General features: G+C 35.7%; 8 protein-coding genes across 21 annotated transcripts; 4 read left to right on the top strand and 4 right to left on the bottom strand.

The window, feature by feature from the left end:
- The first annotated feature begins 6,276 nt into the window (after positions 1 to 6,276).
- Positions 6,277 to 14,635, top strand: LOC112783279 (fatty acid amide hydrolase). The gene is made up of 20 exons (XM_025826159.3): positions 6,277 to 6,744; positions 6,850 to 6,959; positions 7,259 to 7,319; positions 7,656 to 7,843; positions 7,940 to 8,069; positions 8,192 to 8,269; positions 8,338 to 8,485; positions 8,946 to 9,058; positions 9,150 to 9,225; positions 9,546 to 9,617; positions 9,759 to 9,810; positions 10,301 to 10,378; positions 10,577 to 10,660; positions 10,779 to 10,882; positions 11,076 to 11,168; positions 11,457 to 11,525; positions 11,908 to 11,972; positions 12,159 to 12,220; positions 12,332 to 12,427; positions 14,223 to 14,635. The coding sequence occupies exons 1-20, from the start codon at positions 6,666 to 6,668 to the stop codon at positions 14,283 to 14,285; spliced, it is 1,821 nt and encodes a 606-aa protein (XP_025681944.1). The 5' UTR covers positions 6,277 to 6,665; the 3' UTR covers positions 14,286 to 14,635.
- Positions 14,636 to 16,714: 2,079 nt separating this feature from the next.
- On the bottom strand, positions 16,715 to 20,377 carry LOC112784646 (phosphoglycerate mutase-like protein 1). Of its 8 annotated transcripts, none has more exons than XR_011878303.1 (10): positions 20,012 to 20,377; positions 19,394 to 19,467; positions 19,131 to 19,238; positions 18,906 to 18,985; positions 18,348 to 18,510; positions 17,914 to 18,120; positions 17,729 to 17,813; positions 17,175 to 17,294; positions 17,050 to 17,091; positions 16,715 to 16,962 (listed from the first exon to the last, which is right to left on the bottom strand). XR_011878303.1 is itself a non-coding variant. In XM_072229503.1 (10 exons), the coding sequence occupies exons 1-10, from the start codon at positions 20,184 to 20,186 to the stop codon at positions 16,941 to 16,943; spliced, it is 948 nt and encodes a 315-aa protein (XP_072085604.1). In that variant the 5' UTR covers positions 20,187 to 20,377; the 3' UTR covers positions 16,715 to 16,940. The 8 variants fall into 8 exon arrangements, 4 of the variants coding, with proteins under 4 accessions (XP_072085604.1, XP_025683719.1, XP_072085605.1 ...); XR_003193999.3 differs by having other exon boundaries at positions 17,729 to 17,817; positions 17,918 to 18,120; XM_072229503.1 differs by having other exon boundaries at positions 17,914 to 17,992.
- A 1,732-nt stretch (positions 20,378 to 22,109) lies between these two features.
- On the bottom strand, positions 22,110 to 25,414 carry LOC112784645 (protein RMD5 homolog). 2 transcript variants are annotated; one of them, XM_072229502.1, is made up of 3 exons: positions 25,207 to 25,325; positions 24,178 to 24,487; positions 22,110 to 23,449 (listed from the first exon to the last, which is right to left on the bottom strand). In XM_072229502.1, exon 3 carries the CDS (start codon positions 23,424 to 23,426, stop codon positions 22,269 to 22,271), a length of 1,158 nt encoding a protein of 385 aa, XP_072085603.1. In that variant the 5' UTR covers positions 23,427 to 23,449; positions 24,178 to 24,487; positions 25,207 to 25,325; the 3' UTR covers positions 22,110 to 22,268. The 2 variants fall into 2 exon arrangements, with proteins under 2 accessions (XP_072085603.1, XP_025683716.1); XM_025827931.3 differs by lacking the exon at positions 24,178 to 24,487 and having other exon boundaries at positions 25,207 to 25,414.
- Positions 25,415 to 36,192: 10,778 nt separating this feature from the next.
- Positions 36,193 to 38,081, top strand: LOC112782327 (peptide methionine sulfoxide reductase B5). 2 transcript variants are annotated; one of them, XM_025824679.3, is made up of 3 exons: positions 36,193 to 36,572; positions 37,132 to 37,288; positions 37,818 to 38,081. In XM_025824679.3, the coding sequence occupies exons 1-3, from the start codon at positions 36,241 to 36,243 to the stop codon at positions 37,971 to 37,973; spliced, it is 645 nt and encodes a 214-aa protein (XP_025680464.1). In that variant the 5' UTR covers positions 36,193 to 36,240; the 3' UTR covers positions 37,974 to 38,081. The 2 variants fall into 2 exon arrangements, with proteins under 2 accessions (XP_025680464.1, XP_072085602.1); XM_072229501.1 differs by having other exon boundaries at positions 36,208 to 36,557.
- A 2,149-nt stretch (positions 38,082 to 40,230) lies between these two features.
- Positions 40,231 to 47,219, top strand: LOC112782323 (K(+) efflux antiporter 3, chloroplastic). Of its 5 annotated transcripts, none has more exons than XM_025824673.3 (19): positions 40,231 to 40,590; positions 40,804 to 41,175; positions 41,653 to 41,754; positions 41,849 to 41,929; positions 42,006 to 42,107; positions 42,264 to 42,341; positions 42,878 to 42,946; positions 43,156 to 43,206; positions 43,516 to 43,629; positions 43,731 to 43,832; positions 43,933 to 44,067; positions 44,273 to 44,454; positions 44,548 to 44,683; positions 44,895 to 44,966; positions 45,048 to 45,149; positions 45,396 to 45,557; positions 45,828 to 45,917; positions 46,049 to 46,210; positions 46,720 to 47,219. In XM_025824673.3, exons 1-19 carry the CDS (start codon positions 40,552 to 40,554, stop codon positions 46,882 to 46,884), a joined length of 2,316 nt encoding a protein of 771 aa, XP_025680458.1. In that variant the 5' UTR covers positions 40,231 to 40,551; the 3' UTR covers positions 46,885 to 47,219. The 5 variants fall into 5 exon arrangements, with proteins under 5 accessions (XP_025680458.1, XP_025680457.1, XP_072085601.1 ...); XM_025824672.3 differs by having other exon boundaries at positions 40,258 to 40,590; positions 46,049 to 46,216; XM_072229500.1 differs by lacking the exon at positions 42,006 to 42,107 and having other exon boundaries at positions 40,258 to 40,590.
- An 812-nt stretch (positions 47,220 to 48,031) lies between these two features.
- Positions 48,032 to 52,531, top strand: LOC112782324 (probable sphingolipid transporter spinster homolog 2). Its single transcript, XM_025824676.3, has 16 exons — positions 48,032 to 48,496; positions 48,702 to 48,833; positions 49,025 to 49,126; positions 49,302 to 49,406; positions 49,521 to 49,596; positions 49,692 to 49,766; positions 49,864 to 49,966; positions 50,048 to 50,110; positions 50,250 to 50,331; positions 50,456 to 50,553; positions 50,717 to 50,793; positions 50,939 to 51,052; positions 51,177 to 51,296; positions 51,394 to 51,522; positions 51,762 to 51,840; positions 52,235 to 52,531. The coding sequence occupies exons 1-16, from the start codon at positions 48,339 to 48,341 to the stop codon at positions 52,372 to 52,374; spliced, it is 1,653 nt and encodes a 550-aa protein (XP_025680461.1). The 5' UTR covers positions 48,032 to 48,338; the 3' UTR covers positions 52,375 to 52,531.
- A 201-nt stretch (positions 52,532 to 52,732) lies between these two features.
- LOC112782326 (protein DMP9-like) lies at positions 52,733 to 53,657 on the bottom strand. Its single transcript, XM_025824678.3, has one exon. The coding sequence runs from the start codon at positions 53,545 to 53,547 to the stop codon at positions 52,885 to 52,887; it is 663 nt and encodes a 220-aa protein (XP_025680463.1). The 5' UTR covers positions 53,548 to 53,657; the 3' UTR covers positions 52,733 to 52,884.
- A 367-nt stretch (positions 53,658 to 54,024) lies between these two features.
- LOC112782325 (soluble inorganic pyrophosphatase 6, chloroplastic) lies at positions 54,025 to 56,993 on the bottom strand. The gene is made up of 6 exons (XM_025824677.3): positions 56,422 to 56,993; positions 55,754 to 55,914; positions 55,537 to 55,637; positions 55,270 to 55,451; positions 55,014 to 55,112; positions 54,025 to 54,342 (listed from the first exon to the last, which is right to left on the bottom strand). Exons 1-6 carry the CDS (start codon positions 56,686 to 56,688, stop codon positions 54,250 to 54,252), a joined length of 903 nt encoding a protein of 300 aa, XP_025680462.1. The 5' UTR covers positions 56,689 to 56,993; the 3' UTR covers positions 54,025 to 54,249.
- Between the last annotated feature and the right edge of the window lie 7,736 nt (positions 56,994 to 64,729).

The following is a 64,729-nucleotide window of genomic DNA, read 5'->3' as shown; positions in this document are numbered from 1 at the left end:
AGTAGTGAGGAAGTTGGATGAATGATGTTGGAGACGAAGATGGAGATTGGTGGTGGTGGTGGTGGTTGGTAATGGCGCCGGCGGTTGCAACGAGAGAGATGAAGAGAGGATGGGTGATGGTTGGGAAGAAAGGTGGAGGCGTTGAAATGGGTTAGGGAGTGGGCCAAACACGGTTAGAATTTGGGGGTAAAATTGGAAATAAAAGATTGACTATTGGTTGACTATCAAAAAATTAACAAAAAGGATATAATTGAAGCATATTCAAAACATCAAAGATAAAATTGAAATAAATTAAAACTTAAGGATATTTTTGAAATTTTTCGAAAACTTCAGGGACAAAAAATATACTTTACCCTAAAAAAAATTAGTCACAAAACTCAATCCTAATACTTTCAGCTCAACAAAAAATATTTAATAACAAAAATAATAATTAAAAACTCAAAATTTATCTTATTTAATATTTATTAATTATTATAATAATTAATAAATATTAAATAAAATAAATTCTAATTTCTTTTTTTGGTTTCTCTCTACCATTACTGTCAACAAAAAGGGTGAATCATGAATCATGAGTCATGACATTATTATAAATTTGGTAGTTTAGGTATTAATTAAAAGCATGTTGATCGAAACTAGTGAATTGAAAATCTACACAAGGTGAATATCGCATCGTTCTTATAATAATTAGTCATAGTTCTTATCTCTATTTTATTGCCTTCGAGTCTAATAGAGAAACAACTTTATAGCCTTTTAATAATTTTTGAGAATATTACTAAGATTTAGTTTGATATCCTACCTAGTAAGGTGCGGTTATTTTTAGACATATAATATCTAATATTCTTACTTTTCTATAGCAATAGTGCAAGTGAATACTACTATTTTTTTTAACAAAGGAGCTCAACATAAATAGTAAAGTGAAAAAGAAGCTAACAAATAAAGAATCTGTAAAGATAAAGAACATAAAATTATTTTTAGTGTTATCTCTGATATTATTATCAACAACAAAAAGAATCCAAACTATACCATTATCTATAATAGATTACAAATTTATGAAACATCTCTTCTGCACCTCCTTCCGTGTTATTGAAAATTCGCCGGTTTCTTTTTAGCCAAATGTTTCAAATAACAAAAAAAAAAAACATATGAACCACTTGTTGCGGTCTCTTTTTCTGCTAGCAACACATGTCCAGCTCTCAAAGTGTTCCTTTAGTGAGCTCGGAATAAACCACAATCTCCCAAAGTCAAATAGCCATCGACACCACACCTGCCAAGTAAAACCCAAAAATAAATGATGTATATATTCAACGTATTTTTTACACAGAACGCATATGTTATCACCATGTCCAATAATTCCTAATCTATGCAATCTTTCTTTGGTATTCACTCTCCCTATCAAAGTAAACCAAATAAATAACTCCACTTGTGGTGGTACCAAACCTTTCCAAATAGTTCTGGTGAAACTGTAGCTGGTGACTTCCTCTGGGAGGGACTCTGACTGCATTACCTGCACAAAAGAGTTAGTTAAAAAAATACCTTTCTTGTCAAACTTTCAAACAACTCTGTCTTGCTTATCATGAGCCAGCTTAATAGGCCTTAAAGTTTCATGTAATTGATCCACTAATTCCAACTTCCATTGTAATAACTCTCGCCTCCACTAAAAAATTTAGATTCACTTTAATCCATCCCAAAACCCACAATCCCATATAACAGATCTTTTTTTGTTAGAAATAGAGAAAAGTCTCGGAAAACTCATTTTTAACGAACCACTTTGTAGCCAGACATCCTCCTAGAATCGAGTCCTCCTTCCGTCACCCACCTCCATAGATAACTCCACAATCATCTTATCTTTCACATCACTATCACTGACCTGCAACTGACAGATATCCTTCCATAAACCCCCTCTAGTAGATAATGTCTGAGCCGATAACATCACATTATGATTCAGGTCATAACAAGAACACACGACCTTCTTTCACAATGAACACTCATCTTTTGAAAACTGCCACCACCACTTGAATACTACTATTCTAAGAAGTTATATAACCTTAAAATCACTGGTCTCATCGAACTGTTGGTAAGACATACGATAATGTATGTATGTGTAACAGTGAGATTTGAGGATGGATTAATGTTTTGCTAACCTCATATATTTAATTAATTTTATTTTATTTTTCCCAATTTTTCTTGTCTTTGTCAAATCCTTATTTTCGTTCTCTTCAAACGATTAATGCTCTACGATGATCACGAGTTATGTTTATTTTATAATTGTTAGTCTTTTTTTTTTTTTTTTTTTGTAGATATAGGTTCTCTCTTTTACAGTTCCATATTTCTTGTGTTTTCATAAAGCAGGTGGACTAATGAATATAAAAATACGGAGAATATATTTGTGATTTGGAAGGTAAGAGGAGGGGTCCCATACGTTATTGATTGAAAGAGTAGGAAGGGATAAGACAGTGATGTGTTAATTTGACTATAATTCGATTCTCAAGTTATATGGAATGGAACCCTCTCTATAACGAGTGTAGCCTATAGCTTCTGAAATTTGAAGGCCACATAGAGGTAAAAGATGCCTCATATTCTTACAAAAAATATATGAGAAATCCTATTTTTATTGTTTAAAGTTGTCCAACCATTTTGGAATATAGTAATTAAGATATAAGACTGACATTGATATATTGTTATTATATTATTTGATAAACAAATAGGTACATAGGAGTGAAAAAAAAATGGCATTGGAACCAATATCATAAGGTAAATTTAGGCCGCTTTAACTGATTTTTTTTTATCGTCTTCCTAATATTACTGTAATTATATGGTTACTTAGAATTTAAAAAGTATGGTATAGATAATACAATGCATCAAAGAGTAAAAATTAAAGCAAGAAAAAATCATGCCCCAATAATTCCTCCCCAGCTAGAAGTCAATATAAGATCAGAATTCCTCAGTCCTCACTGGTCTCTAGTTCATGATTTCACTCATGTTCCACATAACGATGATATTAATATAATACAACCCCTACAAACATTATAGATAAATAAAAAGGAATAAGTAATAATAATTCTAAATTTTGTGTTTTTCCTGAATTTGTTTTGTCTTTTTTATTATTTTGTACTTTTTGAAAAGCAAAATTGATAAATTGGTGATGCTATATTATTTGTGCATAATTGCATATATTGTTTTTATAGATTAATTACTAATTTGGTATCCAAAAAATTTAACCGCCAATAAAAAACTCTTGAAAAAAGTTAATAACAAAATAATTATTGAATGATTTAAAAATACACTAAAAATAATTAATAAATATTATATTTTTGTAAAAAACAAAAAAGTTTTTGTATTTTATAAATGACTTATTTATCTTATTCGAATTTTTGTGACAATATTTGAATAAATATTTATAAGGTGTACAAAATAATTTAGAGTAAAATTTATTCTCTAATTTTTTTATTTTTCAGAAAAAAAAGAATAGTCATTCACAATAATTTTAAAAAAAATTACTTCACATAAAATGATTGAATTTTAAGAATGAAATTTTTTTACTTTTTTTAATAATAAATACAAAAATTTGTATTAGAATTTAATTTAATCTCTAAAATCTTTTTAAAATGTATACTTAATATTTATTTTTTTTATCATATTTTTAAATTTTGTAATGACTTATTTATAGTTAACATTTTTTAGAAATTTTTGTATCAGCAATATAAATTTTCGAATACTACCTTAGTAAAGTATTCTTTTATATATCTATGTATGCATTATTGCATTGTCCTTTAATTTGTATTTCTATTTAAAAATTAATATTTACAGACAGTAGTACCATGGCATCCTATTTCATTTTTAACTTTTTTTAGAGTTTTGGGCACTACTCTTTCATTATATATATAGGTGGGGCACAACAACAAAATGTCTTCGCCAACTACCTTGAATTCTTCATCCACAAATAGGTTCAAAGTCAAATTATGCATTGTTGCGCATGTGAATACAACTGTTTAGAGCCTTATTTGTCAAGGTGTGTATATAACAAATTTAAGTTGAGGAGAGAAACACATCAACTACATTTTGGAGGAAAATTGAAATATTTCACTATTCTATGACAAATTATATTGTTATAAAATTAAACTATTATGTAGATCGATAGATTTTTAAATAAGATTATTTCTTTTCTATTTTTTATGCTATATAATTTAGCTCTTGAGTTAATTGTAATGAAAATTTGCAAATCGAGCAACTGGATTAAAACATTGGTTTGTAATTAAGAGACCACAGTTAAATGAATGATTAATAATTATGTTTTTGTAATAAGATATTAATTTGGAAAAGTATATGGAACCAAAATGTGACCAGCCAAAAAGTAAACAAAACTGTTTAATTAAAATCACTTTTTGAATAATATGTTTGAAAACCGCTCCTGAGATCACGGAGCACAAATCAAAACCCGATTTTTCATGGAACCCAAACACATTTTGGTTGATTTTTGACTGATATGCTTTTGGTTCCCTAGTTGTTCTCTATTAATTTAGATTTATAAATAATATTATTATCTCTTTAGGAAGATGGACAAAATCTAATAACCTTAATATCAAGAAAATCAATATATGGTTTTATAAATAAAAGATGGTTTAATTAACAAGACACTTGTTAAGATATCAAATGTAGAATGATTCTGTTCAAAGAAATTGTAAATTTTTAAAATATTTACAGCATAAAAAATTAATAAAAATTTTAGGGTTTAGGGTTTAGAGTTTATTAAAATTAGTTACATGTTGGACAAAATATTTCTAACTCCCTTTGCCTAAATAAACAAGATTTTTAATATAAAAATAAACATTTTAGTTAGCAAGATTCTTTAGAAAAAAAAGGCTAAGAATACATCTTAAAGTTATAAAATAAAAAATTATAAAAAATAACAAAATTATGTTTCTAATATATTGTTATGTATTTATCAAAGTGAAAAGTTTAAGAACTTTTCTATAAATAATAATAATAATAATAATAATAATAATAATAATCTTAATATGTATATTTTTAGGACAAATGTTAGTTAAACAAAAAAATACATAATCTCTTTTGAAAAAAATATATTATAAAATGATAAAAATTATAAAATGATAAAATAAAAATTAATAAAGAGTTTTATTCCACCTTTAGGTTTCGTTTGTTTATATGCATGGAACACTGAAATAAGAATACAGACACAAAATTATGTTTGATAAATGAAACAAGAATAGAGATATTATATTCAAAGATACTAAAATTAGTATATTTTACATAAAGAATATAACAATACTAACAAAAGATATAATTTATTTTTTATTATTTTTATTAATTTTTTATAATTATACTTTTTTCTAATTTTTTTTGTATAAAAAAATAAAATAAACTAAACTTTTACAATTGTTATAAATTATAACCAAATAAAATATAAAAATATTAATTTTTATATTTTTATTATTTATATTTTATTTTTAATATCTTATGTTATCTTTTTTCTAAAAATCAAACACAACCTTAGTTACTAGAAAGGCAGGTGGGTTTGTATAATGAACTCCTTTAAATTTCCAACACTCAATAACTAACTACTAGCTAACTTATCATTAATTAGTAATCCAAATTTTTTTAATTGTTATTAATTAGTAATAATTTAAATTTTATTTTTTTAATAAATATAAAATTAATTATTATTAATTACAATTATTTAAAATTGACTGGTTAAAAGTTGTCATTTTTTTTGTGTAATTTGTAGTTTTTTTTTTTTAACCAAAGATAAGAAATTCGAATTCGCAACCTCTTAATTAAATATTGAGAGATTATGTCATTTGAGTTATAAGTCATTGACTTATGTAATTTGCAGTTGCAGGAAAATGAGGAAGATAATTGAGAAGATACTATTAAAGGATGCAGCTGACAGAGACGAAGAGAAAGAGGTTATAATGATTGGAGGTTGGAGACACTGAGTTAGTTGAGAACTTCCACCAGCTCGAAGCAGCTTTCAAAATGTACAAATCAAATTAATGCTTCCCGATGTGTGCATTTATTACCATAGTGTCCTTATGACACTTGGCAAGGAGATATTTTGAAACAATTTTTTTTTTCTAAAGCAAAACTCTAAAATAATACTACTATTATCTCTAAAAGAAGAGCTAGCAAGTAGCAAGTTTTATATTTTGTAATTATTAATTGGTTATTAATAATATTTTTAATGATGTAAAATTATATTTAATAATAAAAAAATTACTTTTTTTTTTTAGTTAAATGCTAATCAAATTATTAAAAAAGTGCTGGCCTAAACTTTTTTTTATCTCTAATTCATCTATCTTATCTCCAAATCCGAAGGGAGGAGACATAGACGGAGTCAAGAGAGTAGCGCAACGAAGCAACTGAATGAGAAGAAGTGGTTTGTGGACGAAAATGTCAAAGCCAAAACGCACCGTATCCCATCGCAGCACTACTTGTTGAGTCTTAAATGATTCCGTTATTATTTACTCTCACTTGTCAGTTGTCACCTAATGCTTCTCGCCGTTTACCTCCAAACGCTACTACCAAATTCTCTCTCCTTCGTAATTTCTCTTTCGAACCTCGTTTAGTTTCCGCTTTTGCTTCTCCTCGAGTTCGAGCATTTTCACCGCTCGTCAATTCTTTCGCGTTTTGATTTTGCGCTTGTGGAGATGGTGAAGAAGCTTGAAATGTTGCCGGCGAAGGACGTGGATTTGTCCTCCGTCAAATATGAACATGAAGTTGTCAAAGGTCTCCACTACTCTTTGGTTCATTTAAATCCTTCTTAATTGCGTTTGATTCTCGAGTTTCTAGTGTGATTTACTATTTGATTCTGTTTCGATTTTGTGTTTGCAGCTCCGCATTTGACTGGATTCGTGTTTCGATTCTTTGTGAGGATACTTGAACTTCCACTGATAGGTCCTGCTATCATGACTCATTTGAAGAAGGACAACAAAATTGATCAGGTCTCTGTGTGCGTGTGTTTTCTGCTTCAGTTTTCATTTTTTTTGGTTGCTGAAATCGTTGCTTAGCGTTTCTTCATTTTGTAACTTGTCACGATGACTCTGGATTTAAACTGTGGTTGCGGTTGCATTGCAAGAAAAAAAAAAACGACCGCAATTGTGTGGATGCAGTGGTTGCTGATTGCAATTTAGAACCTCCGTAGTTTTATGAAATTATGAACAATACTTGAGTCGAGTGTGCATGACTGTGGCAAGTGGAACTGATTAAATGTTACGTCAATTGTTTGATTGTTATTTAACAGTTACTGCGGCATACTGTGATACCAGAAGGACCGATGTTTAAACCTGAATATCCACCTCGAGGTCATTTCATCTCCATGTTTTCAATTACTTCATGTCAATAATATATGCACTAATTTTGCCGATTGAAGAGGCGCACTGGCTTTTTCTGTTGTCTTTATAGCATTATACAGTACTCAAATATTTGTATGTTTGCATTTGAGGTGTTCTTATTAGTTGGATTTACCTAAATCTGAAGTCTGATTGCTTGTGATTCTTTTACATAATTACAATAGGGTTGAAAACATAAAATTATTTTGGAGAGTGATAATAGGAACTAGTAACTGTAACACAATCAATTGTGTTAGTTACATTGAATTTGAAGATGTATGTTCTGTTGTTCTGTTATAACACACGCAGAAACGGAACCTGGTGTTGTAGTCCTTGATGAAGATGGGAGCCCTGCAAGCCGAGTTGAGTCTGCCTTGAAGTGTCTGCCACAGTATGATCCTTCTAAATCCTGGGAAGATTCATCCTTACCCTTTCGGTACTGGAAGATACGAGACTATGCTCATGCCTATCGATCTGGAAAAGTAACCCCGTCTATGGTAAGTAGAGCATTCAGTTGATTGGAACCCATGAGTATGAAATTGCCTCTATTGTAAAATATATTTAAGGGAGACGGTTTAACTTTGAATAAATAGGTTGCTGAGCGCATCATCTCAGTTATAGAGGAGAATTGCAGAATTAAGCCACCAGCGCCACTTTTGATATCGTTTGCTGCTGCAGAAGTCCGGAAGCAGGCAGCAGCATCTACTCAGAGGTTCGAAGCAGGTAACCTGTATGTTTCAAATGCTTATATAGATCTTATACTGCAAATATCTCATACATGACTATGTTGAGATGTGGTGGGAAGTGATATAGACAATAACACCTTAGACCTTTTGATTGTATAGGAAATCCGTTATCAATATTAGATGGAATTTTCATCGCGATCAAAGATGATATAGACTTGTATCCCCATCCATCTAAGGGTAAGTATTATTGACTCTTTGTATGAGTAATTGAATAAAGTTCTGAAATATAGTTTGGCGATAAAAAGGTGCAAGTACGTGGATGCATGAGGTACGTACTGTAAAGGAGGATGCAATCTGTGTTTCAAGGCTGCGTAGCTGTGGTGTCATTTTTGTTGGGAAGGCAAATATGCATGAGTTTGGAATGGGTACAACTGGAAATAATCCTAACTACGGGTAATCCCTTTTTTATTTTTTAAAACTCTTTTTTTCGTTGATTTTAAAGTTGATGTCACCATCAACATAAAGATTGAGCTTGGAATGACCAGAGAAGAAAAGCAATATATGCTTGCCTTACTTGATACACATTCAGCATTTACACATTGCATACCTTCTTTCAAATTAGGAGATAAAGTAATCAAGTAAAGTTATTAGCAATTGTGATTGTATTGTTGTTTCCAATGTGTTAGTTCACCCTGTTTTACGTTCAGTTGCAAGTTTATAAACGATTTGAAAGGTGGAATAGACTTAGGGCCAGAGACCTTCAGGAAATTTACAGGAGAATTGCTGGCACTGTTAACTGCTGAGTTTTATATAATATACGCGTAACAATGATTTGGTTTGCTTTAAAATTTCTTATATTTTTATTGCAATGTACCCATCATTGATAACTCAATCCACTATTCTTGAGTTGCAGAACTACAAGAAATCCTCATGCACCTGATAGGTATACTGGTGGATCTTCTTCTGGTCCAGCTGCAATTGTGGCGTCTGGAATATGTTCTGCTGCACTGGGAACTGATGGTGGAGGTTGTGCAAAAATATTGTCATACTAACTGTTTTTGCCTCAACTTTTCTATGTACTGGTTCTTAACTTTTTGCATATTCTGGAGAAAGGCAGGTTCTGTTCGTATTCCTTCTTCCCTTTGTGGTGTGGTGGGACTGAAATCAAATTATGGGCGAACAAGCATGCAGGGGTAATTTCTTCTTGTAATTTTTACCATGTTATGACCTCCCCAAAAAAAAAAACGTGGAATGCATTTTCTTGTTGCACTGACAGCATCATTTTATCTTAACTTAGCAAATTCCAAGGGGCAACATCTGAATATTTTGGAGTCTACTAGGTCTCTGATAATATTATTTGTTAGGCACCAGCATTTGTGATATTCAATTGATTAAAATTTGAAGTTATATATTAATAGTATATTTAGTTGCATTAGAACAAAAACTAATGACAGTCCCTGACTAGTTAAATTTTGGACCACCTCATCATGCCTACATTTTTTTTTATCTGCAGGTCATTATGTGATAGTGGAACGGTAGAAATTATTGGACCGATTGCTTCATCAGTAGAGGATATCATGCTAGTGTATACAATCCATATTTTAGAATGTCTTTGGTTTCCATTTTTACTATAGCTTTCATTAGTGCTCTCTAGTGCTTACTTTGGGTTGCTCGTAGATTGCTTCATGAGTACATATAACGGGTCTTTCTTTTTCTAATAACTCAGGTATGCGGCAATATTGGGTGCATCACCAGAAAATAGAATCAGCTTGAGGCCGGTAATCTTTAATCTTTTGATTGATATTCTTCGAAATTAATACTGAGAGAGTTTAACTGCTAATTGCTCATATTTTTTGAACAGTTTTATCCTTCTCTTTCCACTTATAACTTGTCACTTGAAAAGTAGTTTTCTTTCTATAATTTACAGAACTATATAACAAAAACTTAATCTACCTAGCAAACGATTTTTTAAAAACTAAAATAAATTAAGGATCAATTTGTCATTTTTGAAATAGTAGGGATTAATTTATCGTCTTCTTTTAAAAACTAATTTGTTCAATGCAAAGTTCTTAGGACCGTTTGACGAGTTTACTTACAATATAAAATTGGGATATAGGAAGAAAACACGGGTATAATAATAACTCATATACAAGTATGTAAAAAAGTTAGACCACTGACCAAATCTTCTTCATTCTACATTATCTATAAGAAATCTTAATATTTTTCTTTTAGTCAGTTATGATGTATATATTCCTCTGTTTCATGTAGTCACCACCTTGCTTGCCAGCTTTGTCATTAGATGATTCAGATATTTTGGGATCATTAAGAATAGGGAAGTATACAGCGGTAATCACTCTATCCCTTTCGCAGATTTTATGTGCAGTCTAATATGATATTGCTTTTTCTAAATATTATTATATTTATTTATTCTTGTGAAGTGGTTTAATGATGTTCATTCACTCTATCCCTTTCACAGATTTTATGTGCAGTCTAATATGATAGTGCTTTTTCTAACTATTATTATATTTATTTATTCTTGTGAAGTGGTTTAATGATGTTCATTCGACTGAAGTCTCCGACAAATGTGAGGATGCTCTGAATCTGTTGACAAAGGCGCATGGTTGTGAAGTAAGTTCATGATATTTCCGTGTACTTCAGGATTTGTTTTGCAACGACTTTTTATGAAGACGACTTCATGACCAGTGCAAGCAATTCTATGAAGTATGCAATTCTTTTATATTTGCAGATAATAGAGATTGTTATACCAGAGCTTCATGAGATGCGAACTGCCCATGTTGTTTCCATTGGCTCGGAATGCTTATCTTCATTGAATGCTGATTGTGAAGACGGGTACGTTTGGACACTTAACGCAGGTAGTTTCATTTGTATTCTAACTGACACAAGGTGTCAAGGTGATATTTGCAGAACTAAGAAAGTTATTCTTCTTATCCGAACTTGAAAGTATATTTTACCATTAGTGGCTATCATTGTCTAGTAAATTGTAAGAGAACTTCACGATGATTTTCTATCATTTTTTTAACAGGAAAGGGGTAAAATCAACATATGATACACGGACTAGTATGGTACTTTTTCGGTCGTTTACAGCAGCAGATTATATTGCAGCCCAACGTATTAGGTGAGATGAAGTAGTTTATAACATTTCTCGACTTTTGTCTAGTCCCTTTTAACGACCAAAAAAAAAGGCGTTTAATGTCGTTCATTTTAATTTTTTAACATCTTACAGATCAGACCCCTTTGGATATCAAATGGTTACAACAATTAGAAATAATTACTCCTATACTCTTAAACAGCCAAAAAAAAAAAAAAAAAAAAAGAAAAGGAAAAAGAAAAAGAAAAAAGAAGACAGAGGCTCATTACAGTTTATTCTAATTTTATCTTACATATCTCAATTCTCAATTCTCAGACGAAGGATTATGCATTATCACATGGAAATTTTCAAGAAGGTGGATATCATAGTGACACCAACAACTGGGTATGTAATAAACACCTATGTTAACAGCAGTTAAATTTATTATATTTGAATTGACTATATATAAAATCGATTGGAAAAGTTTTGGTGCATTTGTCTTTTCCACTCCAAAAAGAAAAAAAAAACTAATTATGTAGTTTTGTTTTCAAGGAAAAAGAAAAGATAGTTTCTATTGGTATTCTCGTGTAAATCCTATATAAATAAAAAAACTAAAAGTATTTGTTAAAATTAATATTTATTATTCTATATATAAATTAAAAAAAATAAAAATGGCTTAACAAGCCAAACGTGCGTATTAAGCTGCTAGTTCATCTAAAGCGCATATGCTTTCTTTTGGAATAATTTGATATGAATAGAATTATTTCTCACACTCTGGATAACACAGCATGACAGCACCCAAGATCCCTCCTAGTGCTCTGCAAAGTGGTGAGACAGATATGCAGACAACAGGTGATTGACTTGCTCTTTAAGTTGCAACTTCAAAGACTATATACAAATTGCTTTAATATTGCTTCATTATACTGTAATGTTTGTCATCATGAGAATCTTAAATAAAGTGGCATGATCACCACAACGCAACGCATATTTAATATCTTTCCTGTTGCCATATATGTTAACTTGAAATTTGTTTCTCAGCTTACCTTATGCGATTCATTATAGCGGGGAATCTTCTGGGACTCCCTGCTATTAGTGTCCCGGTGAGTAAAATGAACAGTACATTGAGTGTTTTTTAGAGTTAACCATTGCTAAGAGACTAATATACTCTCTATTACCGTTGATTCCTTTAACCAACAATGTTCCATGTACAGGTTGGTTACGATAAATCAGGACTTCCAATAGGTTTGCAGGTGATAGGCCGACCGTGGGCGGAAGCTACAATTCTGCGTATAGCATCTGCAGTGGAGGTACATATATTTTCATAATCGAAATAAAATAAATATGCACATAGATTAATAATCGAAATGGTCGATAAAAGCTGAGACATGCGTCAAATGATCCTAAAAAAATCCTTCTTCGAAAACAGATTGGTCTTTTAGTTAGTTAGATACTAACATATAAGTATATAACACAGATAATTTTTTTTTAGTATGTCATCATCTAATTGAATGAAGAATTGATTTCAGACATCTGATTTTTTTTAGGACTAAATTAATGTATACGTGATTTTTTAGAAACAATTTTGAAAAAAAAAAAAGATAATCAATGCATTTTCTTTATTTTTGTCTTATAATTAAAAATATGGGTCAGATGTGCTAGTTTGCACCTTTTTTGCAGACTAGCGGGCCAAAAAATTAATATCATTATTATCATTTAAAAGCAATTTTCAAAAGATTAAAGTGGTAAAGCCACTATTTTTTAAAAAAATTGACAAAATATTTTGAAAAATATTTCACTATATTGGCAATATACCAAAAAACTATTTCACTAAATTCTTGTTTTACTTTTTTTTTTTCCCCAATAAAAAACCAAAAACAAGTGTCAATAGAAAAAAGGTGTGTCGTCTTCCTGTCAAATCCCGTGGATTAAACGGCCCTTTTAGCTGGTTCTAACTTCGAATTTCCATACCCAACCCGCCAGTTTTATAAGTTATGCGAGCCAGTCCACCTACAATGCGTTGTTCTGAATATCTTACATATTTGTCCTTTTTCTTAATATTGTGTAGGGTAAACTATCAAAATTACCTCTAATTTTTTAAAATTCTGGCAAAAAATATCTCTCAATTTTATTAATGATAAAGATGTTCTCAAAATATCTTAAAATGCGACAAAAATACTCAATATTAAATATATATTCTCAAAAAATTTTTTAGAAATTGGATATTCATATGGTTTCTTACAAGTATGATTATAAAAGTAAGACATTTTTATCCCTAAAATTTGGTCATTTTATATTAAGTGATTTTTTTTGGTCAATGACTAAGAATACTTTTAAAAAATGAAAAAATACAGAGACCAAATTTTTATCCGATTTTTCATATGTAATTTCTAAATAATTATCTAAATATTTCTACAAAATTTTAGATCAAATACAAAAGTTATTTGCCACTCATAAAAAAATAATACTCTTTTTAGTTCGTTTTTGTCACATTTATAATATTTTTGTTGTTATCAAAAGTGGAGGACATATTTGTCGGCGTATTCAAAACTCGGAGGTGGTTTTCATAGTTTACGCTATAATGTAAATCGTTAGTGTTTTGGTTTTACAATTTGTATATAAAACCACATATCTGCAACAATTCATAAACGAATTAGAAAGGTCACACAAATCATTGCAGAGTTTCATGGATTGTTCATAAACTCAATAGCCTGCAACGATTCTTGAAGAAATCATAAACATATTAGATTTGTATAAAAATCTCTATACAGTGGATTTTATGAACAAACTATGAAACCCAATATCATGCAATGATCTGTGTTAAATGAGCATTTTAATTCATTCATGATTCATAAATCGTTACATGTATACGTTTTACATACAAACTATAAAACCCAAAGACCTGTAACAATTTACATAAAATTAAAAGAAGTCAAATATATAAGCAAAACTTTTTCAAGACAATCTAGTATGCATATTTATTTTACGTTATTTTATTTTTTGGGTAAAAAACCCTAAACCAAGGTTTTTTTTTGTCACATGAATTGTTTATCCGTGTATAATGTTTTCGGTAAACGTTCTATATTTTGTTTATACTTTATACAGAGACTCTGCGGTGAGTCAAAGAAAAGGCCACTGCAATATCATGACGTTCTGAGGTCAAACTGAAGCAACAATATTTGTGCTGAAGCGTTCCCCCGTGTATTTGATCCTTGGGGGCAATGGCCATCTGATTTTCTCAAGGATGTGTATTTCAGTATTTGTTTCAAGTTTCAACTGTTTGTAGGAAATAACTGCTGGAAGCAAAAATTATAATAATTTAAAGGCGGCAAAACATAGTTTCGGAAATAAAGAATATCATGGATGCCGGCATATTGTGCACCTCATCAAGATGCATAACAGCACAAGGGAGCTTCTTTAGCGTCTAAAATAATATTGTAAGTTTGTAACAATGTACAAAATTCATTTTAGGGAGTGAAAATTTGTGCTATCTGTTGAGAAGATATCTTACGTGATAATCGAAACTGTCCAAGCTACCACTGTATGGCAAAGTAATGTAAAACAGCACTATATATAACTTCAAATAATCACGAACCAGGATTAGACCCGTCCAGGAATAGGATGGATATATATATTTCATAAAATATATAAATTAATTTTAATAATTATAAAATAAAAAATTTATTAAATAAAATTTATTTATTTGACTTTATATAATCACTTTTATTTTTATTTTCTTTAAGTAGTCACCTTTAAGTTATACTTATATCTAAATAATATAGTGCAAAGATGAAATTATTAAATAAAATACAAATATAAATATTATGTTTCAATAGCTGAAAATTAAATAGCATTCAATTTTTTAATTTTATTTTTCATAAATCATGACATCATATTTTAAATAATATTATTACACTTAATATTTTAAAAAATTAAATTGTTAAAAGGGAAAAACTCAAAAAAGTGATATATAAGTGTAACTAATAAATACAACTAGGTCAAAGATAGAAAAATTAAAAAATTGTAAGAATATTATACAAGGTTTTAAGGAGTTCATCACCAAATATATGCTTAGCAAACATAAAAAAAGAACTATGATCATCAATTAGATTCTTCAAATACTTGTCTAGAAGTAATAATAGAGGAGAAAGAGCATTAGGCATGAAATTTTTTAAGAGAAATAAAAAAAAAATATAAAGTAAATGTTGATTTATATAAAAAATATAAAAGTGAGTATAAAAGAGAGGATGAATTATATTTTATTACTGAATTTATACCTATTAAAAAAATTTAACATTAAAAGCATAGAGTAACTTATATAAAAATAGGAGTAAAAATATAAAAAAATAAAGTTAAACACCGATTTCTTAAATAAAAATGAGAAATGATACAAGAGAATGAACTAAATTTTATAACTCAAGTTTACCTGTTAAAGAGAAATAATATTAAGATTGAATAGCTAGAATAATTTAAAAAGAAATAAATGTTTAGAGAATATGAAAATGTAACAAGAATATAATATAAAGATGGTAGATGGAAGATTATGAGAAAATAAAAATACCAAGAATTTTATAACATAATACAAAGATTTACATGGTAAAATAGAAAAATGTCGAACGTCCAAAGATGATTTTAGAATTATCTTGATTCCTCTTTTAATATATTATATAAATTGATAGATAGATAAATAGATAAAAAATAAATAGTAAAAGTGAGTAAAATGTGATCATAAAATAACTTTTATAGCTCAATTTACACTACTAAATATAATAATATTAATATTAAAAACATATAATAAGCTAAAGAAAAATAAAAATCACGAGACTAAGAAAGAACAAGGAAGAAAAATCTTAAGTTATAATACAAAGAATAAAGTTAAGCTATATCATCTTAGGAAAAAATGTATGACAAAATAGAAGAAAAATTTAAGTATTTAAAAAGAATAAAATCTCATCTCAATCCCTAATAATTTTTATAAGTGACCGCATCCTAATAAAATTAAAATACTATCTCAACCCTCATCTATTCATTCCGTTAGATATTCTAGTCTCACGGTTAAACTTTTCGTTAAATAATAACAGTAGGATCCTAACTGTACTGTTATTTGTATACGTGTCATTGCACAATTTGGTTAGGACACATAGCTTGAGTCATCAAAACGACTATATGTCCTAATCAAATTATACAGTAAAACGTATACAGCTAACGATACAGTTTTGATTTTACCGTTATCATTTGATGAAGAGTCTAACGAGGGATTAGAATGTTTAACAGAACGAATGGATGAAGTCGAATGGCATTTTAATTTTGTTAGAGTGCGGATCATCACTTATGAAAATTGTTAAGTACTGGAGTAAGATTTCACTCATTTAAAAATTTTCAAACTACCTTTTGATTCTCTTCTAATAAAATTATAAATAGATGTGTCACTATCGATTGTAAGAAAGGTCCAATAATGTTACCGGCTTACCGCACTCCGAATATCTGATTTGCCACACCTTTGCTTGACAGGTATTCTAGTTACACAATATTTCTTCGGACAATCCAGTAATTGTAGAAGCTTCAAATCAAACACTCAAACAGCATACAATGTGAAATTTGTAAAAAGATATATTTTAATCAGTACTGGAAAGTTTCTAAAGGAGAAGTTATATATATAGTATTAAATATATTGAAAACTTTACAAATTTTCCCTTCAAAAATCTTTAACCAGTGTTTTTGTGAAACCCTTGAACAAAGCACATTGGATTTCTCAAGAGTCACCGTTCTCATCCACAAAAATCACTAAGTAGGTCCATCCCAGAAGGTATGTTTCCTGGACAATTAACGGTTGATGCATCCGTTCCTGTTAGAGCAGAGGATAAAGATAAAAAATCATGGTCTGAGATGAAGGGGGCCCCCTCAAGTCGTTTAAGTTGTATACATGATTTACCTATCAAAAATGACCATGGAGCGAAATTCGCAGTTAGCAAAGCTGCAAGGAAACGTGAAATCAGTCAATCAGCTGGAATAAAAACTGCTGAGTCAATCAGTCAATTAGCAGTTATCTGATCTTACGGCTTGGATATTTCTATCTTAACCGAGGGATGGCAATCATTTCCAAATGCATTTAGAGTATGAAACAAAAATGCTCTATGCGTCACGATTGCTATCTCTTTTTCTTTTCGTGTCCACAACCTGTGATGGAGTGAAGAATAATAAACATAAATAATTAAAAAAAAAAAGAGAAATCAATCTTTTCACGTTTGATGTTATCCGGTAACCTGCAAGGTTACATGAAAGTAATGGGAAATTACAACAAAACAACGATTATTTTGTTCTTTACAAAGAATTACATAGATCTTGAACTACCGATCATCACTAGATATCTATCTAGAATAACCAACATATGGGTGCCAATAATCACAAAAGCATTCGGCAAGCAGTTATCTATTTATTCTAAAGAAGATAAATTCTACTATGTATGGCCTTTTGTAATAAAGAAGATAAGTAAAATTAAATTAGCTTTTACAAAATGAATGGAGTGTTACTCCTCAGCATATCTACAATGCACTACTCTTTATATAATTGTAAACAATTAGCAACAAAGGTTTTCGTGAACAGAAATATACCAGTCCAGGAACTTAAGCCCTCTATCAGTTAGTTCTTCCTTTGTCTCTCTAGCATTAGCCTTCCACCAAATATCCTCATTGCTATCTATCTGAAAACAAAATAAAAGGACACTTAGCATAAGTAGGTGTGCCATTTTGTATGAAACGACAAGGGTTCTTAAATCAAAGTCATGAATTCTAGGTACTTGCCAGTGAAAAATCAATTGCAGGAAACAGATGTTGATACTCACTAATGCTTCTTCTTTTGTCACAGGGATGAACTCCCTGCATAAGAAAACACATTGAGACAAACGTCTGTAGGAATGAAGGATGAAAGACGAAAAGGGTTTACAGCTTTTGAAATAGAGGCTTCTTTGGCTGTATGACTTATGCTTGTTCCCTCCTTGTTTATTCTTTATATGAAATCACAAAGTAAATTTAGTTTGGGATGCATACATATCATTAATAGCTTGGAAAGGACAGTTTTACTATACGAGCTTCATTGATTTTCAATTTGTAGTGGCAATATATATATATATATATATAGAGAGAGAGAGAGAGAAAGAGAGAGAGAGAGAGAGAGAGAGAGAGAGAGGACCCCGCGTGACAAAGTTAATGTTTAGATTATAAACTAGCATACCAAATGTTCACGACAAAGTTCAACAGCAACAATTGGGGGGCAATTAATACTTGAAATTGCATTATGACTGCTGTTTCCTGCATGAGCTATCATTAGGGGAAGTGCATCTATTCCATCTATGTAGTCCTCACCGCCAAATACGCCAACAGCTGTTTGTAGAGTCCTATAACCATATGTTGTAGCATACAATCAGCTAGTCCTATATATATCATACCAACGTACGGGTGCTAATAATCATATAGAACAATCAGCAAGTAGTTATCCTGCCCATTTATTTCTAATAAATAGAGGGATAGTTTGAGGTCCAATGGATGACTTCGCAATATCATAAGACAATCAAACAAATGAAACACCAACAAGAAGAAAAGCTATTCCCACTTGGTGAGATTGGCTCTGTGGATCAAATTACATTATTCTATTTTGTCATAAAAAGAAGCACATTATATGCAAAAAGAATGCTATGCTACTAGATTTGTCATTTGTGTACTTTAAAATCAAATGTATAATTTTGATGTTAATGCTAAACTTAAGTCTAATAATTCACACAGATGCCTATACCTCAATAAAGGAGATACAATGACTAGGTCAATCCTCTTTATAAGCCCAGAAGCACGAACATGCTTTCGCAAATTATCAACCTGCCAGCTGCAAAAGATTATGATACACTCACAAAACTAAACTACATCTTTTCTATCTCTCAACTATAGGACTAATGCAAGCTTTTGCCTATGGAACAAAATTCACACAATATGCTGCAAAATGAGTAGGGTAATTGCACTTTACCTGTTGCCAGCCTAATGGCGTAAGTTGTGCATCAAAATATGCAGGATTTAAGTATGCATCGTAATTCTTGTCTCCTTCGACATTGTGGATCCCCTGTGCATGCCTGACCTGGATGAATGTTTTTATCAGTTGGCAATGCCTTGATTTGAATGGAAAGGATCAAGCGCAACTAAAATCCTGAATGTGCTTCTAACAAAATACACATCAGCTTTAAGTCAACAAAAAATTTAGCGCGTTGACTTAAAAAAAAGTTCAAAACCAACCAGGTGAATTGTTTTACAACGATGCAATGGAAACAAACACGGAGCAACACCAGAATCCGTATTCTCTGACAAACCTAGAACCAGCAGCAGAAAAAAAATTGTCATCAACTGAACAATTAAGTAATCTGAACTAATAGTGAATTATGAACAAGAGCTATTACTAGATCAACACGATGTTATAAGTATCGCTACATTGTTAAGGTTGATACAGTGGATCTTCTATTCTTACAACAAATCGCAAAGTGAAATAGATAAAATAAATCAGATCGCAGACAAATTCAGATTCAGATCACAAAATTCCAGAGAGAAGTTAATTTATTAATTCACAGCAAAAGCACGTTTAAGGACACTTCAACCGAGACATAACCTAAACGAGCCTCGCGAAGTAGCGTTCGAATAATCAAATTCAGCATCGCCAATGGAAGAAACAGAAACGCACAGGGAGAGAGTAAAACAAAAGAAAAAGAAGAAGCGAGAGATCGCATCGCGCGGATGAAACTTGAGGATGAAGAGAAAATAAGAAAGCCGAAGTTGAAGGCCTAGAAAGATAGATAGGTAAATGATAATGAAATTGAAGAGGTTCCGGTCAGGGAAGTGAGAAGTGAGGAAGTATCGTACCTGAGAAGCAGAGAGCAGAAGGACGAGAACGAGAACGAGAACGAGAGCGAGAGCGAGAGCGAAATGCGCGGGAAATGGAGGGAAAGCTTAGCGAAGAAGACGGCGACGATGATCCAATCAGAGAAAAAGTGCTTATGCTGCTCGTAGCTGCGACTATTAATGTGAACGTGAGCATTTTTTATTTATTTATTTGGGACTGAGCGGATCTTCTTGATTGCAGTGTTATGGTTTCAGTCTCTCAGATAGCAATTTGAATTTGAATTTGAATTTGATTTGAATTCCATTTCACCCCTCCTTTCATGTAATGGTTGTTAGAGAATGGATGTGTTACCTACCATCAACCATGATTAAGTGTGTAATAGCTTCGAGTGTTAGACTAGACCCCGTTTTGTTAATGATAACAACTCAACTCCAAAAATAAATAAATAAATCATATCTGAATTATTGTTTTCTGATTAAATCTGAATTAAATCTATTTATTTCCTACAAAAAATAAATAAATAAATTTATTCAGAAGCAATCCTACGAAAAATTTTGTGAAAGCTAGAAATTTGCTTCACTTAATTAAAGTTTTATTTTCCCATGCATTCTATTCTATATTTTGTCGAATTCTTAATTTCTAATTAACTTCCAAAATCCGTTCATATGCGATGGATTTTAAAATATATGAGATAAGGTTTTAAATTCTAATAATAAAAACAGAATCGAACTCTTTTCGCAAATAAGATGCGCACATTCATTCTATCTCCGCACACAGAATTCTTCGGTTATTCCAAAATCCAAATTACCTGAAATCAAATGGCTCTGCGGATTCATGTTATTCCCACACCAAGGCTCTTCTCCTCCTCCTCCTCTTCCACCCCCATCACCACCCACCTCTTCTCTGCAAGGCTCAACACGCGAATCTCATGCACCAAGAATAACAATAACAACAGCAGCAACAAGGGCATTAGCGACGCCACACTGGCCACAGAGCTAGGCATCAGGATCACCGGCATCAGAAGCCGGGTGAAGCAGACTGAGCAAGCCATAAACAAGAGCCGCCACCTCCTCTTCCGCCACCTCTGCGAGTACATGGGTCTCAACGAAGACAACGCCAAACTCCAATGGACCAAAATGGAAGATAGCCAGAAATGGGCATTGGTTCAAGGCTTTGTCGCCGAGTGGGGTGCACTCTTTCACCCATTGTCCGCAAGGTCCACTAAAGACATGGTCGAGGAGTATCTTAAACAAGGGAATGGGACTGGGACTGGGGCTGGGAACCCATCTACAGATTCAGCTTCTTCTCTGGTTCATTTCGTGGAATCAAGAGGATGATTGGTTTCTCAGAGAGAACATGAGTTTTCTAGAACTATTTGGGAGTTAAGATGTTCTTGTTGGTTAGAATTTTTGTTTCTTTTTTTACAAAATTAGCTCAGGAAAACAAGAAAATTTTATTTGATCCAAAAGAAATCCACGAGTTGTGAGTTGTGACCTCTTTTTTCTTTCTTATATTTTTCAGTTGATGTTTTTTTTCGCTTGGCACAACTGAATCTCATTAATATGTACTCAGCAGCATGGATAACCGAAGATGCTTAACTAAATTGAAAAGATGACATAAAACACTCGATCTGAGATGAAAATGAAAACTATTATTACTGTTTGGTGCTCGGTTATAAATCAAGGAGATTGTTATGATGGAATGGAACAGACGACTACAAGAGACCTACAAATTAGATAGTGCAAACTGAAATGATGTGTAATTAATTATACAAGTATCACCACTTAATTTGCAACTCGACTATTTCATTACTCCTCAAAAGTACTAAAATAAACATCATATCGATCTAGTCTTTTTTGAGAATTAAAGTTCATGCTCTGTTTTCTTGCATGCTAACAGACACGCTTGACCAGAAGACAGTCCAGTAATTGTTGCTGTCAAGAGTTAACATCTGAGACACCAGAAATCCAATAATCTACCATATGTGGAACAGTACTACAAACTATGATCTATGAGTTGCACACAATTATAAGCCATCATATCGTAGGTGAGATCACAGATATACCTGTACAATTGTTCATACCTGTGAGTGTCGAAAATTGTAACAGGCCAATCCAATTGAGAAGCATAGTTATTTTTAATATTTTTATCCAGTCAAGAAATATTGCCAAACAGAAAAGATATAATTTAGTAAGAATATTTATGTACAACGTGCAAACCAGAAAGCTGTACTGCATCCATGAAACGTGTAAGAGAGAAATTCATTAACACCACCAATCAGAAATGCAGCTGTCTGCAGTTTGCAACTGTAGCTTCTGCGGGACAATATGGACACTTGAATGTTCGAGTGCTGTTTTTGGATAACTTCAAAATTGACTGCTTGCAGAGAACATGTAGACATGGCAGCAACATGGGAGGATTCTCTTCACTCCCTTGATCCCTACTTACAGGGCATACAAAAATCGAATGGAATTGAAATTCCTTACCCAATTCTACAGGCACTGGCAACTGTTTCATTGCCTGCCACTCTTGCTTCTTTGCTGCCATTACATTAGCCAGCTTTAAGAGTGTAGGCAACCCCTCAACTCCAGCTGCAACTGCCACACTCAGTGGACTCTGGTAGGACTGCCCCAAGAGAGTGCAGAACTTCCGTCCAAGCTCTTCGGTTATCATCTCCCAATGAGCTGGTGACATCAAATCAGAATAAGGGGAGCTCTCAAGCCTTCCTGCATACAAGAGGCAACCCATAAGCTTTTGGAAGTCATCCTTGTTGAGGGGAGCAAAAGGAGCAAGATAAGTTCGTGCATATTTTAAGGCATCAGCTCGGGTTCCATTTTGCACGACCTCTACAAACTGCAATGTGTGAATCTTGAACTCAAGATTGGAACCAATCTTGACAAGTTCATCCCGGTTGGCAGAGCCCCATGTTAGAGCAGGCTGAAGATTTCTAACCCTCATAGCTTCAAGAATCTGATGCATTTCGATGAACTTCAACCTTAGAGCAGTTAAATCCAGCTCTCCAGCCTCATTTATAATGCTATCTCCAAGATCAAATAAACCTTGATGGTAAAAGTGACTTGCAATGATCTGATTTACAATATGATTATCAAAGTCAACGTTTCTGTAAGCCTTTGATATGTCGGGGTTTAAATATTTTTCAAGGAGTTTTTGGTACTTGGAAAGACTTAGATTCAGTTCCTTCTGTGGTCCTTCTAACTGTTTAAGTGCCACAATAGCATTAAGCTTTGACTTCAGATCTGTAAGAACGGACTTTTGATCAACAGGGGTTGAGGGGCCATTTGGTGCCTGGATTGTTGCCAATGCCTGCTCAATTTCACGCCCCACCTGGTCAACAACTTCTTGAGACTTGGAAGAGGATAACTTTTGCTTCTTAGCTACACGGTCAAATGCATCTTTGATGCTACTCAGTTCCATCTCTCAGTTAAGATCACACAATCCTACAAAAAAGTTGCAAAGAGTTACTACCGTTTGAAAAGACTCAACAGATTGTTTTTTCTTGCACAAAAAAAAAGATGAATATATATTGGAGCACAATGAGCACCACACCAACAAACAGTTAAACACTATACAAATCGTTAAGTCCACTACCTACATAAGTCTTAAAGAAAATGCAACTGATATCCAGTCTAGTTAAATTTGGAAAGACTATCATTTCAAACTTGTAAAAGCATTAATAATACCAAGAAAGCAAAATAAAAATAAGTCATAAATCAAAGATTTTGAAAGCCCTGCTTTTGTCGAAATTTCATGCAAGGCTCAACTTCATTAGCGTACAGTTTCAACACAGCTAAGTCTCACATTACAATATAAGAATCTCAAACATTATATAAGACAATCCAAAACTTAGAAAGGCAATTCAAACTACGGCTCTAGCTTAAGTCAATCTAGAAGATCCTCTGTTTGGATTCAAATACTTAAGTAAAGATGACTCTAATCAACTAAGTATTGCATGCTTAACATGAGAAACATCACATAGAACATAGTGCAGAAGTCTTTTTTTTCCCACTATTATTATAAACATGCTCTTCATCTCAGCAAACAATCTTCCCTTTGTAGCTTGTAAAATCGATGAATTTTCATTATTGATTATGCAAAGCTATCCTGAAATCATAAAATGTTCTCCTTCATCATAAAGGAGTGACAAAAGTGGAAATGAAAGAGGAACCTCAATGATTCATATATCACATCTTCAATTAACAAAGTGACTAGTGTCGTAATTGTCCCCATTCTTGGGAGTGGATATAGAGTGGCCGCAAATATCTATCATGGTAAGAGCCAGAGACATTTGAGAACAGAAGCAAAGTTCAATCATGGTGAAGAGTGAAAATCCTCTTCATAACTTTTCGTATCCTCCATTCCCGTCCCATGCCCCATTAGGGTAGCTTCTAAGGGGACTTGCCATAAGGAAGTTTCGGCAGGCTCATGATATGGGTTCTAACTCCTAGCTTCCAAGCGTTACTATAGTAACTAACAACCTAAGATCTCACATTAGAATTCCGATATAAATACGACAAATAATGGCATCTAACGTAATTTTCAAATCAAGAAATTACTAAATAACCTAAAGACAGATTATATCAATCATTAAAATAAAGACAGAATCAAAATAGTGACATAGATACAAACGTTTACAATAACTGAATTTAAAGAATCCATTATGAAATACATAGTTCAATCTACCATATCTAAGAAAACTTAATACTCGAATATATCAATAGAGAATCAACCACACAGTTAGGCTACCAATGTGTTTGTGATAAATGCAGATTACAATGCTTAAAATAGAAAACACAGACACAGTTAGGCTTTTTCATATAGAAGATACAAATCCACAACAAAAATCTAATACAATAATAACATCAGGAGTAGCAATCCACAAACGGGAAATAATTGGTTCTCTCTCTAACACAATCCCGGATTGCTAACAAATGCTTATAATCAACCAGAAAATATATAATTAGAAAATTCACTTAATTGGAACTATGAATTCAAAACGAACAACACATCAAAAAAGAAGGAAATAGAAAACAAATCACAGATCATATAATATATATTTCTGTTATTTTCCATCGATTTTACCGAAAAGCCATTGAATAGTTAACAACTTAACATAAAGTAAAGGGGAAAAAGTGAAATGGCAAATAAATAAGAGAAAGAAAGGGTTTGTGAGAAGAAATAGGAAATTGGGGATTACCTGAGAGTGAGAAAGAGCGAATGGGCGTCTGTGATGTGTAAGAGAAGACCGAGAAAGACAGAGCGAGGAACGGAAGCGTGTGTGGAAACTGGACCACACGTGCAAATATCAAAAGAAAATATCCGGGCTCCCTCTTTTAGCTAAATTGTCCCTCTTCTTCAGGAATTTTCTCATATACCCTTCGGATCTAAAATTCCCTCTCTTATCCACAAAGATTTGCGGATTTGGCTTCTCTTAATCACTTTGTTACCCGTGTCAAATTCTAATCAGTGATTAGTGATTACGGTAAAATATTCTAAAGGATAATTAATCTTCTTATATTTCTTAGATCATACAGGTTTTCATTTTTAGAGGAGAAAAGCTCTATACAAGCAGCAATCTATATCTATATTGATGATAAAAATGATGTAAAAAATTAGTTATTATGTATTTCTGTAAAAATATATGATGTTTTATATAGTTATAATATATAATAAACTTAAATTTTTTTATATACTCATAATAATAATAATATAAGTGATGTATTATAGTGAAAATTAAAGTGGAAATTGAGAGTTTTAGATTATTGAATATCTGAATTACAATAAATTTTGTGTTTATTTTCTTTTCCAAAGTTAAGATAAGTGCATTTCACCAAAAATGAAGTACAATGCTCCGATAAATTTTGTATTTATACTTGTTACGGTGGGTAACCGGAGATTAATGGGTTGGATGGCGTTAGTTGGCCCAAACGTATGAAGGAGGCGGCTTTCGAGTGGACCTGGTACTCGGTGTTCCTCCGTCCGACTTGTACGTGAGAAAGAATGGGGGGTGGTACCTGCAAAGACACTCCGATGCCTAAGTTAGCAAGAGTGTGAGCAGGTTAGAGAGTATTGGACTTGGTGATACCTGAATGGTGTCAGTGTATTTATAGTGGCGAACCAATAACCACCGCTGAAGTAGTGCCACCTTTTTAGGTGGATAACCGTTCCTATATCTTAGGGAGGTTAAGATATGGCTCTATGAAGTGGTTAGAGAGTTTCTAGGGGCAGTTACTCATTCGAATGAGTGTTATCTGCCAGCTGACCCTCGTATCCGACTTCTCTGGAGCAGGTCGTGTTCAGTACCGACTTCTGGGAATGAAGGCTGGTACTGGGTGAGGGCCAACCCTTTGGGTTGGGCCTTTTTGCTTGGATCCTGGACCTTTATTATTGGGCCAGGGTATGAACAGTGCCCCTACTCGAGCCCAATTTCTTTTCAGGATTTGGGTTCGAGTATTCAACTCGGGGTCGTAGCCGATTTGCGAGAGGACCGACGTGATGGTTTAAGAACCGACGTGATTTTCTTGACCTTTCGGTTCTGACAGTTACGTCTAATCAATCGTCGTGTCCGTTAGGGGTGTGCGTAGGGATTTAATGGCCTTGGTAACGGTGCATCTTCATTAATGATTGCCCCAATTTTACCCTTATGCCCCTAACGTTCTTATAAATACTTTCCCTCTCTTTCGTTGTTTCGTTTCTGCAATCTTTCAAATTTCCCTTGCATTCGTTCGTGCTGCATTCTCGCGTTTCGAAGACTTTTACTTCCTCCAGTCTTGATTTCAGACTTAAAGGTTAGCTTTTTTCCCCTTCTGTAACATGCTTTCTATTTGCGTGCCTTTATTTTGTAGGTAGACTGGTTCGTAGGCTTTAGTTCCGTACCCCCTCCCTTTAGAGACCGTGTGTTGATTTTTCTTTTCTTTTTGTAGGTTTCTTGTCACCCCTTTTAAGAAAAGAAAATGGCTTCCGTAGATGTTCTTTCTCAGTGGGTTGATGTCACGGTCCTAGGGGAGGAGCCTTCAGTCGATACCGAGTTTATCACCCACCTTCGTACTCATCATAGAATTTGTACTTCTGAAGAGGATGAGTCGAAGTATGAGTTGGTAGTCCTGGGTCCAGAAGACCGGGTTTGCTTCGGGAGGGCCGACGAGGCGGCCCCTCATTTCTTTTTTATGTATGAGAGTATGGTCACCCGTTTGGGCGTTTTTCTTCCATTTTCAGAGTTTGAAATGTCTGTGTTACGTCATTGCCGGGTTGCTCCCACCCAGCTTCACCCCAACTCTTGGGGTTTTTTGAAAATTTACCAATTTATCAGCCAGGCCTTAGAGTTCCCGACTTCTCTGAGGATTTTCTTCTATCTCTTCCATATGACCAAACCCTTCAGTGGGCTAAATAATAAGCAACAGTGGGTGTCCTTCCGAGCCATACAAGGTCGGAGGCTTTTTACCCTTTTTGACGAATCCTTTCACGATTTTAAAAGCTATTTTTTCAAAGTTCAAGCAGTAGAGGGTCACCACCCCTTTTTCTTAGATGAGAGTTCTTCTCCTCGCTTTCCTCTATACTGGTTAGAGGCCTCCCCCTGTGAGAAGTATGGTCCGGACGACCTGGACGAAGTGGAGGCGGCCATCGTAGGGTTCCTTCGAGAAGTGTGGGGGAGGGCCCCATACTTGGATACTAAAAAATTTCTCCAGGGGTCGCCGGCCTTTGTCCAGTCACAACTAGGTAGCTTTTTGCGTTTCTCACTTATTTCCGACTTGCAATTTCTTTTACCGACTTGTCTAACTTTTAGCTACCGATTTGTTTTTGCAGAGATGGCAAAGAAAAACGCTCAAGAGTCTTACCAGAGGGTTCAGGAAGCCAAGGCAAAGTCTCGTGCCAGATCTGGTGGTGCTAGGGCGATTGTCTCTCCTCCTCCTCCTCCTTGGAACGTTGGGACTCCCTCCCAACCTATTGTAATTTCTTCCTCTGCTTCCTCTCTGCCACCCCCTTCTGTCCGACCTACTCCTGAACCAGAGCCGAAGAAGCGCAAGACCTTAGAGTCTGGCGCTTCTGGTGAGGCGGACGCTCTTGCGTTCGTCCGAAAGAACATTTATCCTCATGCTCGTATGAGTATGGATGATGTTTCTGTTCGGCACTACCTCACCACTGTGGTTGAGGAGAGTCTCAAGACGGCGGGGGTTTGTGGCAAACTCTTAGATATATTTGAGAAGACTCCTATCAGCTCTTTAGGGACGACCTCGAGGGTCGAGGAGCTGGAAGGTAGGCTTCGCATATATCAGGAGCATGAGAGGGAGTTGGAGGGGGAAGTTGCCAAGCTGAAGGAGGAGAGGGACAGCCTCCGGGAGAAGGAGAAGAAGTTGCAAGCCCAATGCAACATGGAGGTGGATTTGAGGAAAGTAGCGCAAGCCAGCTACAACAGTTTATTTGCTGATCTTGTGTCTGTAAAGAATGACTTGCTGAATGCTCGGAAGGCCTATACCGAGTTGGAGGACTCTATTGCGGATGGTGCTGATGAGGCTTGGAGGGTTTTTAAGGAGCAGGTCGGAGTTATTGCTCCTGACTTGGACCTTTCTCCTTTGGACCCTGATAAGATTGTTGTTGATGGTGCCATCGTGGATCCTCCTGTCCCCGTGGTGGAGTCCGAGTCTGATTTGAAGACTCGGGGTCAGAGGATCATAGAGTCCCCTCCTCGCTCTAAGGACGCTCCGAGTTCTTCTGCTGCTCCTCCGACTTTCTCTCCAACTCCTGGTCCTGGTGGTGGTGATCCTTCTACTCCTCTTGCAAAGAAGTGATTTTGTTGGTTATTGGGGGTCCGGCCTGTGGACCCCTCCCCCCTTTTTAAACTCTTTATATTTATTTGTTGATGTTTGAACAATTTTTGGCCTTTTAAGGCCGTAAACAAAACAATTTATAATACCCTTTTTTAATAAGGGTTTAATTTAGCGTTTTAAATAAATGCCCTTTTTGGATAAGGGTTTTGAGTTACCTTATGTGCGCATGCTTTTCTGTTCGTGGTTCTTTTGACTCTTTGATCTTTTCTGGAAAAAACCTTTTCTTTGGGGCTTGCCTGCTTTTCTGAATCTCTTTGATCCTCAAGGCAGCCTTACAACTTTTTCTTAGTTTTTTCCTATCTCTTTTTGTTATTCCTAGTACTCAATTTTGTTTTATTGAGTTTTTCGTGACTTAGGCTACTTTTGCGATTCATTTTAATTTTACTCGGTTTCGCATTCCGACTTGTGAGTCGGACTGCTCCCGAGTTTATCATGATCGACTTCTATAGCCTCTTTACGCCGACTTGTACCTCGTCGTTTTATCCTGACGACCATCTAGGTCGGTTCATGGGATTTTCACGTTTTGTCGAGCTTAAATCGGCGCGTTTCGTAGAAAGAGAATAAAAAGGGAATTTAAAAGAGATATTTAAAATGAAAGAGATCTTTATTAATTGAGGAGGTTCCTTATTGCTACTAAGGGCTTTTGATAATTTATTTTCCCTTAGCCCCTACTATGATGCCTCGTTAAAAACCCTTTTCAGAAAAACCCTTTGATTTTGGGAAAAAATCATGAAATTGGGAAAAGAGTACATCAGGGAGTAGGGTTCGCTTTTAGCTGTAGTACCTTTTCATATTACAAGCATGCCATGATCTTGGTAACTCGTTGCCGTCGAAGTCGGTTACCCTATAATAGCCCTTTCTTAAGACCTCGTTGATCTTGTATGGTCCTTTCCAATTAGCAGCGAGCTTACCTTCCCTTGATTTGTTGACTCCAATATCGTTTCTGATTAGGACCAAGTCATCTGGGGTGAAACTCCTTCGAATGACTTTTTTGTTGTATCTCGCGGTCATCCTTTGCTTCAATGCTGCTTCTCTTATCTGGGCTTCTTCTCGGATTTCGGGGAGCAAGTCGAGCTCCTCTTTGTGCCCCTGTATATTCCCGATCTCGTCATGGAAAATCACTCTTGGGCTTTGCTCATTGACCTCTATTGGGATCATGGCTTCTACGCCATAAACTAGTCGGAATGGTGTTTCTCTAGTGGCGGATTGGGGGGTTGTTCTGTAAGCCCATAGTACTTGTTGGAGCTCTTCAGCCCAAGCTCCTTTCGCATCTTGTAATCTTTTCTTCAGCCCTGCCAGTATGACTTTGTTGGCTGCTTCGGCTTGCCCATTGGCTTGTGGGTGTTCCACTGAGGTGAACTGGTGTTTGATGTTCATACTGGCTACTAGGCTTCTAAAAGTGGAGTCGGTGAACTGGGTTCCGTTATCTGTGGTAATGGAATAAGGTATCCCATACCTTGTGATTATATTTTTGTAGAGGAACCTCCGACTTCTTTGTGCAGTGATGGTGGCCAGTGGTTCTGCTTCTATCCACTTTGTGAAATAATCTATTCCCACTATTAGGTATTTGACTTGTCCTGGCGCCTGGGGAAAAGGACCTAACAAATCCATTCCCCATTTTGCAAAGGGCCATGGGGAGGTGATACTGATGAGCTCCTCTGGGGGGGCCACGTGGAAATTTGCATGCATTTGACACGGTTGGCATTTTTTCACAAAGTCTGTGGCATCTTTCTGCAAGGTTGGCCAGTAGAATCCAGCTCGGATCACCTTTCTGGCTAATGACCTTGCTCCGAGATGGTTCCCGCAGATTCCACTATGTACCTCTTCTAATACCTCGGTGGCTCTTGAGGTCGGTACGCACTTTAACAATGGTGTTGATATCCCCCTTCTATAGAGAATATTTTTCACCAGGGTATAGTGTTGTGCTTCCCTTCGGATTTTCTTGGCCTCCTTTTCCTCCTTGGGGAGGATGTCGAATTTCAGGTATTCGACCAAGGGGTTCATCCATCCGAGGTTTAATCCGACCACTTCAAAGACTTCTTGTTTGTCTTCCATTTTTACCACTGAAGGTTCCTGGAGAGTTTCTTGGATCAGGCTTCTGTTATTTCCTCCTGGCTTGGTACTTGCTAACTTGGATAGGGCGTCTGCTCTGCTATTTAGGTCCCGAGTTATGTGCGTGACCTCGGTTTCTGCAAAATGACCAAGGTGCTCCAGAGTTTTTTCCAAGTATCTCTTCATATTTGGGTCTTTTGCCTGATATTCTCCACTTATTTGGGAGGTCACCACTTGAGAGTCACTGTATACCATTACCTTTGTAGCACCGACTTCTTCTGCCAGCTTTAATCCTGCAATCAAGGCTTCATACTCTGCCTGATTATTTGAAGCTGGGAATTCAAACTTGAGGGAGACCTCTATCTGGGTTCCCCTTTCATCTACCAATATTATGCCTGCGCCGCTTCCTGTTTTGTTGGAGGATCCATCTACGTAGAGTTCCCATGTAGTTGGTTTATCCTCTTGATCCCCTGCATATTCTGCAATGAAGTCGGCGAGGCACTGGGCTTTAATCGCCGTCCGAGTTTTGTACTTCAAGTCGAACTCGGAGAGCTCTATTGCCCATTGAACCATTCTTCCTGCAACATCCGTCTTTTGGAGGATTTACTTCATAGGTTGGTTCGTGCGGACTCTTATTGTGTGAGCTTGAAAGTAAGGCCGTAGCCTTCGAGAGGCTATCACTAAGGAGTAGGCAAACTTCTCTAATTTGTGATACCTTAGCTCAGGGCCCTGTAGAACTTTACTGATGAAATAGATTGGGTGTTGACCGTCCTCGTCTTCTCTTATCAAGGCTGCTGAGACAGCCTTGTCTGCCACGGATAGGTATAGGACGAGGTCTTTTCCGGCTACAGGTCGGGTCAAAATAGGAGGTTGGCTCAAAAACTTTTTGAACTCCTGGAACGCCTCCTCGCATTCGGGAGTCCATTCAAATTGGTGTCCCTTTCTCAATAGGGAGAACAGTGGAAGGGATCTTAGTGTTGATCCTGCCAAAAATCTGGAGAGAGCTGCTAGTCGGCCATTCAGCTGTTGGACCTCTCTCAAACAAGTCGGGCTTTTCATTTCTAGGATAGCTCTACACTTGTCGGGATTGGCTTCGATCCCTCTTTGTGTTAGCATGAATCCTAGAAATTTTCCTGCCTCCACCGCGAAGGCGCACTTTGCAGGATTTAGTCTCATCCCGTGCAACCTTATGGTGTCAAAGACTTGTGAAAGGTCAGACAAGAAGTCGGCTTCTTTCTTGGTCTTTACCAACATATCGTCGACGTACACTTCCATTAAGCTCCCTAGGTGAGGGGCAAACACCTTATTCATCAGCCTCTGATATGTGGCCCCTGCATTTTTCAATCCAAATGGCATGACCACGTAGCAAAAGTTAGCTCTGGGCGTGATGAATGATGTTTTTTCCTGGTCTGGTTCGTACATCGGGATCTGGTTATACCCTGAGTAGGCGTCCATGAACGACAAGTATTGATACCCCGAGCTAGAGTCTACTAGGGCGTCAATGCTTGGTAGTGAATAAGGGTCCTTGGGACATGCCTTATTTAAGTCGGTATAGTCGATGCACATTCTCCATTTACCATTTTGTTTTTTGACTAGCACTACATTGGCTAGCCATGTTGGATACTTGACTTCTCTGATGAAACCGGCTTCTAGGAGCGCTTGTACTTGCTCCTCTACTATTAGAGCTCGCTCTGGGCCGAGCTTGCGTCTTCGTTGTTGTACAGGTCGAGATCCTGAGTAGACCGAAAGCTTGTGGGACATGAGTTCGGGATCTATCCCAGGCATGTCGGAGGCCTTCCTGGCGAAGAGATCGGAATTATCCCTTAGGAGCTTAGTCAACCCTTGTCTTAGGGTTTCCCCTAGGTTGGCTCCTATGTGAGTGTTTTTTCCTTCCTCTTCGCCGACCTGAATCTCCTTGGTTTTTCCCCCGGGCTGGGGTCGCAGCTCTTCTTTAATCCTTGCTCCACCAAGCTCTATTGTGTGAACTTCTTTGCCTTTTCCTCTCAGGTTTAGGCTTTCATTGTAGCATTTCCTTGCCAGCTTCTGATCTCCCCTCACCGTTGCTATCCCCGCTGAGGTCGGGAATTTCATGCAGAGGTGGGGTGTCGATACCACCGCTCCGAGCCGATTAAGGGTAGCTCTGCCGATTAAAGCATTATAGGCTGACCCCACGTCGATGACTATGAAGTCTATACTCAGAGTCTTTGATTTCTCCCCCTTTCCAAAGGTGGTGTGGAGGGGCAAAAATCCTAGTGGCTTTATTGGCGTGTCGCCTAATCCGTACAAGGTGTCGGGGTAGGCTCTTAACTCTTTCTCATCTAACCCTAGTTTGTCGAAAGCGGGCTTAAAGAGGATGTCCGCTGAGCTTCCTTGGTCTACTAGTGTTCTGTGTAGATGGGCATTTGCCAGGATCATGGTAATTACCACTGGGTCGTCGTGCCCAGGGATTATTCCTCGCCCATCTTCCTTTGTGAATGAAATGGTTGGAAGGTCAGAGGACCCCTCTTCGACCTGGTAAACTCTCTTGAGATGTCTTTTACGAGAGGATTTTGTGAGTCCCCCTCCCGCAAACCCTCCTGAGATCATATGGATATGTCTCTCCGGAGTTTGTGGTGGTGGGTCTCTTCTATCCATATCATCTCGCTTTCTTTTTCCATGACTGTCCGACCTTTCTATGAGATATCTGTCAAGCCGGCCTTCTCTGGCCAGTTTTTCTATCACATTTTTAAGGTCGTAACAGTCGTTTGTGGAGTGCCCATATATTTTATGGTACTCACAGTAATCACCGCGGCTCCCTCCTCTTTTATTTTTAATGGGCCTGGGAGGAGGCAGCCTTTCGGTATTGCAAATTTCTCTGTATACATCCACTACAGGGACTTTCAGTGGAGTATAAGAGTGATATTTTCTTGGCCTATCGAGGCCGAGTTCTTCCTTCTTCTTAGCTTCCCTCTCCCTCTCTTTCGTTGAGGGAGGGTGACCGGGTCGCAAACTCGGGTCTCTTAGCCTAGCATTTTCTTCCATATTGATGTACTTTTCAGCTCTTTCCTGTACATCACTTAAAGAGGCGGGGTGTCTTTTTGATATGGACTGTGAGAAGGGACCTTCTCTAAGACCATTGACTAGCCCCATGATGACTGCTTCGGTGGGCAGGTCTTGAATCTCCAAACATGCTTTGTTGAACCTTTCCATATATGCCCGTAAGGACTCCCCGACCTCTTGTTTTATTCTCAGGAGACTTGGTGCATGTTTTACTTTGTCTTTCTGGATGCAGAACCTCATCAAGAACTTTCTTGAGAGGTCTTCAAAACTGGTAATTGACCTCGAAGGGAGGCTGTCGAACCACTTCATCGCTGCTTTTGACAAGGTTGTCGGAAAAGCTTTGCATCGCGTAGCGTCAGAGGCGTCAGCCAGATACATCCGACTTTTGAAGTTGCTCAGGTGATGCTTTGGATCAGAGGTTCTGTCATAGAGGTCCATATCGGGGCTTCTAAAGTTTCTCGGAACTTTTGCCCTCATTATGTCCTCGCTAAAAGGATCGTTCTCCCCTAAGGGCGAATCTTCTCTACCGTCGTGGGAGTTCTGACCTTTGAGGGAGGATTCTAACTTTAAGAGTTTTCTTTCTAACTCTTTTCGTCGCTCCATCTCCTCTTTTAGGTTCTTTTCGGTTTCCTTTTGTCGTTCCCGTTCCTGTTCTAGCTGCTCGAGGCGACTGTGGACTAATCCCATGAGCTCAATTGCGTGGGATGGTCCTTCTTTTTCTGATTCGCGCCCCTCCAAGGAATTTACCTTTGGGTTTTTGATTCCGGAGGTGCCTTCCCTGTGTTGATCGTTGGCTTCCTGGTGAAGGGTCTGGTCTGCCTCATTGTTTCCAGTGTTCAGATTCTCTTGTTCAGAATCTGTCTCCACATGACCCTCTTCAGGGGATCTATCCGCCATCACTGGTTGATCTCTCGGGTCCCCGGCAACGGCGCCAATGTTACGGTGGGTAACCGGAGATTAATGGGCTGGATGGCGTTGGTTGGCCCAAACGTATGAAGGAGGCGGCTTTCGAGTGGACCTGGTACTCGGTGTTCCTCCGTCCGACTTGTACGTGAGAAAGAATGGGGGGTGGTACCTGCAAAGACACTCCGATGCCTAAGTTAGCAAGAATGTGAGCAGGTTAGAGAGTATTGGACTTGGTGATACCTGAATGGTGTCAGTGTATTTATAGTGGCGAACCAATAACCACCGCTGAAGTAGTGCCACCTTTTTAGGTGGATAACCGTTCCCATATCTTAGGGAGGTTAAGATATGGCTCTATGAAGTGGTTAGAGAGTTTCTAGGGGTAGTTACTCATTCGAATGAGTGTTATCTGCCAGCTAACCCTCGTATCCGACTTCTCTGGAGCAGGTTGTGTTCAGTACCGACTTCTGGGAATGAAGGCTGGTACTGGGTGAGGGCCAACCCTTTGGGTTAGGCCTTTTTACTTGGATCCTGGACCTTTATTATTGGGTCAGGGTATGAACAATACTGTTATATAGTATTTTAAAATCCAACCCAATATATTCTTGGAATAATATTAATAAATTTTAATATATTAATAGTATAAAATATTTTATATAATTATTTAATTATATTTATTTGTTTAAATTATTATTTAGATAAGAATTTCTTTTTAATATATTAATTAATATAATAATAATAATTGTTTTTTTAATCATTTAATCAATATAAAAAATAATTATTTTTATCAGGAAAAGTATATGAAACTAAGAGGTGATCAGCCAAAAAATAAACAACTTAACTAATTTATAATTATATTTAATTAATTTTATTTGTTTTTAATTTATAATATTTGATATTAATTGCTTCTCACCCCAAATTAAAATTCCGAATGATACGTTGGAGAATTAGGAGCGGAGATTACGGAACTCTGCTTTCTACAATCCTAATTCTTAGTATATAAAAAAATTTATAAAATATATAAAAAAACATCCATTTAGTATGAAAAAGAAAATTCTAATACTTAGTAGAAGAAACATCCTAATGCCTAGTATAATTACCATCCATATAGAGATTTTTTATTTTCACCTAGAGACATTTGGCTAATTTTTTGTTGGTACCTTCTTGATTTCCTTATTTTTATTAGTGTGACATTATATTATTAGATGCACGTGTTACCATGATAGTATATTAAAATTAAATTTTTTATTTAGTTAACATACGGTGAAACTATTTAGGACAGATGGACTATTAAAATTAAAAATAAAATTTTAATAATAATTCGATAAATTTATCCATCACATGAAGTGGTATAAATACCATGTGAAATTCTAAGAAACGGTCACACCCACCTGCTACTGCTAGATTGACCAATGAACACAACAATATCACAGAACATGGCCTTCAGTGTTCTGAGAGCCACACCTCTCTGTTCTTCCGACACCACTAAACCCATCTTCTCCATTCTCCATTCTCATCCCACTTCCACCACCTCCCTCTTCACCTTTCCTCCACCATCCACCATCATTCCAACCCCACTTGCTGCTTCACCCGGCCTTCATCATCACCACCTGAAGCGTGGCGGTTTCCGCGGCGGTAGGTTCGTGGCCATGGCTGCACCTGGCTCCCTCCGGAAATCAGAGGAAGAATGGCATGCCATCCTCTCCCCCGAGCAGTTTCGGATTCTCAGGCAAAAAGGCACCGAGTAACAATAATATAACATCCCTTCTTCCCTTGTTTTGTTTTGCTTCTAGTTAACAAATAACAACTCCAATTAATTCAGTGCCTTGATTAATGGGATCAACTCTATAGTTGCATGTTTGGCTGTGTTTGATTTTGAAAACAGAATAAGTTAAGATATAGAGAATAAAACATAAATAATCGCGATTTTATATTTTATTTGATAATAAATTATAATAAATTATGAAAAATTAATTTTTAATTTTTTTAATGAAAATAATAATAAAAATAAAAATAAATTGGGAAAGAACACAAAAAATCTCTAGTGATAATATTTCTGTTTATGTCTTATCCAAATATGATTTTGTATTGACTTAGTGTTCTGTGTCACTAAACAAATGAGCTTTAGAATTTGACATTATCTAAGGATAAGGTCTAGGTAGATAATATTCCTTACAAATAGCGAGAGCATTTCTAACCTCTCAAGTTAGCTCTTGAGATAAGTGAGTCCACTCCATATTATGATATTGTATAAGAGTCGCTCAAATTTGATATAGTATAGTAAAAGTAATTTTGCTATTCAGGTTTCCAGGGACTGGAGAATATGACAAGTTCTTTGGTGAGGGAGTTTACAACTGTGCAGGTTGTGGGACTCCTCTATACAGGTCAATAACAAAATTCAATTCTGGTTGTGGCTGGCCAGCGTTCTATCAGGGTCTTCCCGGAGCCATAAGTCGCCATGTGAGTTCTCTTGATCTTAAGCCAGTTTTGGTATTTGTCTAAACACCCAAAAATATGGAGAAGTATATATTCAAGAATAAAGATATTTTGTTTGCAAATAAATATGCTTTCTATAGTTGAAAATTATTAGATAACTTAATATGTTTTATTAAGTTATCCTTAACATTGCAGAGTCACTGAATGCCACCTTAGTGATTTTTTTTGTCTATTTCAAAATGTTGCTATTATATTAATTAAGACGTTTGACTAAATTTATTATTTGATATATTTGACTAAACTGTTTTACATATATCCATATTTAAGCTATTTTTCACACGAAGACATTTGGACTTGAATATATAACCACCATTTTTGTTCTTGCATTGTAGTGTTGGCAAACGCTGCCTTAGTGATGTTGTCTTTGTTCATATCCATTTTGAAAATGTTGCTTAAGCTAACTCTTTTTTATTAAAAAGTAATCTATCTAAAAGTCTAAAACATATAACTTTCTGATGAGATTGTGGTGTATGAATATTGATTTGATGATCAGCCGGACCCTGATGGAATGAGGACCGAAATAACGTGTAGTGCATGTGGTGGACATCTTGGGCATGTATTCAAAGGTGAAGGATTTCCAACACCTACTAATGAACGCCATTGTGTCAATAGCATCTCACTCAAGTTTGCACCCGCCAACACCGGCTAATCCATCTATGCATACATGGCTTCTTAAGAACTAAGATATAAGATAGTAAATAATTCTCTGTATTATTGCGTGAACAATTATGTTGCCTAAGTAATTATGTTTCACAAAGTTCATATGTACTTGATCTTCTTTCCTTGGTGTACTTGACGGGGAAGTTTTGAGGCTACTGCAATTTATTTATTTGTTTTTTTTTTTAAACTAAAAGCACTTATTTATTTTTGAGAAAGTCTAGGGGCCAGTAGATTTTGTGGTTTTTAGCCATCAATTAATTATTAATGATGTTTTTAATGGTGTGAGATTGCATCTAATGGTGTAGAATCATTCAATTTCCTTTTGATGGTTAAGTGCTGGCCAGAATTTAACAAAAGTGCTGCCCCTAGCACTTCTCTTTATTTTTTTTTTGAAACAAAAGCACAACACAACAAGGTGGAACATGAGTGAGATAAGATAAACTAATTTCTAATCATATTCTTTTGTAATTCCTAATTGACCTATTGATTACTTTTGCAACACCTATTTTTTTTTTTATTTTAAAGATTCTGTCATTCTTTTTTAACCAATTGTTACAAATGATAACAATAAAATCAAATTCACCATATATTCTTTTATATATGTAAAAGAATGATTAGATATATTTAGAGGTTGAATTTGAGGCCTAATTCAAAAGTGATTAAAATTTTGTTATCCAACTGGCTTCTTTAATCTACTTTAGATGAATTTGATCTATGTATATTAATTGAGTTTTGCGTGATAAGCCTCAATGAACCAATAATAAACCTCAAAGAATAGACTTTGCATGGGGCTCATTTGTTTAACTAAGTAGTTTGAGGTTGAGTTAATAAACAATTTTTGTTGAGAGAATAATCTTCATGAATAAGTTGATATCAGATTTGTTTTTATTAGAGTTTATTTTCAATGCTATAACCGTGTAAAATTGTACACATTTATTTAATAGTGAGTTTTACACCGTGCATAAAAAAAATTAAATTCTCGTGACTATTGTGAAATATTCTGTGATTGCTTGTGTGATAATGAAAAAAGAAGGGAAGAAAATTGACAAGTCTTTCATATTTTTGGTACACAATTTGCACAAAATCTTTTGGATGAATTTGTGGAGGAATCTTATTATTGGATTTTTTTTTGGCAGTGGGGACATTTTCGGATTTAATGTCATTTTCAACCAAAAGTTTTAACCTATATTGTTCCATAATCTATATCTCTGTAAACACTTTCATTTCACATTTTAGTATTATAGAGTTATTTTTATGTGAAGTTGTTAATTGGCAACTTTTTAGTTGAGGTCCCAAAAATTATGTCATTTGAGTTATAACTCATTGATAAGTACACTTTGTTATTTATTTCTTATCAAATAAGAAATTTAATTTTGACAGATAACTGGATAAGTCTGTATTTATTTATTTTCTCAACCAATCCCAATTGACTTGGATTCTTTTCCCTCGTCAAAACAAATATCTCTCTTTTCCAAATTTGAGAAAAATAAAAAGAGAGCTACTTAGATAAAGATGTTAAAAATATTTTTTTTAAAGATATTTTTTAAAAATTAAAATTTAATACATATAATCAATTAAATTGTATTATTTTTATTAAAATTAGACCGGACAAATCAGTTTAACAAAAAAAATTAATAAATTAATATTTTTTATAAAAAATTACTATAATATCTCTATTATAAAATACAACTAAAATATCCCGATTATTTTTATTAAAATTAGACCGGACAAATCAGTTTAACAAAAAAATTAATAAATTAATATTTTTTATAAAAAATTACTACAATATCTCTATTATAAAATACAACTAAAATATCCCTATTATATATATATATATATATATATATATATATATATATATATATATCAATTTTGAAAACTTTAAATTCTAATCCTATAACGAGAAGAAAAGGGCTAGAATTTAGGATTCTCAAAATTAATATATATAATAAGAGTATTTTAGTCATTTTATATAATAGACTAAATAGAGGTATTGTAGTCATTTTTTATAAAAGATAATATTAATTTAGACGGATTTAAAATTTGATTCACTATTTTTTTGTCAAATTAATTTGTCTGACCTAATTTTGATAAAAATAATATAATTTAAGTAATTATATATTTATATGTGTTAAATTTTAATTGTTAAAAAATATCTTTAAAAAAATGACGTTTTATGCGTCTTTATAGGAGCATCCCCAAACAAAAATCACGTGCTCATAATATTCAATCGCCACGTCAACATTACATAGCATTCTGAAATCCAAAAAATCCCACTATTGTTCGCCAACAATACGTCAAACGCAAATTTCGTTTTGCGCCAAATCTTTCCATTCAGTTGTCTCAGATTTCCTTTCACCTAAAATTCATTCTAAGACCGCTTTCGTTTCTCTGCAAAGTTTGCACCTTTCACTCATTTACGTGTGCACTGTGCACCTCTATCGTCATCATCATCCTCACTTTTGGGACTCCTTCTGCGATTTCTGTTGCCCCTTTTTGAGATAGGGACTCAATTCAAGTTCGATATACGTGAAAATGAGCACTTTTGCTTCCTGAGACCTACCACTATGTTGGAGTCACTAGCTGGTCAAAGTTTTAAGCTTAAGGTAACATTCTTCTGTGATTTTTCTCTATTTCGTTTGTCCTTGTTTGCAATTATTTTTGTACATCATCGTGTCATGTCCATTGAAGAATACGAAGGCGCATAAAAGCTTTGAAGACATTGATAAATGAAATCTGATGCATATTCAGATTGCAATTGTGTTGCATTATGCTTTGTTATCTATGTTCAGAAATTTGAATGACAAATTTCCTTGCAGGGATATGACTTAATCAAAGATAACAGTCCTAAATGTTATGCTATTTCATCATTCAGTAGAAGTTCTATTTTCAAGGTTTGTTCAGATAAAAAGCAAGTGTCGCTGCTTTCACTTGGAGTTAGTTATAGGAGCACCTCTGTGTCTGAGAATTTATGTCAAAGCAAACTTCTCAATGTTCCATCATTTTATAGTTGGAAAGGATTCTATCTTTCTAAGTACACGCCATTACGGTTCGAGCGGTTGCAAACAAGTGCAACTTATGATGTTGCTGGTGCTGTTGAAGTCATCCATGATTTAGGATTGGATACTCTTACTTTCTTGGCTGTAACTGTCTTAATTGTTCCCACATTCAAGTCAATTAAAGCCAGTCCTGTAAGAATTTCTCGTTGTTTGGTTTTATTCTCATAGTTTTCATTAGGCTGTTCATGCCATAGACATGGTTATGACCACAATTTTCTGTTATCATAATCTCTATCAACAGAGGCGGCTTATAGTCAATCATATATATTGAATTTGAGACTGGGCTTCTACGTATTGTTGAACGTATAAACTTGGAGTCAATTGAAGTTTATGTTCGCAATGCAGACCTTACTTTGCATTTACTTGAATGAGAAAAATAAATATATAAAGTTATTTCATATTTATAAACATGTATTAGATGGTCACCCACATAGAGAACTGAGGAACTACACTTAATTTTATTCCCAATTTGGTTTCTAATAATGGATGCCAAAATAGCCAGACCTCCATTGATATAAATAATAAACGCACATAAATAATAGTACCAAATTTACTTAATATAAAGCTCACTTTAGCTATATAAGTTCTTAAAATGATTGTTGTTTTCAGATACTTGGTTTCTTCTTGGCTGGAGTTGTACTTAGCCAGTTTGGTTTAATCAGAAACCTTACAGATGTTAAAGTTTTGTCCGAATGGGGGATCCTTTTCTTGGTAATCTATATTGAATCATGATTACAATTTCAATCTAAAATTCCTCACAAACATTTGAATAAATTACTCTCAAATAATGTTTGTTACTTTTCAGTTGTTTGAGATGGGTTTAGAGCTTTCACTTGCACGTCTGAAAGCTCTTGCAAAATATGCCTTCGGTATGGGATTTACTCAGGTTAGAAGCTTGGGAAATGATCATGCTAAAAAAATTTTCTTTTGCCACTTTAACTATTAACGAAATATTTTTTAAGGTTGTATTATCTACTTTAGCATTTGCTGCTTTTGAACTCCCACCAAATGGGGCTATTGGAACAAAAATTTTGGAATTCCTTTTCCATTCAAGGCCAGATCTGGTGAGATTTTGTGTTAAAATTGCATATGTTTCATATTTAAACCGTCTAATTTTATTTTATATAGTGATCCTTCTTGAAACAGGTCTTGCATATATTCAAATGATAGGGGTTAATACTTAACACTTTATCTTTATGATTATGTATTGATAATTGTAGGTGAATATTAGAAGTATTGATGAAGCTGTGGTAATTGCTGCTGCTCTCTCTCTGTCATCTTCTGCATTTGTTCTACAGGTATCTATGACTTTGATTGTCCATCAAAAACATGAAAACTTTATTTCGTTACCATTGTACAGAACACATGTTAATGATATAGTATTTGTATTTATGTTTGACATATTTATCTGAGTTATGAACGATTGAAAACATCCTTTTTCTTCCTATAGTTGTGATTTTTGAAAGTCCAGTAATTCATAAATATCTTTATTTTAAAAATATAGATTAAAAAGAAAACTCTGTGACCAATAGAGAGACATGTACCTTGTTGGCTTCTTTGCAGTCCATTTTTGGATCTCATCGATTCTTTTGAATATAATATAAACTTAGTAGACAGTAGTTAAGCATTGTGTCGATTTACTCCTCTATCTCTTCCTTACCACATCATTTATATTTTTCATTATAGTATGTAATCTCTTTGTCGGGTACCATGCTCATTGAATGAAATCATGGAGAAAATTATAAGTGTGCTTTGGTGACTTTATAGCTTGATATGTGCAAATAATTGTGACATTTGATATATCCAATGTTAATTATCAAGCACATATATGTAGCTTCTTGCAGAGAAGGGTGAGCTACCTACAAGATTTGGTTCAGCAACTCTGGGAATACTTTTACTGCAGGTATTTGTCTTGCACTCTTGCTTGTTTATACTATCTTTGTTCTATATGCAATTTTTTATTACAAGAAAGAAATAGGTTTTGGAAACCACTTTATGTCGTACTTTCTGTGCTTTGCTGATATACCTCAATAAATTGGCTTGAGAAGCATGATGTCAGTATATGGCATCTGTAATGTAATTAATATTGACTCATCTTTTTTATACATGCAGGACATAGCTGTTGTCCCTCTTCTAGTCATTCTTCCAATACTAGAGAGCCAGGTAAAGATGGAAAATATAGATAATATATAATATATCTAACTGGGTGTGGGTGGAACTCCCTTTCTTTTTTTGAAGTTTGATTCATCACCTTCGCAGAATGGAAGTTTTAGGTTTTAACATTTTAGAGTGGCTCTTTGTGTTCATGTGTGTGTGTTCCATTTTATGGTGGTATCCCAATTATGTTATTTTTTCTTTCTACATTTAAATGCTAAAATTGTTATATTTTCAGGACCAAAATTTATGATTGAAAAATTGCCATCTGACTATTACAATTATTGTTGACCAGAGCTTTCCAATTTCTTTTTCTAGAATCTGGCTAAGGAAAGCATTTGGCCAATGCTTGCTCAAGAAAGTTTAAAGGCATTAGGTGGATTGGGTCTGCTATCTTTTGGGGGAAAATACATTCTTAGAAGAGTATTTGAGGTCTGACTACTATATTTGCAGCTATTCTATGCAAGAATTGGAGGGGAATATGCAATCCTGTGTTAATATATTCTAGGAAGTAAATTGTTGGTCAAATTCAGGTTGTTGCAGATGCAAGGAGCTCAGAGGCCTTCGTTGCACTTTGCTTGCTGACTGTTGCTGGAACTTCACTTGTCACGCAGCATTTGGGTTTTAGTGATACGGTTGCTATTTTCCCAATACACAGTTTTAATTTTGGGTTATGTATTGGAGAAATCATCGAAATAAATATCTACAAAACTTGTTTGTAATGTCTCATTGCAGCTTGGGGCATTTTTAGCTGGGGCACTTTTAGCAGAGACAAATTTCAGGACCCAGATTGAAGCTGACATAAGACCATTTAGAGGCTTGCTTATTGGATTATTTTTCCTAACTACAGGGACTTCCATTGACATGCAGGTAGCTGTGATTTTTTATATACATGTGAATGAGGTTACTTCATTATTTAAGCAAGCATTATTTGTTTAGCTGGACATTCTTCAAAGAAACATACATGCTTGCTTTTGCATGAATTTGCAAAATAGTTACAACTTACACCTTACCACAAGAAATTGCACATGGAAGTTGGTTCAACTGTTGATATTTAAGTTTTTCTTCATTGCAGCTTCTTATGCGAGAGTGGCCACATGTACTTGCACTCTTGGCAGGATTGATTTCTATCAAGACATTGATCATAACAGCAATCGGTCCTTGTGTTGGGCTTAGTTTGCAAGAGAGTGTGAGAATAGGATTGCTTCTATCCCAAGGAGGCGAGTTTGGATTCGTTGTTTTCTCCTTAGCAAATAGGCAAGTGATCATTTAACCAATTACATGGATGTTATTTGAATAAGAATTTCGGGTTTGCCTTTAACTATGCCACCTGTGCCTTCTTGCAAGCAGGCTTGGGGTGCTTCCACTTGAGCTCAACAAGTTGCTCATAATTGTTGTTGTATTGTCAATGGCATTAACCCCATTTCTTAATGAAGCTGGAAGAAGAGCTGCTGATTTTATTGATGGAAAATTCGATGTGGAGTTTGTATGTCTTTTTTCGTAAGATTTACTGTGCAGAGTTACTTAATGCAAGTGTGTGTATTTTGTGTGAAAATATTTTCCATTTTTGTTTACTTTGTTTTAACTTGAGAAAATGTTGCAGATTATAAAAGGAGCACAGCTCCCTACAAACTATATATTATATGCTATCATTTTGACTGCAAATTTACATAGGCTGAGTAGTAAGCTATTTGCAGAAAGCTTCAGAGATGGTCAACTTTGGTGTCACTGAACCTGTTGTTATAGTTGGATTTGGACAAATGGGCCAGGTACATCCATTAATACATTCAAAGACCTGCCATTTATATGTACTATGTTCTAAATTTTAAACATATGCTTTTGGTATGGAGGTCCTTGCAAATTTCCTTTCCAATCCGTTGGCTTCAGGAGGAGACAGTGATGCTGCAGGATGGCCTTATGTGGCTTTTGATCTTGACCCCGCACTAGTAAATGTCAGTGTACTTAAGCTTTCTGCTTAGTTGTTACCTACTAGTAATATGCATACGACTTATTCTTTTCTGAAGAGTTCTTGAACTTCATGAGTAGAACGCTGAACGCATGCTCTCTATGTAATTGTGTGTAGCATGAGATGGCAGCAGAATAAGTGTTAATTTGAAGTCAAACATATTTCTCTTCATATCTCAATGTTTTATCCACTTCATTTTAACATGTACTTTTACTGTTAAATTGCTGGGCAGGCTGCTAAAAAAGCCGGCTTTCCAATTCACTATGGGGATGGATCACATCCTGCTGTTCTTCAGTCGGCCGGTATCTCTTCTCCAAAAGCTATTATGGTTATGTTCACCGGCAAGGAAAAGACAGCGGAAGCTGTTCAGAGGCTACGGTTTACTTACCCTGCAGTAATATTCATTTTCCCTCCCTTTACACTTTCATGCTTACCAATTTGACATATGATAACTAAATATATTTTTTGTTTCTAAACCGATCCATTTATCTATCTTAGGAAGAACCAAGAATTTCATTTTACCTTCAACTTAGGGTATATATTGTTAGGTCCAATAATAGGGAGGTTGGCTGATAAAGTTCTTAACTATTTGATTTGCCTTTTCTTGTTCCCTTAGTTTGCTTTATCCTATCTGGATTGCTTACTTTATGATGAAAATCCGCAGATCCCAATCTATGCCAGAGCTAAAGATCTTGAGCATCTTTTAGATCTGAAGAAAGCAGGTGCAACAGATGCCGTTTTGGAAAATGCAGAGGTATTGATTCGCTTTTTCTTGCTTGTCATTTTGTCCTACTGGATGGAGCTTGCAACTGCCATTGCTCAATAGTTATGCAGAAACTACATCTAAGTCTTTTGTTTTGTTTTCTTTTTTTAACAATCACTCAGATTAGCTTACAGCTGGGTTCTAAGCTTCTGAAAGGTTTCGGAGTGATGTCGGATGACCTAGCATTTTTGAGTCAGCTCATTAGAGATTCCATGGAACTACAGGCTCAAGAAGCAGCCAGCTTCGCCAAATGCGATGAATTAAATATGATGAAACAACTGCAGGTAGAGGTAGTTCAAAATATTTATTTATCTGATCTGAAACCTGAATAAGGATATGAGAGCAGTTAATTCTTATGTATCTAATTTTACAATCAGAACAAATTTGATTTGGTATATACCAGCATATAGTATAGTAAGTTCCTTCTTCCATATTGGTGAGTATTAGCTAAGATTATTCTGCTATGTTGGCGGCAAGGTCAGTCAATTATTTGTCCTTGGTTGTATAGCCTTTTGGGCTGGTTTGATAAAACTTTTACTTTTCAAAAGTAGCTTATCAAAACTGACTTTTGAAATATAGTTTTCTAAATGCTGCAATGCTTATGTTTGGTAACTCAAACTAAAAATGAGTTTTAATAAGCACACGTAACGGCAATTGTGTGTAGTAAAATAGCTTTTAACAAAGAATTTATCTGTATCCTGCATTGTTTTTGTTCTTCTAAATTTGTTCCTTATAATTTCAATGTCTGTTATTGCAATACTAGTTCAAGAAACTGATATGTTCCTATTGCAAGGTGAGAATTGGTGACTCAATTGAGGGACATGCACCTATGCCAACTACTTCATCAGAATTGGACCAGCCGCATCAAGTTTCCCTCCCTAGAATTCAGCCAGTTGCGGAACAGCCAGTTGTAGAACAAGACGATGAACTCGATCAAACTGAAAGAAGGCGCAGATGAAAGCTCACCGATTATTTGGATCTCGAGATGCCATCGGATAGCAGAATCTGATGGACCTATCGATCCATTGCCATACTGCCCCTAATTAACCATTCTAGGTTCTTAACGTTAATTTTACTAACCCTACAGTTACTGATAGATTTTCATACTGCAGATGCTAACCATTTATGTGTATATAGGAAGAATTCAATTATTTACAGTTTTTTGTTGTAATAGAATATTTGAACTTATCTATTACGCGAAGATTCAACGGTAGACTAATGGATTTGATTTCTTATTTCTGTAATCACAAACAAATCTATTATATGAAGATTTCACTACTTATAGTTGCTCAATTTAGGTATTATAACCCTCTTAACTAACATATTTTTAGACTAATTTGGTTGGACTTGGTTAATAAAAAAACTTAGATGTGTATCATTATTTATTTTAAGTACTTAATAAACACAGGTTACTCCCTGAAGTGTAGTAGAGTTAAAAAGTAAAGAAAGTCAAGGGAAAACAACCAAAAATTTTATTTAGGATGATGGTGCTTGGGGTGCATCATCACCTCAACATGGTGACTAGAGGTGCTTTACCCCATTGTGAAATTCTGAAATAGGAGGCACTGATTTTTCACTGGGTAATTGGTCCTTAGCAGAAATTGGAATATTCGGTTTAGGTTTTTCGAAAATTTTAAATTGAAATTGGATCCTCTAATTTACTTTTTACAAAATAAAAAAAAATTAAAAGATCAAAATCGAATTGTCTAAATTTGTCTCCCTCCAGTGACAAATCTAATGGTTCGATTTGTTTAATATCAATTGGAAAAAAAATTACTCCATACTAATGAGAAACAGGGAGTGGATCATCTCCAGTGAAAAAAAAAAAACTGGATGGTATCTAATGTTTAATCTCACCTTTCATTGCTCTCTCTCTCATCTTTAATTTTTGTCCTACTTGTAGAATTAAAGGTGAGAGATTATACTTTATTCTCTCAAGCGTTAAAAAAACTGGAGAGAATCCATTTCCACTGGACAACAAACCAAAAAAAAAACTTTGACAATTTATCTGGTTATTAGTTTATTACAATTTCCCAATTGCTCAATTTGTATCACTAAACAAAATATCAGTGTATATACCACCGAAAAAAAAAAAAGCAGACCAGGAAAAGATGATTTCCTATGTGCTTCGTCTATAATTAAAAGCAAACTCCTAAAGAAAAAAACTTTGTATTATTGTTATTTATTTTTTCAGAAAAAGGAAGAAGAATCATTTCACTGTTTGGTGAAAAGTAAGAGTAGGAGAGAGAAAAAGCTGACACAGTAAGATGAGTGAAAAACATAAGATGAGTGAAAAACAAAACATTCAACTCCAAAACTCAGTGAACATAACTAACTACCATTCAACAAACCAACAAATTTCAGCTTTGGTTTAAGGGGGTTGGTGTCAACAGTTCAAAGCGTATTACTTGAATGGCACAAAATGAAATTCATGACCCTGAAATAAAATCACAGACTTCATCTCAGTCTGTAGAGACCAACAACACAAAGTCAAAGCCTTCTTCTTTGGAGACACAAATGTCAACAACCTCAACCATGATCCCCACAACCTCATGGTTCACGCCCAAGAGGTAATAATGTACCTTCCTCTTCTTTCTTTCCCCTGTTTCGGATTTTTGTTCTGTGATCCGTGTGTTGTTAAAAGTTGGAGTAAGTAAAGGGAGTAATTTTTCTGTCTTTATGAAATTTCTGTCTTATAATTGATTCTGGGTCATTTTGATCATTAGTTAGAATTAGAACAAGTTTATTTCTTGATTCGTTTTCTGTTTTTTTTAGGCTGCTGGCTCTATTTTGTGTGATTAATTTGTTAAACTATGTGGACCGTGGAGCAATAGCAAGCAATGGTGTCAATGGAAGCAGGGGAACTTGCACTGAAGGAGGTACCTGCACTTCTGGCACAGGAATACAGTAATATATACTTTACTATTTCCTCTCTGGGCATTTATTTTTCAATACAATGTGATTTTTAGTTGTGAAGTATTCTAATTTTATAGTTTTGGTAGGGGATGTGAACTTTCCTTACATTTGTATTTTGACATGTAGAACATAAAATTTTTAGCAATTTAGTAGTTATTGACAAAATACTTTTGTGTATGTAGAGGGGATTTTAACTTGAACAATTTTGAGGATGGAGTTTTATCATCCGCTTTTATGGTTGGACTTCTTGTGGCTTCTCCAATATTTGCTTCCCTAGCAAAGAGGTAAGGCTTGAAGAAAATCTTCTGGGGCTAGAAATTTCATAGTTTTAGATGAGGAAAAATTAGTTTATCAATGCATTTGATATTTTCGTACATCAAAAATGAAGTTCTCATGTTATGATCTGTTATTGATCCTTAACTTATATATTAATCCTCAGACCATTCTACTATTTTGCAGTGTAAATCCATTTAGACTTATAGGAGTTGGATTATCAGTTTGGACTGTTGCAACCTTATGTTGTGGTTTTTCTTTTAATTTCTGGTCTATTTCAGTCTCTCGCATGTAAGTGGTCTAATCCCTTGTTTTTTCACCTTCTTTTCATGTTGAGTAGTTAAATAATAGTACAGAAGATGAGAATTTTTTTACTCTCCTTCATTTGTTTGTTATTCTCTATAGGTTGGTTGGTGTTGGAGAGGCTTCATTTATAAGTCTTGCAGCACCTTTCATCGACGACAATGCTCCAGTTTCTCAGGTTTTCATTTAACTTTTCTGTTGAATGCATTTCCGACTTTCGAATTTGAATTTTATTTTATTTTATTTTTTTCTTCTCAATGCTGAATGTGTCAGAAAACAGCATGGCTCGCAATCTTTTACATGTGTATACCAACTGGATATGCAATTGGCTATGTTTATGGAGGTTTGGTGAGTTTTATCTGGTGTTGTTCATAAAACCATTAAATACTAGAACTAACACCTCCCTTCATTGATTTTAATCTTCCTTTGGTTGTGGTTGTAACAGGTTGGAAGTTATATTGGTTGGCGTTCTGCTTTCTGGATAGAATCTGTATTGATGCTTCCATTTGCTATTGCTGGGTTTGTTATGAAGCCTTTACAGTTGAAAGGTGAACACTCGACACTTGTATTGATTTCATGCAAAAACTGTTTTTGTTTTTTTAGATGTCTAGACTACTTTGTCTATACAGGTCTTGTTCCTGCTGATTCAGAAAAGGTACTTGTTCCCGGAACACCTCTGTCAGAAGTTTCAGGTACACCAAGAATTATGCATTATCTTAACACAATATCTCAACCTTTTTTTTTTTCTTTCTTTTCAAATTAATATTTGCCCTATGTTATTTTAGTTCATTGCTAATGTAACTTAGATTCCTGTTTTCATTGGTTGCAAAGTTATGGATACTTCCAATGGAAAAGATGAATCATTGTCCTTAAAGGCTGAGTTCAGTGATAAAAACTCAGTTGATCATTCCAAGTGAGAACACTTAACTTCTAAAGTGACTATACTTTCCATTAATGGTTTATTATATCTCTTACTGTCTGATCATCTTTTAGTGGATGATGCATTTAAAGTTCTATTCATTCTTGCCTTATTTTAGGTCGAATTCAGCAGCCAAAATGTACGACCAGTTCTCGCGATTTTTTAATGATATGAAAGAGCTTTTGGGTGATAAGGTTTATGTTGTCAATGTTTTAGGTACCTCTTCCTCCATTGATATCCTCTATGCTTCAACTGCTTACATAAGATTTGACTTGTTTTGCTGGTAAATTTGCCAGAAGCTTCCATGTCATATTCATGTTTTCGAAGTCTTATTCTTTTACCATGTCTCAGTTCCGTTTACTTGTTTTTCTGTTTCTAGGGTACATAGCATACAACTTTGTCCTAGGTGCATACTCATATTGGGGTCCGAAAGCCGGCTATAATATCTATCACATGGTGAGATTTGTAGCATTGTTCCTTGTCTCTTACACAATTCTTCGTTGCATAAAATAAGATATATGTCAGGTAATTTAAGATACTATACATGAAAATCATAGTATGCAGTCATTGCCATAACACTAAAGTCTGTTTACTTGTGCAGACTGATGCTGATTTGATATTTGGTGGAATTACAATTGTATGTGGAATACTTGGCACAATAGCTGGAGGCTTGGTTCTGGATTTCATGAGTAACACATTGCCAAATGCATTTAAGGTTGGTAATCAAATTCAGAGATGGGGTCTGGCACTACTTTAATAAATACTTCACCTACTTTCACCTTCTTTAGAGTTTACACTTCATTGCTTTGTCATACTGAGCTCTCTAAACTCTCTTGCAGCTTCTCTCAATCACAACATTTATTGGTGCAGCATTTTGCTTTGGTGCTTTCTTATTCAGAAGCATGTACGGCTTCCTTGTGCTTTTCGCTATTGGTGAACTACTTGTTTTTGCTACTCAGGTACTTCTCTTGTATAGTTATCTTTCAGGAAGATCTCTATACAATTGGTGGTTAGATTAAAAATCATTATCCCTTTTATTTGCAACTCTGTATTCAGGGTCCTGTGAATTATGTATCGCTCCATTGCGTTAAACCGAGTTTGAGGCCATTATCAATGGCTATATCCACAGTTGCTATTCACATCTTTGGAGATGTACCTTCCTCACCTCTTGTTGGAGTTCTCCAGGTCAGTCATCTGTATTAATTCACTCTATTTTAGAGCTTTTTTGGCAATTTTCTTGTAAAAAAGAAAAGGTCTTGGTGAGTTACATAACTTCAAGGGAACTAGTGTGTTGGCTATGTTTTCTGCTGATGACTTTTTTGTCCTTGACTGGGGTATTTACGGTCGAATACAGTGACTAATCCCTTGTCAGGTTGTCTTTGTTGGTGATGATTGTTAACACTTAACACACGTTGGTGATGCAGGATTGTATTAACAACTGGAGAACAACTGCATTGATTCTTACATCTATACTTTTTCCAGCAGCTGGTATATGGTTTATAGGTAAATAATCTTAAGAAGTTGTTGACTTACTACCAAAGAAGAATTCTCTAGTGTTTCTTTTGAGATATAATTGTTTCTTATAAAAGCATAGATATTTGACAAATTAACAGTAAAAATTGGTATCTATGTTATATGTACACATGAACATTGACCACTTCATAAATCATGTCCAATCCCAACTTAAAATAAAAGGGGAAAAAAATTGGTTAGGAAATCTTTATTTTATCTGTCATTGATATTACTTGGCCTTGGCCACATGAAAATTAGCTTATCCTGAAGACATAAACATTTGGATTTATACAATAATCATTATCTTATATCTAATATATAAATAATAAATGTCTGTATGGATTCTGAAGGGCATCTTTTGTGGTTGATGTAATATTATTATCAGGAATATTTCTGCATAGTGTGGATAGATTCAATGAAGATGATGAGCAACAAGAATCAAATGTGGAAGGATCAAGCACCATGCCATTGCTTCAAGTGAATGCTGGAGAAATATCAACCTCTACTCAATCCCAAGAGCCATGATTTTTTTTTCTTTATTATTTCTCATGCCTCTCCATGCACAACTTTAATTTAGCAATATAGTGTAAATGCCAAATAGGCCAATAGCCTCCCTTTGAATTGTAAATTTATCGTACTCTCAATGTAAAATAATTTTGTATAAACAACTTATTGTTTATTATCAGATTCGCAAAAGTAACTAATTTTTAAATGCACTACTTAAAAAAATATAAATGCATAAATCTAAATGGTAGTGTAAAACTCTTTACACTATCATTGCATAAAAAATAAACTCTTATTTTATTCGAAAAATAAAATTGCATGCAGCTAGGCCTTTTGCTAGACACTTTTCATATATTGTATAGACATGGAAATCAACAAATTTCAAGTAATGTTTCAATCTATATATATAAGAGATTTATTTATGAAATAAAAATAAAATGAATGTACAAGAAAGTTACATATACAGAAAAGAAATAACTACACCAAATCACAAACAAATTATTAACAAACCAACAAGCTTACATGTTAATATCATGCAGACATGCATCCAATTCCACGTCTGGAATTAGGAAACACAAGAAACAAACCACTGCAAACTACTCCCACCATCAATGGAAAACTCTCCATGGCTTGATCCATGTCATCCTTGTGCCCCGGGAATAGACAATTAGTAAGCCTATGATCAGAGAAAGCAATTGCCACGAACACCAACACTGACATGAACGCGTGAACAAAGTCAGTGAAGGAAACTCTGTACTTATCATCCTTTGGAACTTCCACTGGAATCCCTGGTTTGAACACTGACAACCCTTTAGGGGTGATGAAACCGTAGTAAACGGTTCCATCAGGGCCATGAAAACTGTCAGTGAAGTGAAAGAAGAAGCATGAGAGTGAACATAGAATTAGGAGGGTGTGGATCATCAATGTGTGGACTTGAGTGCACTGACCATTCTTGTAGATTGATGGAAGGACCATCTCAAAAGTGAGGAGTGTTCCTGTTGGTAGGAAGTTCCCTAGCAATGAGGTCTTGGAAATTGTCTTTTGGACACCCTTTGCCATGATCGCACGCTTATTCTTCCGGCCTGGATCCGGTATGATAGTAAGGGGAGCCAGGCCGGAAGGATGTGGTTGTGGTGGTGGTGGAGGGGTTGCATTATAGACTTTGATTCCGAGTTTTTGTTCAGTTGGTTCCATGTTTTTGTTGCCTTGAAATAGAACAGAGGAAGCAAATAATGGGTTAACTCGGTTTTTATGAACAACAATTTGAGTTTGAAAGTTTTTGGGCAGTTATTTACAGTTAGTGTTTTGTTGTTTCTCTTTCTTTTTTTTTTTTATTTTTCATTTTTGGCACATGCACATTAGAAGCCTTGAAGAAGTTAAAGAGTGTCTCAAAGAAAAGAAAGTTTTTGCAGATAATTTCAGGGCAAATTAGTTAAATTTGTATGTACTAAAACTTAACTTATTTGATGCATTAACAGTATAAACTATTTTATAATTGCTCAATCTTATCCGATATATAATTAGATGTATATGTAAAACTACCTTATACTGTCTATGTCTACCGTAATAATTAAAGAAATATCAATATATCTTGTCAATCCGCCTAAACTATAAATATCAATATTCTGCTGAAAGATTTAACTCATTCTCGTTTGAGTGCTTCAGTTGGGGTAGTAGAAGATTGTATTTTTATTCTTAAAGGAGTTTACCAGAGTGAAATAAGAGCAAAGAATGACTGCAAAAAATGTAGAATATAGTGAACTGGAGCCTGACTAATACAACATTGATGTCAAAACAAATATAACCGCGGAGCTCAACAACAAAAAAAAGTTTGCTATGTCATAAATAGAACTGTATCAGAAGCAAGCAGTGGCATCAGCAGTTAGCAACTGGCATTTACACTAGTGACAGCTCTCCTGCAGGAATGGATCTCTTCACAAGTTTACTCCAAGATTCATTGGTTTCTTTTATGACCTTAAGTGCATAATCCTGTTAAGTAAATAAATTAAATAGTGAAAATGAAATTAACTGAGAAAAATGTGGCCATTCTGACCATAACATTGATAATAACACTGCACTATATAAAATGCATGCTTCTGCCTTCTTAATAAAAGATTTCTTGTATGCTCTAAGAGCAAATCAATGCTCTTGCTTCGCACCATTTATTTAAATAATAATGAACCTATAATACTGACGTGAAAGACAACTAAGGTGGAAACTCACATGCAGTTGTCTTCATGTGAAGTTGCTAGTTGAAAATCGTTAGATGATTTGCCATGTTTGACTAAATTGTTATCTAACAGCTTTTAACTATCAACTTCACATGAAGACAACTATATGTGAGTCTTTACTGACAATTAATTGATCAGAGTAAGAACAATGATTTGATCTCAGAGCACCTAAGGAATTCTCCTTCTAATCATACACAGTGAAGATCACTAATACTTCTAAAACACCATCCTATTCGTCTGAGCCTTACCACAATCATGGGAATAGCCGAAATAGGAATTGAAATACAGCCAAAAAGACACTTAGTAACTAAACTGACAACAACTGTCAACCACCACCAACATCATTTATAAAGAACATGTAAATTACTAAAGTTTGTCATAAAATTCTAAAACGGAATCAAGGATTCAGTTTGGAGATTCAGATCATACCTTATTTGCTGCCTGGTTGCCAAGCCCAAATCTATTAGCAGGCTTTCCATCAGGTATCTTGTAGTCTCTGAACCAGTCCCTGATTGCAGTTAGTGTTCCCTGAAGACAAAGATTGTAACACACAAGTTGTTGATCATATCCCAAAAATGAACATCACACTGGCAAATATTTTCAGCCTTAGTAATATATGCAACACAAAATGGAAAAGAAAAGTGTCAGGAAATATATCATCAGCAACTTGGGTGATAGAGCATACCGGAAAATGCTTCTCAACATCATTGACATCATTCACCAATGAAGCTCTTGGATCATCTAACGAAATTGCAACTATTTTCCAATCTAATTCCCCTTCATCAATCATGGCCAATGCAGCCAAGGGTTTGACCCTGAGAACCTCGCCTATTTTCCTCCGGCTATCACCGATCTCAACGACATCAACTAAGATTTACAAGAGTTTGAGAAATATTCTATTGGAATTGAGCAATTTAAACTTAATAATATTATTGACAATATTGTGACATACCTGGATCATTATCTCCAAATGCTCCTTCAACTTCAGAGTTTGCAAAAGATGGATCTTCCCATGTTTGTGGGAGTAAGCCATAGTTCCAATTAATATTATAGCTGAGGAGCAGCAAAAATACATGTTTCAGAATTGGCTCTATTTAGGACCAAATTTAAATGGCTACATACATTGACAAAGCAGAACAAATAAAGAGGCACATTGAATCATATCTCACGGATAATATCGAAGCTTCCCCTTCTTCGTATCCTGCTTTATGGGAGTGAAAGCTTCATCAGTGGCAACCTCCATCTTTGCACTAGATTCTTTTGGAATTTCAACAATGAAGTTGAAAGCACCATCACCTAACTGCAATGGGATATCATGCCAGGGAGAAACCTGCATATTTTACATATTATTGTTTAGTTTCAGCACAAAAGCACAGGTCTCTCAATTGTCACAATTTGTTAAGTGAAAAACCAATCACATTACAAAAAGCTAAGCCAAAATTATGTTTCAAGACTGTAGAATAGTAAAGTGGAAAAAAATATATAGTACAATGAACACTATCCCTCAGCAATTTTAAAAGCAAAAGCTAAACTAGATAGTAAAATTATACCTTCTATCAAACAACAATCAAATACTCAGAAAGCAAAAAATGATTTTTTTTGCAACATCGTTAAGATTAATCAATCATAGAAGCCAACATTCACCATCTCAGACACTACAATCTAACTCTGCACAAGTTCTTATCCGTTCCCCACTTCTCCAACTAAAGGAAGAAACTTTTCGAGGCCCAAGATCACATTCTTCTAATTCTATTCAAAGTCCAAACAAATCATCCAAATGGCCATTGAATAGATATAAAAATTAAAAAAGCAATCTAAGAAGAAGAAAAAAAATAACCTTTTTGCCAGATTTGTCAACGAAGAAGACTCTGTAATCGAGAGTTTCAGGTTGGCCTTCTTCCTTGACGATAAGGTCAGGGTTGTAGATGGCCCTGCAGGTATAGAACCTTTTAGAAGTGGAATGAGAGAGCTTGAGGGTCTTGAAGCAAAGAGCATGATGGTGACCACCGACAACAAAGTGCTTCTGGTTAAGCGTCAATGGCTTCTTGGCGATCAAGGAGCATGTTGAGTTGCTGGCTATTGCTATTGCTCTGGTGGCCGCCATGGACGATGATGAGAGAGAAGAGAGAGAGTGAAGTGTGTTGATAGGCTACTCGTGTTTGTGTACTGTGTTGGTTCTCAAGTGTTTGTGGTGTGTGACGTGGCAGCATCTTATTGGGTGTTCATGTAACATACTATAAATTGATTAACGCCACGTTGATTTAGGAGTGTTCTTAATTCAGATCATGGTATATACTTCTGCAACTTGGAATCTGACCCTTTTTGTTAACCTCATTCATTGTTTTCTATCTCATGAGTACTTGAAGGACTAATTAGTAATTACCAATTACCAATCAGTCAATCACCAATGCTAGTAGCCTAGTATGCTACTTTTTTTTTTTAGATAAAGAAGCAAAGACAAGTAAAACAGAAAAAAAAGACAATGGTAGTGGTGGATGTGGGCTTATTCTTTTTCAGTGGTTATATTTCTTTGCAATTAAATACAAAAATATGTTGTGCTTCTTTCTTGCATAAAAAACATTCTTTTTTTGTGGGCAACGCCAAACAATTTGGATAAAAATAATCTTCGAACAAAAAAAAAAAAGACTTATGCCAAAGTTCTGAATTATAATTTAATAATTCTAATCTATTATATCTATTATATCTATTATATATATATATATATATATATATATATATATATATATATATATATATATATAATTTTACAATTAAAATGTGCTACATATCACTTTTTCATTACAATTAGAATCAAATCTTTCCTTCCAAACTTAAGGAATCTACTTAATATACTAAAACTGGGTTTCCCCAACTAATGAATGTAAGGTGTCGATCCCTCGTGATTCCGTTTTCCCTCCAAAATGAATACATTTTTTTCTATTCTAAATTATTTTATACAAAATATCTTTATTATAATTACATTATAATTAATATTTAATGAATAATACATAATTATACTAATTTAAAAACATATCTTCATTATAATTATATCAAATCAATATTTAATACATTATTAAACTACTTATCAATTGTCAATTAAAAATACTTTTAATAATAATAATAATAATAATAATAATAATAATAATAATAATAATATATGATAATGATATGATAATGATACCGGTCGTGGTAATCATGATAAGCATATTTGAATCTAATCATAAAATGATCAAATCTTATGATGTTAATAACGTACATTGATTTTAAATATTTTTAGTCATTTTAATTATATTAATTTTAAAATTATTGATATAATTCTAATTCTTATTCATTATCCAATAATAATAATAATAATAATAATAATAATAATAATAATAATAATATGATAATTATATAATAATGGCACCGGTTATTAATAACCAATTTATATTTCTCTAAATATATTTATTTTAAAAAATATCTTTATTATAATTATATTACAATATTACCATTAATATTTAATGAATAATGCACAATTATACTAATTTAAGAAAATATCTTTATTATCTATCTATTCAATTATATAAAAATCAGATTTTTGCACTTAATAACTAAACTGATGCGACATGTTCTTAAGGTGTTTTTTGATTTATTTTATTTAATTTGTTAAAGCAAATCAAGTATAATTAATTAATTATATCAATTAATTAATTTAGTTAATTATATTAATTATTTTATTTCATTGGAGTAAATATCTAATTATATATATATATAGCATTATTTAACAAAATTAATATATAAGGTTATGGAAAGTTCTATCCAAATTTGACAATAACAAGACGACTTACATAGAAATGATTCTTGTGGATAGTAAGTGTTCATATCTTGGCCCAACGATTAAGGCCCAGGGTCCAAGTAAAAAGGCCCAACCCAAAGGGTTGACCTCACCTTTCACCAGATCAGCCACTACAAAGTCGGTACTCGTCTCGACTTGCTCTAAGGAAGTCGGGAACGAGGGTTAGCTGGCAGATAAGCACTCATTTGAATGAGTAACTGCCCCTAGAATCTCTCTAACCACTTCCACGAGCCATATCTTAACTTCCCTAAGATAAAGGGACGGTTAACACCCTAGAAAAGTGGCACTACTCCAACGGTGGTTATTGGATCACCACTATAAATACACTAACACCCTTCAGGTATCTCTAAGTTCCAATACTCTCTAGATCTGCTAACACCCTTGCTGACTTAGGCATCGGAGTGTCTTTGCAGGTACCACCCCCCCCCCAATTCTTTCACACGTACAGGTCGGACGGAGTGCACCGAGTTGCAGACCCACCTGAAAGCCTCCTCCTTCGTACGTCTGGGCCAACCAACACCGTCCAGCCCATTAATCTCCGGTTACCCACCGTAACATTGGCGCCGTTGCCGGGGACCCGAGAGATCAACCAGTAATGGCGGACAGATCCCCTGAGGAGGGTCATGTGGAAACAGATTCTGAACAAGAGAATCTGGATACCGGAAATAATGACGCGGACCTAACCCTCCATCAGGAAACCAACGATCAACACAAAGAAGGAACCTCCGGAGTCAAAACCCCGAAGGTGAATTCCTCTGAAGGCCGTGAGTCAGAGAAAGACGGACAGTCCCACGCGACTGAGCTTATGGGATTAGTTCATGTCCACCAAAGTCGTTTGGAACAACTAGAACAGGAACGGAGCGACAAAGGGAGATAGAAAAGCACCTAAGAGAGGAGATGGATCGACGAAAAGAGTTAGAGGAAAACTCTTAAAGTTAGAATCCTCCCTCAAAGGTTGGAACTCCCGTGATAGTAGAGAAGAATCGCCCCTAGGAGGGGAAGATCCTTTTAGCGAGGACATAATGAGGGCAAAAGTTCCGAGAAACTTTAGAAGCCCCAATATGGACCTCTACGATGGAACCACTGATCCAAAGCATCATCTGAGCAACTTTAAAAGTCAGATGTATCTGGATGATGCTTCTGATGCTACGCGATGCAAAGCTTTTCCGACAACCTTGTCAAAAGCAGCGATGAAGTGGTTCGACAGCCTTCCCCCGAGGTCGGTTACCAGTTTTGAAGACCTCTCAAGGAAATTCTTGATGAGGTTCTCTATCCAGAAAGACAAAGTAAAACATGCACCAAGCCTCCTGGGAATAAAACAGGAGGTCGGAGAAACCTTACGAGCCTATATGGAAAGGTTCAACAAAGTATGTTTAGAGATTCAAGACCTGCCCACCGAGGCAGTCATAATGGGGTTAGTCAATGGGCTCAGAAAAGGTCCCTTCTCACAGTCCATATCCAAAAGACATCCCATCTCTCTAAGTGATGTACAGGGAAGAGCTGAAAAGTACATCAACATGGAGGAAAATGCTAAGTTAAGAGACCTGAGTTGGCGACCTGGGCACCCTCCCTCAACAAAAGAGAGAGAGAGGGAAACCAAGAAGAAGGAAGAACTCGGCCTCGATAGACCAAGAAAATATCACTCTTATACTCCTCTGAAAGTTTCTGTAGTGGATGTATACAGAGAGATTTGTAACACCGAAAGGCTGCCACCCCCCAGACCCATTAAAAATAAAAAAGGGGGGAGCCGCAGCGACTACTGTGAGTACCATAAAATATATGGTCACTCCACAAATGACTGCTACGACCTCAAAAATGTGATAGAAAAGCTGGCGAGGGAAGGTCGGCTTGACAGATATCTCATAGAAAGGTCGGACAGTCATGGGAAGAGAAAGCGAGATGATATGGATAGAAGAGACCCACCACCACAGACTCCGGAGAGACATATCCATATGATCTCAGGGGGGTTCGCGGGAGGAGGACTCACCAAATTCTCTCGCAAAAGACACCTCAAGAGAGTCTACCAAGTCGGAGGAGAGTCATCCGACCTCCCAACCATTTCATTCACAAAAGAAGATGGGCAAGGAATAATCCCTGGACACGATGATCCAGTGGTAATAACTATGATCCTAGCAAATGCTCATCTCCACAGAACCCTAGTAGATCAAGGAAGCTCAGCGGACATTCTTTTTAAGCCCGCTTTTGACAAACTAGGGTTGGATGAGAAAGAATTAAGAGCCTACCCCGACACCTTATATGGACTAGGCGACACGCCAATAAAGCCACTAGGATTTTTGCCCCTCCACACCACCTTCGGAAAGGGGGAAAAATCAAAAACTCTGAGCATAGACTTCATAGTCATCGATGTAGGGTCAGCATATAATGCTTTAATTGGCAGAGCTACCCTTAATCGACTCGAAACGGTGGTATCCACTCCTCACCTTTGTATGAAATTCCCGACCTTAGCGGGGATAGCAACGGTAAGGGGAGATCAGAAATTGGCAAGGAAGTGCTACAATGAAAGCCTAAACCTGAGAGGAAAAGGTAGAGAAGTTCACACAGTAGAGCTCGGAGGCACAAGGGCCAAAGAGGAGCTGCGTCCACAACCGGGAGGAAAAACCGAGGAGATACAGGTCGGCGAAGGGGAGGAAAAAAGTACCCACATAGGGGCCAACCTAGGGGAAACCCTAAAACAAGGGTTGACTAAGCTCCTAAGAGATAATTCCAATCTCTTCGCTTGGAAGGCCTCCGACATGCCTGAAATAGACCCCGAGCTCATGTCCCATAAGCTCTCGGTTTATCCGGGGTCCCGACCTGTACAACAAAGAAGACGCAAGCTCGGCCCAGAACGAGCCCTAATAGTAGAAGAGCAAGTACAAGCGCTCCTAGAAGCCGGCTTCATCAGAGAAGTCAAGTACCCAACATGGCTAGCCAATGTAGTGCTAGTCAAAAAACAAAATGGTAAATGGAGAATGTGTGTCGACTATACCGACTTGAATAAGGCCTGTCCCAAGGACCCTTACCCACTGCCAAGTATTGACACCCTGGTAGACTCCAGCTCGGGGTATCAATACTTGTCATTCATGGACGCCTACTCGGGGTATAACCAAATCCCGATGTATGAGCCAGATCAGGAGAAAACATCATTCATCATGCCCAGAGCTAATTTTTGCTACGTGGTCATGCCGTTTGGATTAAAGAATGCAGGGGCCACATACCAGAGGCTGATGAATAAGGTGTTTGCCTCTCACCTTGGAAGCCTAATGGAAGTATACGTCGACGACATACTGGTAAAAACCAAGAAAGAAGTCAATCTCTTGGCAGACCTCTCACAAGTCTTCGACACCATAAGGTTACACGGGATGAGACTAAATCCCTCAAAGTGTGCCTTCGCAGTAGAGGCAGGAAAATTCCTAGGATTTATGCTAACACAAAGAGGAATTGAAGCTAATCCCGACAAGTGTAGAGCTGTCTTGGAGATGAAAAGCCCGACCTGTTTAAGAGAGGTCCAGCAACTGAACGGCCGACTTGCAGCCCTCTCCAGATTCTTGGCAGGATCAGCACTAAAATCCCTTCCACTATTCTCCTTATTGAGAAAGGGATGTCAATTCGAATGGACTCCGGAATGCGAGGAGGCGTTCCAAGAGTTCAAAAGATTCTTGAGCCAACCTCCTATTCTGACCCGACCCATAGCTGGGGAAGACCTCGTCCTATACTTATCTGTAGCAGACAAGGCCGTCTCGTCGGCCCTGATAAGAGAAGACGAGGTCGAACAGCACCCAGTATATTTCATCAGTAAAGTTCTACAAGGCCCTGAGCTAAGGTACCACAAACTAGAGAAGTTTGCCTACTCCTTAGTAGTAGCCTCACAAAGGCTACGGCCTTACTTTCAAGCTCACACAATAAGAGTTCGCACGAACCAACCCATGAAGCAAATCCTCCAAAAGACGGATGTTGCAGGGAGAATGGTTCAGTGGGCAATAGAACTCTCCGAGTTTAACTTGAAGTATGAAACTCGGACGGCGATCAAAGCCCAGTGCCTCACCGACTTCATTGCGGAATACGCGGGAGACCAAGAGGAAAAACCAACTACATGGGAACTTTATGTAGATGGATCCTCAAACAAAACAGGAAGCGGTGCAGGCATAATATTGGTGGACGAAAGAGGGACCCAAATAGAGGTTTCCCTCAAATTTGAATTCTCAGCTTCAAATAATCAGGTGGAGTATGAAGCCTTGATTGCTGGATTGAAGCTGGCGGAAGAAGTCGGTGCTACAAAAGTGATGATATACAGCGATTCGCAAGTAATAACCTCCCAGATAAGTGGAGAGTATCAGGCAAAGGACCCAAATATGAAAAGATACTTGGAAAAAACTCTGGAACATCTTGGGCGCTTTGCAGAAACCAAGGTTAAACACATAACTCGGGATCTAAATAGCATAGCAGACGCCCTATCCAAGTTGGCAAGTACCAAGCCAGGAGGGAATAACAGAAGCCTGATCCAAGAAACTCTCCAAAAACCCTCCGTGGTAAAAGTAGAAGACAAACAAGAGGTCCTTGAGATAGTCGGATTAAGCCTTGGTTGGATGAACCCCTTGATCGAATACATGAAATTCGACATCCTCCCCAAGGAGGAGAAAGAGGCTAAGAAGATCCGAAGGGAAGCACAACATTACACTTTGGTGAGAAATATCCTCTACAGAAGGGGGATATCAACACCATTACTAAAATGTGTACCGACTTCAAAAACCATCGAAGTGTTGGAAGAAGTCCACAGTGGGATCTGCGGAAATCATCTCGGAGCAAAGTCACTAGCCAGGAAAGTGATCCGAGCTGGATTCTACTGGCCGACCTTGCAGAAAGATGCCACGAAATTTGTGAAAAAGTGCCAACCATGCCAGATGCATGCAAATTTCCATGTGGCTCCCCCGGAGGAGCTCATCAGTATCACTTCTCCATGGCCTTTTGCAAAATGGGGAATGGATTTGCTAGGACCCTTTCCCCAAGCGCCAGGACAAGTCAGATACCTGATTGTGGGAATAGACTATTTCACAAAGTGGATAGAGGCAGAACCATTGGCCACCATCACCGCACAAAGAAGTCGGAGGTTCCTCTACAAAAATATCATCACAAGGTATGAGATACCTCATTCTATTACTACAGATAATGGAACCCAATTCACCGACTCTACCTTTAGAAGCCTAGTAGCCAGTATGAAGATCAAACACCAGTTCACCTCGGTAGAACACCCGCAAGCCAATGGGCAAGCCGAGGCAGCCAACAAAGTCATACTGGCAGGGCTAAAGAAAAGATTACAAGATACAAAAGGAGCCTGTGCCGAAGAGCTCCCACAAGTGCTATGGGCTTACAGGACAACCCCCCAATCCGCCACTAGAGAAACACCCTTCCGACTAGTCTATGGCGTAGAAGCCATGATCCCAATAGAAGTCAACGAATAAAGCCCAAGAGTGATTCTCCATGACGAGATCAGAAATATACAGGGGCACAAAGAGGAGCTCGACTTGCTTCCCGAGGTCCGAGAAGAAGCCCAGATAAGAGAAGCAGCGTTGAAACAAAGGATGACTACAAGATACAACAAAAAAGTCATTCGAAGAGCATTCACCCCAAGTGACTTAGTCTTGATCAAAAACGACATTGGAGTCAATAAATCAGGAGAAGGAAAGCTCGCTGCAAACTGGAAAGGACCATACAAAATCAATGAGGTCTTAGGAAAGGGCTATTATAAAGTAACCGACTTGGACGGCACCGAGTTACCAAGGTCGTGGCATGCTTGTAATATGAAAAGGTACTATAGCTAAAAGCGAACTCTACTCCCTGATGTACTCTTTTCCCAACTTCATGATTTTTTCCCAAAACCAAAGGGTTTTTTCTGGAGAAGGGTTTTTAACGAGGCATCATAGTAGAGACTAAGGGAAATAGATTGTCAAAAACCCTTAGTAGCAATAAGGTACCTCCCCAATTAATAAAAGATCTTTTTTCATATATATCTCTTGCAAATTCCTTTTTTGTATTTTCTTTCGACGAAACGCGCCGACTTAAGCTCGACAAAACGTGAAAATCCCATGAACCGACCTAGATGGTCGTCAGGATAAAACGACGAGGTACAAGTCGGTGTAAAGAGGTTACAGAAGGTGATCATGATAAACACAGAAACATCCCGACTCATAAGTCGGAATGGAAAACCGAGTAAAGCAAAAATGAATCACGAAAGTAGCCTAAGTCATAAAAACTCAATAAAACGAAATTGAGTACTAGGAATAACCAAAAAGAGATAGGAAAAAAACCTAAG

The sequence above is a fragment of the Arachis hypogaea genome, chromosome 20 (assembly GCF_003086295.3).
Source record: "Arachis hypogaea cultivar Tifrunner chromosome 20, arahy.Tifrunner.gnm2.J5K5, whole genome shotgun sequence".
NCBI classification, from domain to species: domain Eukaryota; kingdom Viridiplantae; phylum Streptophyta; class Magnoliopsida; order Fabales; family Fabaceae; genus Arachis; species Arachis hypogaea.
Note: the sequence above shows the minus strand (reverse complement) of the source record. Positions and strands in the feature narration are given on the sequence as shown.

Excerpts from the sequence above, each read along its gene's own strand:
- LOC112783279 (XM_025826159.3), top strand. The coding sequence starts at position 6,666 with ATGGTGAAGAAGCTTGAAATGTTGCCGGCGAAGGACGTGGATTTGTCC. Across the intron at positions 8,270-8,337 it reads GTATCCCCATCCATCTAAGG|GTGCAAGTACGTGGATGCAT; the intron begins GTAAGTATTATT and ends GGCGATAAAAAG. Across the intron at positions 9,618-9,758 it reads GTAGAGGATATCATGCTAGT|GTATGCGGCAATATTGGGTG; the intron begins GTATACAATCCA and ends CTAATAACTCAG.
- LOC112784646 (XM_072229503.1), bottom strand. The coding sequence starts at position 20,186 with ATGCTCACGTTCACATTAATAGTCGCAGCTACGAGCAGCATAAGCACT. Across the intron at positions 17,993-18,347 it reads AACTTTGTCGTGAACATTTG|GGAGTTCATCCCTGTGACAA; the intron begins GTATGCTAGTTT and ends TTTCTTATGCAG. Across the intron at positions 17,092-17,174 it reads AAGATAGAAATATCCAAGCC|CTTTGCTAACTGCGAATTTC; the intron begins GTAAGATCAGAT and ends GTTTCCTTGCAG.
- LOC112784645 (XM_025827931.3), bottom strand. The coding sequence starts at position 23,426 with ATGGAACTGAGTAGCATCAAAGATGCATTTGACCGTGTAGCTAAGAAG.
- LOC112782327 (XM_025824679.3), top strand. The coding sequence starts at position 36,241 with ATGAACACAACAATATCACAGAACATGGCCTTCAGTGTTCTGAGAGCC. Across the intron at positions 36,573-37,131 it reads CTCAGGCAAAAAGGCACCGA|GTTTCCAGGGACTGGAGAAT; the intron begins GTAACAATAATA and ends TTTGCTATTCAG. Across the intron at positions 37,289-37,817 it reads CCGGAGCCATAAGTCGCCAT|CCGGACCCTGATGGAATGAG; the intron begins GTGAGTTCTCTT and ends TTTGATGATCAG.
- LOC112782323 (XM_025824672.3), top strand. The coding sequence starts at position 40,552 with ATGTTGGAGTCACTAGCTGGTCAAAGTTTTAAGCTTAAG. Across the intron at positions 41,176-41,652 it reads AGTCAATTAAAGCCAGTCCT|ATACTTGGTTTCTTCTTGGC; the intron begins GTAAGAATTTCT and ends TGTTGTTTTCAG. Across the intron at positions 42,947-43,155 it reads TGGGAATACTTTTACTGCAG|GACATAGCTGTTGTCCCTCT; the intron begins GTATTTGTCTTG and ends TTATACATGCAG.
- LOC112782324 (XM_025824676.3), top strand. The coding sequence starts at position 48,339 with ATGGCACAAAATGAAATTCATGACCCTGAAATAAAATCACAGACTTCA. Across the intron at positions 48,834-49,024 it reads ACTTCTGGCACAGGAATACA|AGGGGATTTTAACTTGAACA; the intron begins GTAATATATACT and ends TTGTGTATGTAG. Across the intron at positions 50,554-50,716 it reads TTATGTTGTCAATGTTTTAG|GGTACATAGCATACAACTTT; the intron begins GTACCTCTTCCT and ends TTCTGTTTCTAG.
- LOC112782326 (XM_025824678.3), bottom strand. The coding sequence starts at position 53,547 with ATGGAACCAACTGAACAAAAACTCGGAATCAAAGTCTATAATGCAACC.
- LOC112782325 (XM_025824677.3), bottom strand. The coding sequence starts at position 56,688 with ATGGCGGCCACCAGAGCAATAGCAATAGCCAGCAACTCAACATGCTCC. Across the intron at positions 55,915-56,421 it reads TTGACAAATCTGGCAAAAAG|GTTTCTCCCTGGCATGATAT; the intron begins GTTATTTTTTTT and ends TAAAATATGCAG. Across the intron at positions 55,638-55,753 it reads GGGAAGCTTCGATATTATCC|CTATAATATTAATTGGAACT; the intron begins GTGAGATATGAT and ends GCTGCTCCTCAG.